Consider the following 72,089-nt stretch of genomic DNA (forward strand, 5'->3'; position numbering starts at 1 on the left):
TAATACACCTAATGCAAGATGCTACGCATTTTACGTAATTTCTCTTTGCCTTGATAACAAATTTGTTCATATAGATACTTTATTCATCCGTACTTTGCAGATGAGGAAACTGAGTTTTAGGGAAATAAATTCACTTATCCAAGTGCACTCAAGCGAGGAGATGACAACTAAGCTGTGAACCAACATGTGCCTCCAGCACTTATGCGGAGTGCCGTTCTTTACAGAGTGCGCTAACCATTAGGAAGACGGGATCGGGATTATGCTGTGTTGGGTTGTGCTGTGATTATGCTGTGTCAGTCCTCCTGGGCTGGGAGGGACTCTTCCATTTTTGAGCACCAAAACAAATGTCTGTATCTACTTCCTAAGCACTTATTTCCAAAAATCAAAAGGATCTCCTTAAATTCAATCAAAACTGAAATCCATTCGCTTTCTTGCACAGAGGCAGCTCCATGTGCAGAGCTGAAAATCCAAAAGTTGGGTCCTAACTTGATTTAACCAGCTGCTATTGTGGGTGTTATTCCCTGGAATTCTACTGGGTCTTTTTTCTTTCTTTTTCTTTTTTGGTACTGGGGATCGAACTCAGGACCTTTCATTTGCCTGGCAGGCTCTGTGTCACTGAGCTACATCCCTGCCCTATTCCCTGGAAGTCTGTTCCCTCAACTCTAGAATGAAATAATGTTATCAACTTTCTAAATTCATTTTAAACATATTAAATCAGAAATATATATATATATGAATATTTTGCAAAATCCTAAAAAATTATTACTATCATCCTTTCTGTTTATGTGATATTGTGATTTAATAATAAGATGCAGTCATCTGGATGGAATATCTTCATATTTCCACCTTTTAATGGCTAAGCAAAGACCAGATTTCTACATTAAAGGAATTTTCAAAATTAGTTTTCATGGTTTCCCGGTGTACAATAAAACTGCTTAAACTAGATTGGTTCTACCACTTTATTTTATTTGTCCTAACAAGTAGTAAAAAGAACAATGAATTTAGCTAAGGCTGATTTCAGATTAACCTCTCTGACATAAAGCACTCAATTTTTATAATGCATGTGAGGTAGGTAATAAACACAGAAACATGTAATTGCTTTTTAAGAAATATTTGTTTTCAATTTGGGTTCAAGAGTAATATGGAAGACTGAATTATATTATTTTAAATAGCCTTAGTCAAGTAAAACTCTCAGTATCAGTAATAGATTAGGAAAAGAAAGCATAGTCATAGACAAAGGAAAATTAGTTTTTAGAATCATTGGACCTTAAACTCTATCCTTGTTCTATAAACCATAATGAAGACATGAATCTATTATTGAAATAATATTATCAATCCCACTTTATAGTATTTTGTATACAATTAGATGCATTATTATGATATTTGTAAATATAGGTTTAAATTCAAAATTTTCCTTTTTTATAACCAAAAAATAAAATGCATATATATTGAAATTCATGCTAATTTAAAATTGAATTGCTTTTATCCTGTCTCTTTTATCTTCATATCTAAAAGAAATTTGTTTTTAGGAAATATTCTGTAACTTATAGCTGTCTGGCCCTCCAGGTTTGACTCACATGAGTGGGTCCTCCATCCCCTCTCTTCAGCCTTTACTCTAATTCTGAACTATAATTTTCTGGCTCTAAAGTCTCATGCTATTTACCACCAGTTCCTGTCCTAGTCTAGCTGCATCTCAGCTGTTTTTGTTTGGTTTGTTTGTTTTTTTAAGCAAGATCTTGCCATGTAGTGCATGCTGGTCTTCAATTCACTGTGTAGCCCAGGTTGGCCTCAAACTCACAATGCTCCTGCATCAGCCTCCTAGAGCCTGGGATTACAGGCATGCACCACCATGCCTGGTTTGCATCACAGCTGTTTACCTTGTACTTCTATTAACCTATGGAGAAAACTACTCCTTTCATGAAATTTATGAAAGGCCAGACAGATAGTGAGGCAGGAGATTAGGGCATTGTAGCCTGGCTGGAAAACAGGATGTAACCTGAGCTCAAAGGGGGCTGAACAATAGGATCTGACCTGTTGTTTTTTTTTGTTTTTTTTTTTTTTGGTTTTTCTCCAGCACCGGGAACCGAACTCACGACCTTGCGCTTGCCAGGCAGGCGCTTTTGCCGCTGAGCTAAATCCCCAGCCCAGGATCTGACCTGTTGATCACAACCAGGATGCATGAACAGAACAACTTCCATAGGCAGAACAGACCTGGGAGTGTGTAAAAGACGATGGCCATTGACTTTGCTGTCACTGTGATCTTCCCAATCTGTTGTCCTCCTATTTGGCAGTAGCCTGTCCTGCTTGCAGAATATACTTCTTCCTGTTCTGCTCTTTCTTGACTGTTTTTCTCCCTTTACTTTAAATTGAAGATGTGTTTTCCTGTTCATTGCTTCTCCTGGCCAATTCTTTGGGTACAACAAAAAGAGCCTGGAAACACCAGATACCACATCATTGTACAACAATAGGATACTGGCAATCTTTACCTTCAGAAGAAAATCCTGGCCTTGGAATGCTCCCTATCAAAAGCAGAGACACCAAGTGGCCTCCAAGCAATCATGTGTGCACATGTTTACTCATTCAGAGGTAGTACAGGCAAGTGGTAAAATCACACTCTGTAGAACAACTTTGCATCCCCAGCTCTGCCACTTGGAAGCTGTGTAAACTCAATAGACTTAATCTCTCTGTGACTATTCCCACACCCATCAAATATGGAAAATCACTGTGTCTATTTCACAGAGTCATTGCAAGAAGAAATTCAGTTAAGAGTGTAAATTTATTGAAGAGTGTCCAATGGGTTTCCTACTGTTATTACTATCATTCGTTTATTATTTATTCATTAAATATTTACTGATATCTGTTCATGCTGTTGTGCTGGGTATTATAATACAACAGTGAGTAAAATGAACAACAAATAAATGGCCTCTGTGGAATTTACAGAAAGACAAACATTTACCCAGTAATTTCAAAACTGTATAATAATAGAGGTGATATAAATGCATAAGAGATAATGACCCTTAGAAATCTTAGCTTGTCTACCAGATTTTTTTAATGCTTGCAGTTCTTCCATCTTTCCCAGGTGATAGTAAAAAGTCAGCTTGGTTACTGCAGTCAGTAAATCATCCTTGACTTGCCAGTCTGATGCCTTTCCAGAAGAAGTCCTGGTTCCCACCACCCCTATCTTGTCTCTGTACCATACAGCCCATATCTCCTGCTTTAACGTCACAATGCTGCCCCTTTGATTTGTTTGTCTTTTTTGTTTTTGCTTTTTCTCTGGTACCGGGAACCGAACTCATGACCTTGCGCTTGCCAGGCAGGCGCTTTTGCCGCTGAGCTAAATCCCCAGCCCCAGTGCTGCCCCTTTGAAACACTGCCTGGGCCCTGGAAGCCTGAAATCAGCTCTCCCCCTAAATTTGTCACAAGGGTAACAGATGTTACTTGTTTGGCATTCTAGCTTCCTCTTCCCCTGGCTACTCCTGTCCTTCTCTTGGACATACATGTTAGAACACCTGGATGTGGCTGCAAATGCTTCAAATGTAGCCTCTACTGCTTGTAGCCTTGTGACCTTTCCCAAGTTACTCAAACCTTCTCAGCCTTTGCCATCTCCTCTATAAAGTGGAGGAAAAAATCTACACCACTGATGTGAATGACTTAAGTAAGACAAAATATTTTTAAGAACTTATAGTGTCTTCAAACTCAATAAATAAACTCATTCATGTAATAATATTTATCCCCAGCCCCTGGACAAGTACTGCTCCTCAATCACTCAGTATATGAGACTTTTTTAAAAAGACATTGTTTCTTCATTTGCGAGGATTGTGTTCTATTGGGAAAGGCAGTTAAGAAATAAATAGTATAGGCTATAATGAGAACTGTATAGGAAATAATAACAGTTGCTGAGATAAAAAAAATAAGAGAAAATTTATTATTGGTAAAACAGTCAAGAAACGGTGGGGGGTATAGCCAGAAAAAAAGAGCATGTGCAAAGGTCCTGAGGTGGGACAGATTAGCATGGTTGACAGCCTGAGGGCCACTGTGATTACAGCATGGTGAGCCACAGGTGAAGAGACACAAGGTAAGGTTGGAGAGGTGAACATTCTAGGCCTCCATAGTAAGGTTTGGGGTTTGCTTGTAATCTGATACCTTTCCTTCCTGCCACCTCCTCCAGCCCACAGTTTCGTGTTTTGAATACCAGAAGCTTCCTTGACACAAAAGTCTCATCAGTCTCCATTTCAGGAATTGATCTTATCACCAATGTCCTCATTGTTTGTGAATCTAAGAGGGGTGAGACAAAGACAGACTCTACACAATGCTTTTCGGTCTTCTTCCTTCTCCTCCACTGTTGGCAGCCCTGGGGCAGAGTCATCTCTTTCTGTGCTTTCTCTGAAGATGCCCTGCAATCTCAGGGCTTCACACAGCACCAATGACTCTTGCTCTCTAGCTCCAGCTGTGACCTCCCTGGGCTCCAGATACTAATCTAATGGCCCACTTACTTCATTCCTTGGGTATCTCAGGGACATCTGAAATTCAACATGACCAGAAGACAACCCTCAGTTTTCCCTGTAAACCCGCCCTTCTCCATCTTCCCTGTCCCCATTGCACTCAATCTTTTGCTCAAATCAAAGTGGCACATGTACTCCTGGATTCCTCCCTTCCTCGAGGTCTGCCTCAGCCAATAAAGTCATCGGAAAGTGAGTTCCATATTTGTCCACTTCTCTATCTCAACAGCCACTGTCTACCACCTACACTATGGGAATAATCTCCTAAATCATCTACCTGTTTCCTCAGAAAGCAATTGTTGTTGATCAATACCCTGACCATCAATTTCCCACACACCAAACAATGTGATTCATTGGAAACAAGAACAGAGAACAGCCGGGCATGGTGGCACACGTCTGTAATCCCAGCACTCAGGAAGCTGAGGCAGGAGAATTGCCACAAGCCTGCCTGGGCTACATAGTGAGTTCAAGGCTAGTCTGAACTACGTAGCAAAAACCCTGTGTCAAAAAAAAAAAAAAAAAAAAAAAAAAGCCTGAGATCACTTCCTGTTTACCCCCTGCTTAGAACTTCTGGTGGTTTCCCATTGTTCCCAGAAAGCAATCCAGTGTTATGGTTTATGTCTGTGTGTCCCCTCCAAAGCCTCACGCGACCATGGGGCAGGCTATTACAGTTGAATGAATGTGGGTGTGAGAGCTACACCCGCCCTGGGGTGGATAGTTTGCATATGTAAGGGAGAGGAAAAGAGTGCTTGAGGACATTCCTCCCCCATTCTGCCCTGGTGTGTGCTTGCAGCTTAGCTGTGTTCTGCCGCCCTGAGCTGTAGCTCTTTGCCATGTGCCAGTCTGCCTTGTAATCTGCCAAGTATGTGCTAAAACCTCCACAAACTGTAAGCAAAATAAACCTTTCCTTCCTTAATTTTGGGCATCAGGTATTTTGTTCCAGCAGCAAGAGAAAAGTAACCAAGACATCCAGGTATCGACACTGGACACCCCCTGATCCTTAACTTACCCCTTCAGCTCTCCTGCCATTTTAGTTCTCCTGACTGACTAACTGCTGCTGGCCACACTGTCTTCAGATGCAGTAAAGTAAGACTTTCCACCATCCATCTTCACACATCGTCCTCCCTCTGCTGAGCCCACCCAGTCCCCAGGTTTTTGTAGATCCAGCTTTTGCTTCTCTCTCTCAGGTCTTTCTTTCAAATACTTCCCCCTCAGAGAAGTCTTCCTGAGCTCATCTTAAGGCTTCTCAACCCATCATTCTCTAGAGTAGCACTGCCCAAGAGAACTTTCTGTGACAACAGAAATGTCCTAAAATTGGTGCTGTTCTTCATAGGAGCCTTAAGTTAAGACATGTGGTGACTGAGCTCTTGAAATGCGGCCACTCCAGCTGAAAAACTGACTTTTTCATTCTACTTAATTTGAATTAATTTTAAATGTAAATACCCCATAGATAGAAGCTACACCATGAGACAGAACAGTTCTGGAGGATCACCATAGTTTAGTCTCCATAGAACACTAATTATTCCTGAGGTTATGGCATTTTTTTGCAGAAGACCCATGAAGGCAGAGAGTTGGTCTATCTAGAAAAAATGCTTAACACAAAAAAAAATTATACCAGTTACCCATTTCTGCATAACAAATTACTACCAATGTAGCAGTTTAGAGCAACCCACATTTCTCACCTTGCAGTGTCTGTGGGTCAGGAATCCAGAGCTAGCAGGCTTCTCAGCTTCAGTATGCCTCACCGCTCTGCAGTCCAGGTGTCAGCCAAGGCTGACATCTCATCTGAATGCTCAACTGGGGAAGATCCACTTCCAGGTTCATTGGTAGAGTTCAGGTCTTCAAGGGTCTTGAATAAGAGTCTCCTTCCAGCTCACTATGGGCCAGATGCAGCCTTTAGCTCCTCGCCACACTCAGTGGCACCTCATTTAATGGCAGTCTGCTTTATCAAAATGTACACTCCAAGAAGGAAATGGCTCATTAACATGAAAAGTTCCAGTGTTATGTAGACTGACCAGGGAAGTGAGTCCCCTCCCTTTTGCTGCATTGTACCCATTAGAAACAAGTCAAGAAGTCAGCTCACACTGAAGGGAGAGGATTACTCAAGGACATAAGTGTCACAAGGCAGAGATCATGAGTGGCTACTTGAGGCATCTGCCTACCATTGGCTGTTCTTAAATACCTGCTGGCTGGCTGGAAGGATGGAAGGTTGGAAGGAAGGATGGATGGAAGGATGGGTGGATGGAGACCTTACTCCATCCTAGCTGAGTAGTGGCTCCCGTATAGTACCTTTGCTCCTTACTGTAGAAAGTTAAACCTTTTATGCTTAAAGTGATTAAGAAAGAAATAGAGGATCTTTTCCTGCTGAAATCTAAAACATCAAAAGAACAATGGAAAAAAAAAACTATCCTAATAAGGTACCCACATCTTTACTTGGTAACAATGAAGACCGTAGTTCCTGAAGTCAAAATCCTCCATTTTCTAACCCAATTCGCATTTTCACCAACTGTGTGCTACTTAACAAACACAGTGAATGTAGAAGCATGCATAGCACCAAGGAGTGTTCACTATTATTGTTACTATTACTTCTCCTGTGAGTGAATTCAGTGTTGAAAACAACTTCTCTGTTTCTATTGCTGTTAATGTAACTTCCATAATCTAATTATTATATCACTCTGGGTTCTTAGTTTTAGGCAATAAAAACTAAATCTAGTTGATGTGAGAAGAAAATAGAACATATGAGAAACAGGGTGGACTGCTCCCAGAGATACCTGAAGGACCATGGAACAGACAGGAACTGTGTGGCTGATGACAACATCCAAAATCATGAGGTGGCACCTCCTACTCCCTTGCTTCCACTGCTGCCACTATCCCCTCTGAATCTCCCATGCTTTGGCTTGTTCCACCCCTGGTTCCAGCTGCTGCATGCAGCCAGGTGCCCCAAGGAACCCAGTCTTCCCTCAGCTGCTGCTATTTCAGAATGCGGTTCTCTCAGCCCCCATCACTGATTGTGAGTTCTCAGCTGGCTCCAACAGACTGATGGGGGCTACATCTCAAAGTGATGTCAGAATAGCAAATAAATGGCATTTTCCTCTTCTGTGGTTGAAGAAAGGCTTGCCTCCTTCCAAGACTCATTAGAAGAGGAATTTCCAAAGCAAAACCTAAAATGGCAAATGTCCACGAGTGTCCACTAATGATTTCTCCTGCATGAGCATGACTTTTTAATCTATGTATTAAAAATTCAGTGAGTTCTTGCAGGGAGGTTCTCTCAAGGGTTTATATCCCTCATTACATCCTTTCTAGGTGCAAATGGTAATTTTGGAAATAGAATAAAAGAATGGTCAAACTACTAGTTGTTTGACTTGTTTATTTTATATTCTCATATTTTTACTAATAGATTTTCTTTCACTGCAAGTTATTAAGTGCATGTTATATTTCTCCACCGAGCCTTATGTCTTTTCAGCACTTACCATTTCTTAAAATTTCAGATAATAAGCATTGATTTATGGGGTACAGTACAATGTCTCCATACATGTGTACATTGTGTAATAATATAATCAGGGTGTTGAGCGTATCATCACCTCAAACATTTATCAGTTCTTCATAATGAAAACATTCAAAAGTGTCTCAACTAGTTATCTTGAAATATGCAAATTGCCCCTTTGTGACCTTCTTGGAAAAAGTTCAAAAGCGTATTGCTCCGGTTTTTCTTTTATGTTATTTTTCTAGGAGACATATGTGAGAGTCTCTCAGAAGAATGGGTGACTCTGCCATTTGTAATTGGTACCAGTGAGTTTCATTTAAAGTAGCAGCTCCTCCACACACTAAGAGAAGGGGCCCCTGACACCAAGATTAAGGCCAAATGTCCTCAAAAAAAAAAAAAAAAAAAACTGTACCAAGACTTATATTTTCTCTAAAAGCTAGAGACTCAAGAAAATCCTGCTTTGAGTAATATTCTCCAGCCAATGTTTCAAGAATCTGAATGTTTTTGCTGAAGTCTTTTGCCTTGAGACTATAATTTTCTCTATTTTTTTCCTGATGCTATACACCTGTAAGTTTCCAAATAACATTACAGTTGATAAATTGATGACATTATTTTAAACAATACATTCACCCCTCTATATCTGTGGGTTATACATCCACAGATTAAACCAATTTCTGGTTGAAAATATCCTGAGAAAAGTGTTTGTAGTGAATAGGTACAGACTTTTTTTCTTGTCCTTATTGCATTAACAATACCATTTAACAACTATTTCCATGGCACCCACATTATATCAGATATTATAAGTAACCTGGAGATTATTTAAATAAACAAGAGGGAGTACTTAGGATATATGTATATACTATGCTATTTTACATAAAGAACTTGAACATTCATGGATTTTGGTATCTGTGGGGTGTCCTGAAAACAATCCCCCACATATACTGAAAAACAACTGTACTTTATAATGATGTTGAGCTAAAAGTCACTTATAGTCAGGTAAATACAAAGTATATAACTTTGGCAATGTCTGAAGACATTTTTGGTTGAGACAGCAAGAGCTGATGATATTGGTGTTTAGTGGCCAGAGCCTGGGGGAGTTGCTAAAGAACTCAGAACACTGTGGACAGCTCCTAGTAACTAAAATTGTCCCACTCAAAATGCCAAAAATGCCAAAGTTGAGAAAGTCTTTCAATTTTCCTTCCTCATCTCAGAGCCCTTCCCCTTCCGGACCTACCAACATCTCTTCTGGCTCCTGGGTCTTTAAAGAAACAAGGTTCTTTCTCTGTGGTCACTCCATATCTTATTCAAGGCTGGGCTATGGAAGAGGAAGAAATGCCCTCATCACTCATTGTAAAAATTTTGAAACACTTTTACTCATTAAGTGCACGGGAACTTGGGACACTGGTAAACTCAATTCCTATTCTCACTATACCATGTGTTTCTGACCCACTTCTCTTACACAGCAGAGTCTGAAAGCCACAGCGGGTTTTCAGTTCTTTCACTTAAAATCTACACCACCTTGGAGAGTATAGGCTCCCACCATACTTCATTTCTACATCTGCAAATTAAAATCATGAAACAACAACTTCACAGGACAGGCTTGATAGATAAAATAAGGTAAAAATATTTGATACTATATAAAACAATGGATGTTTTTACCATTATTTTTTCCTCCCTGATCTTTCCCATACCCTCCTCTCCCATGGTTCATATTTCTATTTAGGCCTCCATAATGAAGATGTCACAGAGTATGTGTGTCAGCATTCTTTTAACTCTAAAATCAGCATTAGAACATGAATACCTATTACACTCAACTCACCCAATAGACGATGAATCTGCCTAGTGACAGGTAAAGGGCAGAGAGGGGGTTGCACACCAATTAAGCCCTCCATAAATCTACATAAAGAAATGATAGGTAATTCGCAAGGTTTTTTTGCATAGTGCCTAGGGTTAGAAAATAAAATGAATCCTCATAAAATATCAAGTACTCTCACAAGAGATTGATTGTTGAACAAAAATTTTACATCAATAGATCAAAGAAAGAACAAACTAAAAGGAACAAACTTCAAAAATCTTTAAAGCAGAAATATGCTCCAAGTCATATATAATCAGCATAAATGTGTTATACACATTGATGTTTATCTTTGCCAGTCTTGGCATTTATGAGACATTTTTATTGATGACTTGGATAGTTTGTTTTATAAAAATACAATCCATGGAAGTTTGAGCTGTTGTTTTATTTGTCCTCAACAAATGCTGCTAAAGCTTGCAGAAATCTTCAAAACCTTTTCACTGCATAGTGAAATTCAAACTCTTTCATTCCTAGATCTAAACATGCTAAGATTCCCCAAAGAACTTTATTTCTCACATTCAGTTTATGCTCCAGTATTGGACAAGAAAGTAAACCACAAAAGGAAAGCTCTACACAAATGAGTGGCATAAAGGGCAAACACACTCCTTTGGTGTGGAGCCTTAGAAGTACTAATGAGTTGATAGTACAACAAGTAAGTCATGGACACCCTACTCCCACCTCATAATGATCTCCTGGGTTTCTGCGGAACGAGAGCCAGCAGCGTGAAACACTGCGTCAGAGACTGTGGAATGAATTAGTCCGTTTGGATCAAAGTGAATTATAGTGTTAAATGCCTCATTATACACATTAGTGTCTATTTGTCTATGTTTCCTAGTAAACCATCTATCGATTTTATAGACTATGCTTCCCTCACCCTATATTCTTTTGTAAGTAAGTGAAAAACAAGACATTTCAGAATCATTATGGGTGAAAATGTCACAGATGCAGACATGTTAATGTGTGTAACTTAAATCAAACATGTACTTCTCTCCAGCTACAGGCATGTTTCTGGAAGTTATTCCTGATGCATTTGATTGGACTTTACACTGTCTCCATGTTGTTACTGTAATCAGCACAGGCAATTTACTGAAGCCTGCTCATGAAAGCAGACTGTTATCTAATAAAAGTCTGGTGAAGTATCAGCTCTACTGTTAAGAGTCTTTAGTTGAGCCACATGGTAAACAATGCTAACTAAACACTGTCTCTTAACCCATCCAGTCAAATGTAGTTCTTAAGAGTTCATTCTAGCAAATACTGTCACCTGTAGCAGCCTGATGTTTGCTTCTTCTGTTATAGGTTTAGAAATACAAAGTGAACATTTCAGAGATAACTCATCCCTACCTGTACCTAGGAACATATCCTCAAATTCAGCTTCAGTCAAAGGAGAATTATACCACCTAGCACCAGACTCCACGTAGATGTGGATTAATAAAAGGCCATCTCTCTTTAGTTACTTTATAGCACTTAATACTAATACTAGCTGAATTATCTCAGTAATTTTCTTATGTCCATCTTCCTGGTACAATTTTTACCTCCAAGAGAAAAAAGATCCTATCCATAGTCATCACTTCCTTCTCCACCCATAAACTAATGTTAGGTACTGAGTAAATATGTATTGAATTATTTGCTGGACATGCATATAATGTGTACTATATAACTAGGACTATGCCTGTCTCACTACTCTTTCTTTCCACTCCACCTTCATAATTTTTTTTCCTGTAGTGACTTAAAGCTCCATCAGTTGAACTATATATAGGTATTCATTTACATATATCTAAAATTAGAATGTGCCTATAGAAAAATAGGAAGTTTAGGAAAGTATAGAAATGAGAGCAGGAAATCAACTGCAATCCCACAGTTCAAAGAACACATTATTAATATCTGGTTCCTTCTAGTGTTTTTCTAAATGTAGATGTATCGATGTCACTTATAAAATCATTTATATATGTTTTTCCTATCTCAGATCAAAAGTATATTCCATAGTTTATCAGATCTCCTAAACAACATCAGTGCTCACCTATGGGGAGGAAGTTAGGTGGTGTAAAGAGGACATTGGGGTTTGAGAAAGTATATTTTCACTTTTCACTCTATATAATGAGGCTTTCTTAAAATTTTAAAAACAAGCATACATTAAGGTATCAGTTTTGTTGTATGGAAATAAAATAACTCAGTCCTAGTTAAAATAGGCATAGCCACCCTCATGATCCTTCTTGTATTTTGAAGCTTCCACGTCCTTTCTTTCTGAATATTGGTCTCTGTTTTCAGGTGCCACCTTGCTCCACCACCCACTCAGGCATGAATCTTGGTTGATTAAGGTATTTAGTGATGCTTTTAAAAAGTCACCCATTCAATAATTCAAGAAATATCTATTAAGCAACTATTGTGTGACAGGTGTGATGGTAAATATATAGCATGTAACTTATAGCAAGATAGACAAAATTCTTATTCTCATTAAGATTATGCATCTCCCCAGACTTCACATATTGAAACCCTAAGCCCCAGTGTGATGGTACTGGAAGATGGGGCCTTTGGGAGGAAATTAGCTCAGGAGGGTGGAGCCTTCATGATAGAATTTGTGCGCTTATAACAAGAGTCACAAGAAACCTAACTCCTTACTCCCCTCTTCTCTCTCTACCTCCCTTTTCTCTCCCTTTCACCCTCACTCTTCTTTCTTTCTCTCTACCCCCTGCATAAACTGAAGAACTTGGGAAATGGGCCCTCCCTAGAACCCAATCATACTAGCATCCTGCTCTCAGACTTCTCAGCCTGCAGAACTAAAAGAAATGGTTGCTGTTTAAACCACCCAACCTGTCGTATTGGTATAAATACAATTGCATTTGTTCAATGCAAGAGGCAATAGCATAGCTAATACAGCCATATTATTCAGAATAGGCTAAGTTATTTTGCCATAACATACAACCTCCCAAAATTTTAGTCTGGGATGGGGCACTATAAAAAAACATTTCTTTTTCATTGATTCTACAGATAGCAAGGGAACCATAGTTGCATCAGAACCCAGGCTGATGGTTGCTATTCTATTGGTAAAAGTTCACTGAAGAAATTCATAATACCCGTCAATTGTTTACATGTTTTTGTGCGCAGCTACATGTCCCCATCTAAACGCTAAGAGACCAGACAGTTTCCCTGGAGGAGAATGCATGGCCAAACAACACTAGTGACTACTATAATCTGCCCTTTGGATCCATAAATAATGGATTTATCCTCTTTCCATATGCAAAACATATGTATAGTGTCTTCCAGGGAAATAACCCCAAAAGCTTTATAATCCTAGACCAAACTCAAAGTTCATGATCACCCAATAGTTTGTCACAAACACGCCTTTTCTTGATGTGGAGATATATGAATTAACCAAATAAAAGATCCCTCCCTCATACCTAATGTACAGTGGGAGATGATATATGATAACCAACATAACCTCTCCCTTTCAAAAAGGAGAAGAATGAGCAGAGATAAGAATCATTAGTCTGCAGCAATTCGAAATCCTGCTAAGGCAGGCATTGCACAGGTCTTCCCACTAGGGTATAGAACGTTCCTCCATTAAATCCCAATTCAGATCCATAGTACCTTTGTTCCCTTGTGCACTGCTTTTCTTCTCCTCCAGTGCATTGCTTTCAGCGGTCCTTCACTGCACCTTCCAGAAGTGTTCTTCTTTCCCATGACCCCACTTATCCTTACCTCAAGGATCACTGAAGAACAAGATCTCCTTGGAGTTTAAGCAGCAGCTCTCTCAGGCTACTTCCTACACACAGGAGGCTGAGCTCCAGGATCATTTCAAGACTCCTTACATTTTCCTAACAATGTGACTGATAGTTATTTTGGCATCATTCTCAATAACTGAGTTAGTTATTTCCATCTGATTCAAGTTAGTCCTGTGTACCATAAACCCAGCTACTGTACTTTCTGAGCCGAAACTCTCTCTCTTACTTCTTTTTTGTAGATGCCGTAGGTCTATCAGGCTTTCTCACGGCAAGACCAGTACTGTTCTTTCCAACTGAAAGGTTTCCTTGCATACCACTTTAGGATTCAGTTCTTGCCACAAGTCTGAATTCTAATCAGCCGTTGTTGCTCAATTTTGTATATTAATGATTGAAGATAAAATCACTTGCACATACCAGTACTGCAAGTTTGAATTTCTGAACTCCCTATAATTACTTTCATTCCTAATTGCAAGCTGGCAATTATTTCCTGATCTATTCTTTTCCTGTGCCTTTTTGTTGTAATCAATAGTTACCAATACATGCTACCAGCTCCTCATTTTCAGACCCTTCCAATAAAGCTATGAGATTATGGACTACATTATCTGCTTCCCAGGCTTCACACACCATCACAGGAATTTTGCCAAATATTTCCTATCTGTCAATATGAATCCCCATCCTTCTCCTACCATTGATGTGGAGATACCATTTCTCCAACCATTTCCTTTGTTGTGTACTACCCAGCCCTTAAGCCAATGCAATTTATTTACAATTTTTGCTGTAGTAACATTTCCATCCTGGCAATAATTTCTTTATTAGCCAAGACTGTCTCAGCATTGCTCCAGGAATAAACATCAAAGTCACCATGGTTTAATACAATAAGTTTAATTCTCATTCACACAGCACATCTGTTATAGCTTGTGTCTCGGTTTCCCCTCAAAGCCTCATGCAGTCATAAGTGGGGCTTTCTCAGAGGTGGCTGGATCTAGAGTGTGTGACTTTGGGACTGGTTCATGGTGCAGTCCTAGGACAAAGGGCACTAGTATTAAAGGTGTGACTGCTACCCTCCGTAACTAACCCAAATAAGGTATAAAGGGGCAGAAAGAGCTGTGGTTGTCTCTTGTTGCTTTGCTACCTTCTGCCCACCATGAACTGTTTCTCTTCTGCAATGCCACCCTGCCTTTGAGCCAGGCACTTATGGACTGAAACCTCCACAAACTGTGAGCTAAATAAACATTTCCTCCTTCAACTTTGGGTATCAGGTATTTTGTCTCAGCGGTGAGAAAAGTGACTAAAACAACACCCATCATAGGATGGTGGGGAAACTCTGCTCATTGTCATCACTCTGGATCCTAGGCTGACACTGGAGCCACAATCTTGAATGCTGCTGGTTTGCCAGAGTACTGAAGGGTCTTGCACTGGCAAGCCTGGAAGTGACTCATATTATTTCTGCTCGTAACTGATAAGCCAAAATTAGTCACATAATGTTACCCAACTACAGGAAGCCAGGAAGAGCAATTCTCTCTTGTGTTCAGAATGGTAGACAAAAGGAAATATTTACTAAACATCATGAACACCTACCAAAATAAGGAAATAAATAAATAAAAATATTTGTGATAAATGTGATCAAGGAAAAATAATTGGGCTATATGGTAGAACTGAGGGCCCTATTTTAAATGAGTTATCTTGGAGATCTCTGAAGAGGAAAGAGCTGCATTAAGATCTAAAAGTTTGGTAGAATGGGTAAGATTTAAAAGAACATTCTAGATAGGAAACAGCAAGGGTAAAGTTGATGGGATGGATGCTAAGACATACAGGAACTGAAGAAGCAATGGAGGGTGAGAGGAAGTGTCATAGACAGAAGGGACCTGCAGGGTCAGGTCACAGACGGTCCTCAAGGCCACAGCAAATACTCAGGATTATAACCTAGGTATAACAGGAAGCCACTGGAGGGTTAAGACAGTAGTGAATGTTCCTGTCTTTAAAAAAAGAGTAACTCCATGTGGGGAATTACCTAGAAAAGGATAATAGTAAAAATGAGGAAACTAGCCAGGAGTCTATAACATTAGCAAACAAAATAACAGTGGCCGCAGGAGAGGTGGGAGTGTGCTCAGTATTGAAAATGGCAAGAAGTGAACCAACTCAATATATATTTGAAAGAACTTACTAATGGGTTTATGAGACTTTATTGTAGGGGGCAATGAATCTTAGCATATTATTTTAGATAAAATAGTTTGGTAAAAGCCTGCATGGTGCCTTGGGAAGCCTCCTGGGACAGTACAAGAGCTAATTTCCCCAGATCAACACTGCCCAGCAATGTCTCCCCAAGATAAAGGGGCACCTAAGCCTAGGTAACCCTCAGTGACCCTGCCTGGGCAGTTCCATCTCCTGGCCCTAGGTAAACATTGTAACCCTAAAGGAATGCATAGGTTGTAAAAAAGGAGACAAATGGAATATAATGGGGGAAACATCTATCATGATTAGACATGCGACCTGCAACTGACCTGGGGTCCAACAGGATGAGAGAAACACCATGTACCCACCGGGGTCAGCGAATGTAACATCCCAATCTGTTGCCAATGGAAACCAAAATGTATCTAAGGTGAAACAAAGTTAGCCATTGGCCCGCTTCCAGATTGGCAAGGGAAGTGAGGGTGGCTAGACTCAAATTAAACTCTGGTTTTGTTCTCAATAGACTCGGGTTTCTTGTGGAATATGGCCCAATTTGTGCCAGGGGAATTTCTGCCGTTACATTATGACTCTCATGTTTCTGACTCAGGCTGCTCCATGGTGCTATTTACAGAAATATGGAAGGACACAGAGTCAACTAGATTTAGAATCTATAGAAAACTAGATCCTGTTTACACATATTAAGTTTAAGACATTCAAATGGACAAGAAACTAAATATATGGAAGGGGATCGCATAGGAGAAGCCTTGACTAGAATGGAAAATCAAGAGCCGTCAGTATAATGCAACACAGAGATCACATAGGTGGGAGTGTGACTTAGAGAATAGCTGAGGACTGCAGGATTTGCCTAACCAACTCTTCCTTGAGTTTTGTTTTTAAAAATGTTCATCACTGTGTATGTGGATTTGTACTTCCAATTATCAGTTAGGGACAGGGGGCCCCTAGGTAGGGAGAAGATAGGATGAAGGCCTTATCGAGTTTTTTAAGAAGTTAATGGAGAAACATACTAAGGGTTGCAGCTTCTGCCTCTAAAGAGTAGATTTGAGCAATCAGAAAGACAAAGGCAAAGAAACTAAACTCAGGAACGTCCCAAAATAGTGTGAGCAACATAAGCCCCTGTATTTAATCTTTAAACCTAAACTACCTGTCCCTAAACCCCCACCCATAATCCCAGCCTCCACCAAACAACAGGAAAGGACCAGAAGAAACAGGACCAGAAGACATTCAAGGGGAGGGCCAAAGATAGCCAGGGAGCCAATCAGATTCCAGGAGTCTACATGGGACACAGATCTCAATAAAAAGGAACTGCAGACAAGAAGGCCAGGAGTATTTCCCTTTTGAATACTCCCTACTCATCCAGAGTAGCTCCTCTCTCTGTCTGTCTGTCTGTCTGTCTCTCGCTCCTCCTCCTCCTCCTGCTCCTTTTCCCCCACCTTCAAATAAATTGCCTTCTTTTACTTTTTTTTTTTTTTTTTTTTGGTTTTTCTCTGCTACCGGGAACCGAACTCAGGACCTTGCGCTTGCCAGGCAGGTGCTTTGCCGCTGAGCTAAATCCCCAGCCCCTCTTCTTTTACTTTAAACTTGGCTTCTTTAAGTCTTTGCTGATGCTGGGTTTAGGATAGCTGTTCCTGCACATTACAGCAGACCAGTGGCATGGTGTGGTGTGACATCCACCACTTCCCAAACTTTACATCAGGAAGTAAAATTGGTAGAATAACAATATAGGTGATCGTTAAATATTTAGAGGTTTTTCTTTTGCTTTGAAATCTGTATCTGTTGTTAGTAAATAGTAGCAAAATGTACTTACTGAACAACATTATTATCTTTATTTTGTACACGTAGAACTCTAGATCAGAGAGCAGTCAAATAATGTGCCCAACATGACACAAAATTAGTAGGGGTAGGTCCTACACTGAAAATCACACCAATCTGCTCCAGATTGCATGTTTTCAGTCCCTACATCTGTGGCAACAGTAACGAAGTAACTTGCTTTGTTTGTTGGCCATAAAGAGTTGTCATTAAATCTCTCTGTGTTCATTTGTACATGTCTGGATCAGTAGGGTTACGAGGTACAAGCCACATGGTTGATGCATTCCAAGGTATTATGTCAAACCCTTGGAAGCATAGAACTGCTTCATTGGAATGGTCCGGAAGCTTCAACTCACTAGACATACACCCACACACATTAAAACGTAAGAAACGTGAGATGTACCCGGCAACGTTGCTCTGCCTTGTGGTGTTAAACTGAATTTCTAGTCCTGAATGTCATTTACTGGTCAGAGAGCTGAGTTAGGTTTTTTTTTTCCTACCATACTCTCAAGTTATTCACACCACAGCACATTATACATGGTATTAAAACTACTAAATTCACATCGTTGTTTTAAGTGTTGAAGATTTCCTTGGGGCAGGAATTGCTTTATTCTACCCTTCATACTATCTTCTGGCTGCTTAGCAGAGCATGGAACCTAAAGAATACTGCACAGTGAAGGAAGAAAGAAGGGAGGGAGGAAGAAAGGGGAGAAGGAAGGCGGTAAGAAGAGAAGAAAGGAAGGGAGGAAAGGAAGGAGAGAATAAAGGAAAGAAGAAGAGAATGAAGGAAGGGGAAGAAGGAAAGTGAAGAAGGAAGAATGGTAAAAAATATAGACAGTTAAGTTAGGTAGAAATACTGTGTGCACCCATGTTTATAGCAGCACAATTTGTCATAGCTAAATCCTGGAAACAACCCAAATGCCCATCAACTGAGGAATGAATAAAAAAAGATGTGGTATTTTTATACAGTGGAGTATTACTTGCTATAAAAAAGATAAACTCGAGGCTTTTATAGGTAAATGGATGCAACTAGAGACCATATTCATAAGTGAAATAAATCGGACCCACATGTGTAAACATCATATTGTCTCCCTAGTGTAACAACCTGAAAGAATATATAAAACCCAAAATGTACAATAGATATTATGAAAGGGAAAGAAATTCCTCAATGGAAGGAACAACTAGGATGAGGGAAAGCAGAAAAAAGAAAGAAAGAAGGGAAAATATATATATGTGTATACAGAAGGATATCTGGGATGACTGTACTGCTGATGTCCAATGGTTTATTGAAAGGAACAGTTAATGCCTAATTTTTTTCTTTTTGATGAATTTTGCACACTTATATCTGGTAATCTGAACAACTAACTTGAAGACAACAATATGCAATATAACAACCATTGGTGGTAGGTGATTTCCTACCATCTTGTCTAGTGAAACTCTGTATCATTCCTAACATGTTGTTTTTATTTTTTATTCTCTTTAATGGTTTGATCAATCTTGCATTCTTACATCTGGTACTTGAGCAACTTCGTTGAAGATATTATGTAATATAACAACTACTGTTAATTCCTATCATTTTGTTCTGAAACTTTGTATCGTTTTTATTATTTTTGCTTTGTTTTGTTTTTGTCTATGTTGTTGGTATTTTGCTATTGTTCTTTTCTATCATTCTCTTTAAAATAAAAAATAATACAAAAGAAATACTGTGCTATAGACAGGGATGGACCCTGGAGGGCGTGCAGAGGATGAGAACACATTACAACTATGGCTGGAGGCACATCTGTCAAAAGTCAGGCATCAAGATAAAGATGGAATGACCAGGCCTACATGCCTCCCTGAGGGATAAACAATAGATTAAAGATTATACCACAACTGGCATCATCTGGTCCAGGAAAGCCTAGATAGACATCAGTCACCCCGGTGGACGACCAGGACCCCTGATCTATCTCTTCCTAAAAAGGTTTTTGTTCTTTCCATGTACACTTGCTGTGTGACCTGTTTCCCCACTGGATCAATATTACCTAAGCGGCTATCCTTGTAATCTTACTGGCTGATCACAGTTTTGACCTACATTGTACCCACCTCATGATTTTTCTCTATGAAACCTCCTTTGAGAAGTGGGCTCTTTGGCAACCTAATTTCAGATCCTTCCTATCTCTCTCAATAAATTTTCCCTACTCTTAACCTCTGCTGTTGCTTAGAATCCATTGCTGGAACTGGAAGACACAAACTTGACCTATGACATCTAGCAGGTTGGGAGTTATATTATTTCCCTTTATAAGAAGGAAGGAAGGCAGGGAGAAAGAAAGGAGGGGAAGAAGGAAGGAAGGAGACAAGGAACTCATTTCCCTGACCAGCAAAGGACATGTAGGACTAGGTATTCAGTTTGATGCCACAAGGCAGAGCACGGCTATCTGGTACAATTTACATTTTATAAATTGTGAGTGTGGAATTTTTTTGAATGGTTTGAAACTAAAGAAAGGAAGGCAAGAAAAAAAGGGGGGAGGGAGGAAAGGAGGCAGGTAGGAAGGAAAAAGGGAGAAGCAATCCAAATGAAACACTTCCGGAAATTTTTAGGTAAGCAAGATGCCTTCCATTATCCATTTTTCTAATTTTTTCCACTCAGGCAGCCGCAGCCTGCCGCGCAGCTCCAACTCCCCTCCGCCCGCCCCGCCCACTCGGCCGCTCCCGACACCCCCTCCCCCGGCTCCTGCCAGCCTGGCCACTGAGCCTGCGCACAGGAGGCCTCGCGCGGCGGGAGGTATGGGCGGGCTCGGAAGCCCCGCCTTCGGCCCGGGGCCGAAGGGGGGAGGAAGCGGAAGTTGGGGGTGGGCCCTCGCGGGGAGTGAACCGGAAGTGTAAATCCTTCTGCTTCTCCTCCGCCGGGCGGAACCTCCTGTGCTGGGCCCGGTGTCCGCGAAAGAACTTTCTTTCTCCCGCCCCAACGGTCGCGGCGGCCCAAGGCCTCGCCCGCCTGGCGGCCCGCGCGCCTCCCCGCTGCTCCTCGCCCTCTCGCCGCGGCTCCGCTCGTGCTGCCGCCTCCGCCGCCGTCCCCAGCCCGGCCAGCCGGCCAGCCCGCCGCAGTGATGTGCGACAAGGAGTTCATGTGGGCCCTGAAGAACGGAGACCTGGACGAGGTGAAGGACTACGTGGCCAAGGTGAGCGGGGCGGGCGGGAGCTGGGGTCCGCCGGGCGGGAGGGTCGCCGGCTCGCGCGGAGGACTGCGTGGGCCCCGCTTCCTTCTTGCCCCGGGGAGGGGAGGTGGTAACTGGCAGCTGGCTCCACCGAGGCGCTCCCGGGCGCTGAGCGTTTGAACTTGGCCCTCTTTCTGCTCCGGGGTTATTTAAACCTTCCTTCGAATGATGTAATTCTCCATCTTGGACTTTGCTGTTACTCAATGAAGTCACCTGAGTAATGAGGCTCAGGGGAACGTTTCCTTGCACTTCGGGTCGGATGGGATTTTAAAGAATTCAGGGACCGTGTGCGAGAGGACCGAAAATAGCCGTAGTTTAAAACGTGTTGAAACTTGGTGTCACTTCACCGTGCAGGGTTCACTTTGGGTGTGGCCTTCTTCCTCTCCCCCACCACAATAAATACGCATTTGCTCCGGGGTAAGATCGTCCGTCGGTACCTGGAGTGTTCAGGAAATCTGAGTAGCTTTTCAGAAAGCATGTTAACTTCGGTTACACCGTTCTGCTCCTTGATTTCATCTGAAGGGCTTACACGTGTAGTAAGTAAAGGTGCCCTTTCATCACAATATATTTGAGGGTAAAATCATGAATAAGAAAGCCATACTCAAAGCCAAACCCAAAACATAAAACTGAATTCCTTTGGTGGTGAAATGGTAAAGTTAAAAGGTTCCAAGCTAGCCAGCCTTTGACTGCTGAAACGTGTATTTTGAAATATCAGAATCTGGTGTGATTTTAATGAAAAGTTTTTAAAATATGTCTTCCCAAATAAAAGTGTAATTTTATGACATGGCCATCAAGGACATCTTGCTCACCTTCTAAAAGTGTGAGAAGCCAGTCTAAATTCCACTTTTCCAAAGGATATGACCACTGGTCAGTGTTAGGAAACAAGCAGAAATAGTTTCTTAAAACTTGGGGGATTGTGCAAGGCACACTGCTCTTAGGTTTTCCTCTGTTTAATGCCATTACAGTGTAGACTTGCTGTGTGTATTTGATCTACTTGGTTGTTATTTGCGGTGGATTTTTAGGACAGGCTGCCTTCTGATCACTACCTTCTTGACAAGTGGAAGATTGAAGCTTAGAGTATTGTCTGTTTCAGTGTGTGATTAGAATGGCCTTTGGTTTTCCCACCATGGTGGGACCTAGGCTATTTGAAATACTAAAAGTTGATAGGTACTAACTGAATGTCCAGCAATAAAAATAGCACAGTGTATCTTCCTGGTAACATTATGTATTCTTGGTGAGGCTTGTGAAGTAAGCTTATTATTAGTCCCATTTTACAGATAAAAGAACTACCATGGAAGGCGCTAAGATAGCTATCCAAAGGTCCAGATTGTGCATGATGAAGCTAGAGCTAAACTGCTGACTCCAGAAGTGAGGCTTTCGAACTGGGCCGTAAAGTCTCCCATAATCTAAAACAACTATAAAAGACTATGATCAAAGATTTCTACTAGGACATTCCCAAGACCCACATGCAGGCAGATCAGTTGTACACAGATCTCAGTCCCTCAGAAACATGTATGTAAAATTACATGCTAATAAAATCAATTAGTTTAATTTATTTTCAGGTATTCTTAAACATGAGGTTAATGTTCAGTTTGACTTTTTTCCCCTGACTACCATATCGCCTCTGTCAGTAACAAAAAAGTTGTATGTGAGAGGAAGGGCAGTGTTCCAAGACAAGTAGTGAAAGGAAGTATTGAAAATTGGTCTGGCCATAAAGATTGGAGTGTAGTGTAGTCTTATAAACAGACCATGGAGCTTTCTCTTTTCTTAGTTTTATTGAGCAATGGATCTCTTAAAATCTTTTTACTTTGTTACAAAACTAATAAAAGCAAACAGCTAGCACTCCAGTTTGAATATTGGCTAAGCTCCCTTTTTAGGCCTCTTCACACTCAAGTCTTTATTGCATAGTTTCTTCTGCTCAGCAGCAGTCCTCTGTACTTACTCACCAGCTCACCTGTTGGACCCCTCAATATGTGGACACTCACTTTCTGAGTTTGTGTAATGTGTACTTACTAAGTGTGTACAGAGAAAGCACTGAAGAAGTATGTGGACTGGTTTTCCTTCTTAGTAGCGAATGTCAGATATTCAGTACTCTTGTGAGATCTTTCACATTTAGTATTTTCCTTTTTTTAAGCTATTTTAAAAATTCAATAATTGTATTTTCTTGCTTCTGACTTTTCTGCAGAAATCTGAAGTGTGGATAGTCTTCAGTTGTTGATTTTAAGTAAGTCTTTGAACTCTAAAAAGTCATTTCAAAACCACTGAAAATTGCATGCTTTTAAAGGGAAAAAAGCAGCATGTGGAGAGATATTTAGCCTATTCTGTATTAAATGTTTATCTATAACAAAATGATAACTGAGGCAATTTTTAAGTCTTTCAGCATTGCATTTTGGCTTCTTGGCTGACTAAGCTAAAGGCCGTGTTGCGTTTATTCATCTATTTTGTTGGACACCAAGCACTTTACTAGGCCTGAGATGATGCTGAGGAAGTTGGGCGCAATGTTTAGGAAACTTCAGCATCTACACTTAGCACACCTGTGTGAAAAATCTCACAGCGTTTTAAAGCAGTATGCAAATCACAAGTGATGATTTGGTTGTCCAGTTGAAAAAAAAAGTGAAAGCTAAAAAAGGAAAAGTATCATAAGCAGCTACAGTAGATACTTATTGCCCCATTTGCAATCTATATGCCGCCTCTGGGTGACATTATTTTTGCCCTTGTCTTCCATTTCTACCTTAATGTTAATTTCTCCCATTGGCATTAATTCTGGTAAGATTATCTAATGGATAGATACCTCTGATAAAATTCCAAATGAAGCTCACTGTTTTCCTGTCAGAACTGTTTCTCTTTCTGTTGTCTGCATTTTAACTTAGGACCTCATGACCCAACCATTTATCCACACTAGACTTGCGGGGATTTTCCTAGATTTCTAAAGGTCCTCAAGACTACCTTCTTAGTCTCTCACATCCATGCTTCACTCACAATTCTTAGCACAATTACTTTAGGTTAGTTGCTGCTGTTTTATAACCTGGACTGTATTTTCTTTGACTGTAGTTCTCCCAGTCCATTTTAGCTGTGGGAGGGCTGGTATAATGTGAATGTAAGCATACAATAGTACCTTTTTTCTCAAGAAACCTCTTTTACTGTCCTTAAGATACCTTTGTGTGTCCCATTACTTATTTAACATGGGCCATCTTCTACTTGGTTCAGCAAACTAGTAGTGATGGTGTGGTCAGAACTTGTCTTTCTCACCTTCCTGGAAACCCCCTGCTCCAGAACCTACCACGCTCTGTTTTGCTATAGGTCTTTCTGGGTGCTCTTTCTTCTTTCTTGACTAAGTCTGCCCACATTTGACCTTAGCTCCCAAGCTGGTGAGCTCCTGTTAATCCTCTTAGAGCAAATATCACCTCTTCCAGAGTAACATTTCCACTTCAAATGGAGCACTGCTTCTTTTACTATGTCATTTATCAAAGTGTTGTGCCATTGCTTGCATATCTTTTTCATTAGGCTGTCAGCTTCTGGAGGGCAGAATTTTTAACTTGGTCATGATTTCAGTAAACTTCACTACTTAGTAATAATTACCAATGATTGGTTAGCTTGGGTTGACAGAGAAGAGAAAACACTTGGCAAGATACTTTTCACCACCCCCTCACAGTATTTCATTATAGATAATAGTTCCATTTTAAGGATGAGAACACTGAGGCTTAGAAAAGTTAATTTCACACAGTTGCAAAGTAGTAGCATAACTGGGATTTAAAGCAGGGCAGGCTGAATCTAAAGCTTATGCACATACACAGTTTTTTTAACCATATCAGGCTGTGTTGAAAATAGTTGTCCAGCTTCTGAGTTTACAGCCGCTTAGAATCAGCACGTGAAGAAAATGAGGAGAAAGGAACTTACAAGAGGCAAGTATAACAAATTGGTTCTGTGAATAAACACTTGGGAAATAGCTACTTCTAATTTTTTTAATTTTAAGTGTAATGATTTGGAAATAGTTGGCATAGAGATAAACATCTCTGTAAACTTAAATTTCCACCAGAGGCTCTCTGGTCAGGGTGTGTCTGTAAAGAGACTTATTGATAGCTTGTGTAAACTTTATTTAAACTCAGAATATTATTTATAGTTTTATGTTCATAATTGTGAATAGATACAGCACAGAAAAAGTTAAATTGTGTTAGTTTGCCTTAGGAAAAAATAATTTACTGAGCTTTCTATTGATAATGGTTTACATCAAACCGTACTTTTAAAGGACCATTTTTTTAAGATTTCATATATTTGAGTGTAGTCCACAAGTATCATTTCATTCATGGGCTTTCTCATTACTTATAACCCCATGAGTTTAGATGTTTTAGAGAGGTAGGACTTGCCCACAGATTAAATAGCTTGCCCAACAACACAGAGCTCTTAAGGGAGAAAGCTGAGATTTGAACCCAGTACTGTGGGCCCTTAAGTCTCAGAGGTCCTTGGCTCTTTACCACTGCATTCCCCCCTTGACCTTTCTTTCTTAATGATGCCAGCTAATTACTGAGTATGAAAGTGTTAAAATGAAGAATCATCACAGGATGGGAAAAATCCCTTGAGACTGCTTAGAGATGAGGTTTGTGAAAGACTTGTTGGGCGATTAGGAGTTGTTCTGATAAATGGCCCCTTGAAAATCCCCAGCGGGTTTGTGTATGTGGTCTCTTGTTTACTGGGACTTCTGTTTCACTTGCTGTGAAACACTATACATCAGGTCTCCAACTTCCCTTTCTCTATGGTTTCCTTTCCCTCTCCAGCCCCCATTCTAATGACATCTGCCTTTGACACTGCGATAGGTTTGAAAAGCAACAGTTGCGCCCCGCGTGAGAAGATAGGATCTCTTGGACCTGAGAAAGGTATCAACTCTGATCTTTAGAAATTGTAAAACTAATTATTGGGATCATTTTTCACTTTTCTGAAAAAATAACCAACTTAAAATAGCCAAAGAGGTCCTGATTCAGTCTGCTTTCCATTTGTTAGTTGTAGGTAGTTTCTCTTTTTTAAATTATCATTTTTCTTATTAAAATATATCACTTTGTATTGCTTTCTACAGAGGACTAGACCCAGTAAGAAAGCCAGTATCAGTTGATGTAAGATATAGACATTGCCAAGCCTTCAGGAGAGATGCAAAATTTAGTACAGTATACTTTCTATTAGGCTTTTAGTCTTTTGTTTGGTGAATATGAAATAAAGGAACATAAGTGTTTTCTTAGATGTATTTTGCTTTGAGATTTTAAACATCTTTCCATTAGTACAGGTGATTAAAAGTTTTTGAATTAAAACTGATTTAAATTATAAGATAAAATGCTTGTTTTTAAAATAAAGCTGTATTAAATAGAATAAAGTGAAACAAAATATTCCAGTGCCTATTCCCTCTATTCATTTGGCTTCTTTTAATATATAAAACTGTAAGGTACTGTGTTTTTAGGACGAATGTATACAGAAGACAAAAACTAGCCTGTAATTACTACTTAGAAAACTCCTATTACCTTGAAGAAGTAAAATCAAATTAAAGTACGAATTAGAAAATGGAACAGTTAAGAATGAAGGGTTGAGGACCTCCCACCCCCAGTCCCTGTGAACAGAAGCCCTGCTTAGTAGTTCATATAATGAATTTCAGAAAAATGTTGGGACTGCACTTACTTCATCTATTTCCTCCTTAGAACATTGTATAAATACTGAAGCAAGATCATAAGTTTGAGGCCAGCTGAAAGCCTGAGGCTAACTTGGACTATAAAGTTGACCTTGTGTCAAAAAAAGTCTATAAGTATTTCACTTCTGCATTTTGCTTTTTAAAATTCCTTAATAATGAATCTTAGACTTCAAATTGAAATTTATTGAGTACTCCCTTTTTTAATGGTGTGTAGTATTTCATGTTATGGATATGCCATAATTGATTTAACTGATCCTTTATGGCATTAGTTGCCAAACCTATGGCACATGTGTTATTTTTTTTTTTTTTTAAGACATAAGATGTTAATGTATGACTTTGTTCTAAACTAAAACCTCAGTATTCAGGTTTAATTGCAGTGCTGGTACTTTGTGATAATAAGTGGGTTTGGGTTGCAGTTTGCACATTCATCACTAAAAGGTTCACTATCACTGCTTTATGGCAAACATTTTGTCTCCAGTTTATTTTCACAGTTAAACAGCATTATAAGAGTCACATCTGTATGTACACTGTGACATCTTCTGAGGATGTGCACCATGCTCCTGATGCAGTTCCTTGGACTTAGCCACACATCAGCACACATGAGTCTAAAGGTTCCCTCATTCTGTGAACAGTTCTGGGCACCTTTACATTGTTTTAGTTTTTGCCATTTAGCTTGGTGAAAAATGGTATATTTGTTTCGGTTTGCATTTCTTTAGTGAAGACATTTAACATCTTACCAGAACTTTACTAGCCATTTGTTGTATTCCTTTCCCCAACTTTTCTGTTTACATCATTTGTTCATTTTTCTATGATGTGCTTGGTTTCTAATAGATTTATTTAAGCCCTTATAAATTAAAGAAATGAGTTTTTGTCATCTCTTGGAAATATTGTTCCCACTTTGTCTTTTGACCTCAGGTTTTTTTATTGTTCTGAATAGTCTTCTACCTTGGATATTATGTCCCAATATTTTGAATCGAATAGTTCTCTCTCCCTACTTCTCATTGTCTTTTATTTTGCTCTTTATTTATGCTTTGGGTTTCTTATAAGAGATACCATAAGATATTTAAGCTTCTGAGTCTGATTTATTTTACTTAACATTGGTCTCAAGGTGTATCTGTTTACCTACAAATGACTCAAGCTTATCTTTCTTTATGACAGAGTAGTACTCCGTGGTGTGTAAATACCACATTTTCTTTATCTGCTTGTCTGTTGATGGGCATATAGGCTGTTTCCAAGATTTAGCTATTGGACTTGTACTACTTCATACATGTGCATGTATCTCTGTAATATAATATCTAATTCTTTCAGGAAGATACGGAGAAGGGGACTATCTGGATCAAATGGAATTTCTAGTTTTAGTTTTCTCTGAGGTATCTCCATACTGAAGTGGTTGTACTAGTTTACATTCCAATAACATAAGGGTTCCTTTTCCCCACAGCCTCACCAGCATTTGTTTTTGCTTGATTGCTTGTGCTAGCCATTCTTTCTAGGGTAAGATGGAATCTCAGTGTTGTTTTAATTCGTACTTCTCTAACTTAGTCCTCACCTCTTAAGGATTTCACCTACGCTGGCACACTGAGAACCCAAGTTTTCAGCACTCGGGAGCAAACCATGGCTCTGCTTATTGGTGAAGTGTGTATTCCTGTCTGATTTGCCCTGCATAGCATTTCCTAAGTGCTTCTGTAGTTGATCCTTGATTCTTGCTAGTGTAGTATCTAATTCAGAGCGTTCTTCCTGTGTTGTGCTCCGTGGTTGTTTCTTAAACTTGAGAGTTTTTGGGCTCCTTACTTGACTGACAAGTCACTGGACTCAAATTTGGAGAACAGTGCCTTAAGAGTCTCAAAACTTTTTCTAGAGAATGTGTCTTAGTTTTGAATGTGCCAAGAAGAATTTCATTCCAATGAGCTGTTGAAAAACTGGTATTTTTTAAAAACTGATATATTTTTGATACAGTGCTTATAATAGGGCATTTGTCTTATAGGAGAGGCAGGTAGCTTCCCAGCAATTGAAGTCCCTTCCTGAGCCTGAGGAATTCCCTACTGTTCAGCATAAATATTGATGAAAAAAATAAAAATAAAAAGAAATAAAAAAAAAATATTGATGAAATGTGAGGTTTCTACCACAAGAAAAGCCAAGAAGGACGAATAAATGCTTTCTCTTGCCTGCACAGGAAATGGGCTCATACCCCAAATAGGACTAATTTGATGCTTCTGTCTGAAGTGAAGTCTTAAAATTCGGGTGCAGTAAAGGAGGTAGCGGCAGCAGTGATCTATCCAATTGCCAAAACTGAACTAGTAGGATGCCACTTGTAGTGTGTCTGCTGTGCCCACATGGTTTTTGTGACAGATTTTGAGTTTTCTTTACTTCTAAGCTTCCTTGTTTCCTACCCAGTTCTTAAACCTTCTCAACAATTCTGGGAGCTAGTTTTAGTATTTCTGTACTGAATTACACTTCTGTTAGTTAATCTGAATTAGTTTCCATTACCTGCATCTAAGAACCCCTTATTTTTTACCTGCCAATCTCAGTTATACTCTAGATTTTTTGAAGATAGAGGGAAGATGAGATAGAAAAGGAGGGAGTAAGGGAAGAAGGAAGAAAGGAGGGAAGGAAGGAAGGAAGGAAGGAAGGAAGGAAGGAAGGAAGGAAAGAAAGAAAAAGAAAGAAAGAAAAGAAAGGAAGGAAGGAAGGAAGAAAGAAAGAAAGAAAGAAAGAAAAAGATTGATTTTCATGACTTCACTGAGACTAGAATTTGGAAGGAAAAAAAAATTTTCCTGCTATACAGATTAATTAAATTTGGATTGGATTGGTATTTGCAGAAACTAGCCCTTTGTTGTCTTCCAGGTTGTTTACTATATGCCTTGTGGTAACAAATGTTCCTAGTGTTTATGATGTTCATTTCTCCTCTTAAAACTGCCTCTTAGTTTTCAAGCTCAATATTTTAAACTCATTGAACTTCACTCAGCTTTCCTATTGCAATGGCAGTAGTTGTGTAAATATGCCAGCTTCTGTCATTTTAGAATTTCAATTAAGATTTTATTAAACTATAATATAAAGTTAAATTTATTTTAAAGCTCTGTACAGGAGAGTACTTTTCACTGTGGATTCCAGTAGACCAGGGTTTAATAGCTGACCTTAGCCACCTGTTAACCTCAACCAAGTTACTTCATTTTGACAAGCCACAGCTTTCTCATCTGTAAATGGAGATTATAATAGTCTCCCATTCATGGTTTGTATAATTCTAAAAGAATAAATACAGATTTAAAGGGCAGTACCTACACACTGTTAACTGTGCAGTATATATACAAAGTTGCTATTCATGTTGTCTGTAGAGATCCTTTCCTAAGTGAAGCCTTAGGCCAAGTAGGAGTTGGCAAACTTTTTGTAAAGGACCAGCTACTAAATAGTTTAGGTCTTGTGAGCCATACAGTCTCTATCACAGCTATTTTTCTGTGCTGTTGTACAGAAGCAGCCATAAAGCGTAGATAAGCAAATGAGCTGCTGACTGTGTTCCAATAAAACTTTATAAAAATAGACAGCAGACTGGATTCGGAATAGAACTCTCTAAAAGAAAAAGTAATGAATTTGAACCCTAGGCAAGTGGTATAGAAATATTCTGAAAATTAAGAATTGTTATTTGTAAACATTCAGAGAGGAACTTACTTAGATTCTTAAACTGAAAGGAAGTTACAAAATTTTCAGGTGTCAAAATGTTCACCAAAAATGTTTCAAAATTCTCTCCCTGGCCCTTGTGCCAGTCCATGACCTGGCTTGGTTTCTGACTCCAGCAGTGAATGAGAAGGCTGTTAGCACAGATTTTACTGATTCATTCATAATTCATTCAATATATATCATTTGTGCACTGCAGTGGTAGCCATTGTATTGGATAGGCATGGAATACAATCGAAATAATACTTGAGGATGCTTCTTTGGGGGTTCAGTTAAAAATGTACAACAAAACAGCAAATAAAATAGTTATATGGGTTCTGAGTAACTTATTTAATACAGGAAATATGGGTAAAATGTCAAAAGCAACTATACATTTTTCTTGAAAAAAATATACCTTTATATAAAAATAATAGAGTACTGTAAGAACAAGGTGAAGTTCTTCCAATATAGAGGAGAACCAGCACTAGAAAGCATTAGATTCAAATCAGAAGATAATGGGCAGAGAAGGCCTTCTCTCTTTCAGGTGTAGTGTGTGTAACAAATTAATATACCCATAGATATATGTATAATTTACCCTCACAACTATCCCCCATAGGCCTTTTTCCCATTTTATAGTCAGAGAAAAGGAAATTAAATAACTTGCCTGAGATCTTACAGCTGAAGTAGTGGACAGACAGAATTTGAACTCTGAAGTGACTCATTCCAAAAGAATATTCCTATTCCTTTCCTGTCATTTTACAGTGAAATATTTCAGAAATATGAATGAAATACATAGATGAAAGACATTGAAGTATTATAGTAGATAAAGCATTGAGGTTGAACGAACAAAAATAGGGGAGAAGATACAAGTTTGAACTGATAGTTAGAAATAGAACTTTGCAAAACTGAAAATTCAAGGTAAAGAAGGTCCCTATACTTTTGTGGAGAATTAATAAACACAGTGAAGGACCAAGACACACCCTAGTTGAAATATTTAACTTTACTTTTTAAATATGTAATTTTTTAAAATCTGCTAAATACCAACATTAATTTCAAAGGAATAAAATTATCTTTAGATTACTTTCCGATAGATGGTACTGGAAAACAAGAAACAAGCAGTTCTGTTAGGAATACAAGATACGAAAAAATATTCAAGTTGTCATTATGTATAATGGAACAGCAAAACAATCTCAAGAAAGTGTACATATCCTTCTTTCCACTCTGTAGATTTATGGTGACAGAACTTGAGACTTAAGGGCTGAATTTTTATCGTGCCCTTCCCTCTTTTTCCTCTCTCTTCTCCTCCCTCCCGTTTTTTCCCCCTCTTTTTCCTCTCTCATCTCTTCTCCCTCCCCTGTTTTTTCCCCCTTCTTCCTTTTCTCTCCTCCCCTGCATGTAGTTATTTACAAACACAGTTTTCAGATGGTTAGCAATTGAATTGAGGCAGTAGGTGTTTCCCAGGCTGTGTAAGATTTTACAAATAAATTCCATCAATGCAGGCATGAATTTGTGTCTTGTAAATGAAGCTACTTATTTTTTTTTAAACTAAGATGTTGCCATAATATGTACAGTGGATTTTCTTAAGTTTTATAGTCTTTCTTCATACATATACTCATTTGATTACTAAGAATTTAATTTTATACAAGTAAGAGGTGTTTTTTTAAAAATGCATTGCTATTCAATGAGAAAATATCTGTGTGACTAATTGCTTTTAAGCCTTACAAAAGAAAAGGTGTGTGTACTTAACAAGTAAATGATCTGGATAAAACTACGAATTTCCAATTTTAAATTACTGACATCATTTTTTAAAAAATGATTACATTAGAGATTCTGAGTAAATGCTTAGATGAGGGAAGATTTGGGGATTTGTTGTCCCCTAAAATTTTTGTGGGTCAGAAGGCTAGATACTTAAAACGTTTTACAAGTTAAAAACACTTGACAGGAATTGAACTTTAAGCCAGGACATGGTGGCACACACCTGTGATCCCAGCACTTGGGAGGCTGAGGCAGGAGGATCATTGTGAGTTTGAGACCAGCCTGGGCTAGCTTGAACTGTATAGTGAGCTCAAGGCCAGCTTGAACTGTATAGTGAGACCCTATCTCAAAATGAGCTAAAAAAGAATTAAACTTTACATATGCACTTCAATTTTTCCTAGTTCATGTTTTATTTCATTAGCTCTATGTGATACTAATGATAAGTAAATTGACTTCAATGAACCTACAATTTGAATATGTTTCCAGACGTTTTGAAGTACAGGTAACTCCAAACACCAGCTATTTGTACAACTGTTAAAAACACAGCCTCATTTTCTTTTCTTGTTTTGTTACTATGGATGGTTTCTTTTTTGTAGGATTCTCAGCCTTTACTGTGCTTTGTAGCAGTTTGTCAGTGAAAATACCCCTTTTAGAAATACGTCTGAGATGAGGAAATTGTCAGGAGACGTTCACGCTCTGGTCAGGGTCAGCCTCATGTGGATTTTAGCTAGTGCTAAGAGACTTCCTCCTTTAACTAGTAGTAAGCAAGCTGCCTTGCTTGCTTTGGTACCTTCTTCCCACCATGAACTGTTTTTCCGCTGCGATGCCTGTCTGCCATTGCCTTGGAGCTGGCTGATGATGGGCTGAAACCTCTACAAACTGTAAGCCAGATAAACCTTTTCTCCTTTAGCTTGTGGGTGTTGGGTATTTTGTCCTAGCAATGAGAAAAATAACTAAGACAGAATTTGGTGCCAGAGAAGTGGGGTTGGGTATTGTGGATGTTGGATATTTTGTCCCAACAAGGAGAAAACTAAGACACTTAAAGTATTTCAAGAAGATACATTATATATTATTTATTAGACAGTAAGTTATGGGAGTTATCATTCCTTTCTTAAAACAGTTTCTAACATTGGAAGTTGTATATATTTGGTGTGATACATCTATTAACTTTAGAAAATGTATAGTGAAAGAATGCTGTTACACTTCTTAGACCTTCTTCCTCTCTATTGTGCCATCAGTTTTTCTATATTTAAGCACAGTATGACCACCTTTTCTTTTTTGCTTTGCTACTCTTTGGTACATTTTGCATTTGAACCCATTCCTGTGTTGTAGTTTATAACTTTGATGTTGTTTGACACACTGATGGCACTTAATATAATAAACATGACTCTTCATTGCAAAGTCACATCCATTTTAAGGGCTTTTATAGAGGGGGCTGCACAGGAAGAGAGGTAGAAAAGGAAGGACCATAGCACTCATCTCAAAAGGATCTAGTGTTTTAAAAACATTAAACGCTATACTCTTGAGGAATGCTGAATTCTAAGCAAGGATAGGTAATACTTAATTGTAGCTGAATAAGGAAACATTGGTTCAACTGTATAGAATTTGATAAATTTAATACTTTGGCTGCTTTCTACTATGTCAGGTGTCCAGTAGTAATTTTCATGCCCTGTTACAAAATGGTCACACGTGTGCTAATTTAATCTGCTCTTAGTGGTGTTGAGGGACATTCAGTCTCCTGTGAGAGTACAGTATGTATTTATGCCTTAGAACTCACTTGCGTAGATGCACACATGTTGGAAATCAAAGGAAGAGACTGTTTCTTTTCATCTTACGAAAGAAGGCCTGAAAGGAAGTTCTCAGCAGGAGTCAGGTGGCCATTTTATTTAGAAACAGTATGAAGAATGCTTTCCAGCTGAACGTTTAATGTCAGACCTAATCCAGCATAGTAAAGGCCTATAAAAAGTACTGAATCTAGTAAATTATCCTCACCAAACCACACTTCTGAGAAGCACATAAAAGATTTTGGAGTTAAAAAGAGGAAATCTGCAACTATTAAGAAAATCTGTTTTCTAGTCCGTGTTAAAACCAATCAGGAGAATAGGGGAAGCAAAAGTTGAAAAAATAAGAAGCTAGTGAACTGTGGCAGCCTTCAAAACCCTGTAATTTCATATTAAGTTAATTAACCATGTCACAAAGGCTTAGTTGGTTTTCCATTTCTGGTTCTATATGTAAATAATAATCTTATTTTAATACAATTAATATCTTAACCTTTTGTGGTGGATTGACAACTGCTGGGCAACTTGTAACACCCAGCTGAACTGAGTCAGCGTGGTGCTTGGTGTGGAAGGCCTACTTGAGGATTGTTGCAGCAACGTAAGAAGAATGGGAGAGGAAGAGATGGTGCTTTTGATTCTCAATCTCGGCTGTTCTCATCATAGGAGGGCTCAGGGCCTTGTTGTTGCTGAGAATGGCAGCAGTTCTTTTCAGGGGAGCTCTGGTCCTTACCTTGAGGGTCACTTCCTGGCTCCAGTGCAGATCCTTCATCCCACTTGCACAGACTTTCTGGCTTCCCCCACCGACTTTTGGGCCTTCCCAGTGCAGATCCCTGATGGAGACTTGTGTGAGACATTGCCGTGGGCTCTGTGCCTTCAGTTGGACTCGTGGAGGACGTTTCCATGGGCTCTAGGTCTTCAGCTGGACTTGTGCAGGACGGTGCTGTGGGATTCAGGCCCTCAGCTGGATTCTTTGGGTCTCTAGTATGTGAACAGATTTCTTGCACTGTTGTATTTGACTCTGGTTGACTATTATAAAATAATCCTATAAATTATGTGTCCTGTATTATATCTTTTCTCTTGATACAACACCTTTATTTTCAGGATAGTCTGACATTCTAGTATCAGGTTCCTCTTTTCTCCTTCAGTAACTTAGCACATTTAGTATTGGTTTGTTTCTATTGTGTTGCATGTGTATGTTTATTGTTCTCATGATTTTCCCCTTCAGTTGTATGTCTGTGCTAAAACTTTTGATATTTTGTTTTATTGCACTGTGATTAGAGAGTTTTAAATATACCAAGATTTTTCTATAGCCTGTTATAATCATGTTTTACTACTCAGTGGAAGTAGAAAGGATGGTTTCCTGCGAGTACAAAGCTTGGTGCACAATACGGTGAATCTCTGTTGATCATGCTTGCTGTGGTCTTGCTTGCCAAGAACTAGATCATCACAGTAGTTTCTCATGCAGTGCTATCTTGTCAGTTTCCTTGCTGTTTCATAGATTCATGCCTAGCTTATATATGTTTAAAATATGACATTAATATCTTTCTAATTCTACCTTATATATTATTACTCCTAGTAGTTTTTCAGGTATATGGTATATGCCTGATACATTTTCGTCTCTTCTGTATTATATCGTTCCGTTTTTAGGTGTCTCTCAATAATAGCTTATGGTTCACTTTTTTTAATGAAATCTAAAGTTGGGTCAATTAAACCAGCCACATTTACTGTTATAAATGGTCATTTAAACTTTTTAGGGGTTTTTAAAAATTATTTCAACAACCTTCATTTTGCCTTTTTTTAGCTAGGGACTTGTTTTATTCTTTTTTTCTTATATTCTTTACTCTTACATTGAAATATATCTATATATAATTTTATATATACATATATAATATGTTTAAAATTTGTAGGTCTTCTAGGTCTTAAATTCATCAAAAAGCATGTTTGAGTCAAAAATTTTCTAACTCAACAAATAAGCAGTGGTCTTTGGTTTTAGTTTCTCGAAATAAAATACCTATTTCATTGGTTTAATGCATACTCACTCTTAAATACTGAAATCTAGAAAGTGAGAATATCCTTCATAATCCTGTTCTCTAAAGCTGACTACTAATAAACTTGTATATGTATGTGTAGGTCATATATAAATGTATCCTAAGTTTTGGATCATACTCTGTCATCTGTAACCCACTTTATTTACTGAATAACATGGTCAGCTCCATATGTCAACACGACAGAGCCTCTGGACTTCTCATTGGCTTGTGGGAGTTCTTACACAGTACTGTGTGAACTCCTAGTCCCACATACACACAAGCTCTGAATCAGTGGGCATTTTATTGGATAACTGTATTGAATAACTGTCTTAGTTTAGTACTTTATAGTATGTTGTCATAATTGGCAATCACTACAAATTGTTAGTGAGGTTTAGAAGTACCATATTGTGGTACAAATAAATACCATATTGTATATAAATACTGTAGTATGTAGATAAAGTACCATAATGTTGTAGAAATAAGTATAAGACACAATTTCTGACCCCTAAGAACCTTTAAAATTAACAACACAAGATACAAATGCATGAAAAGTTAAATCACAATGAAAGACACGTTGCCAGTGCTCTAAGCTGTTGTGCATTCCCTTCACTGAGGTTCCTGTTCTTGGAACACCAACTAAATGGCATTTATTATTTGTATATTTGCTCCCCCAAAAAAGCAGCTAATTATTTGAATCAAAACTTGGCCTCTTTCATTTGTGCCTAACTTACAGTAAGTTCAGGCAGTGCTTGTGGAGTTAAATCTAATTGTAAGTAGTGTATCTTTTCTGATACCGTGTTTTATCATCTTTTTAAATCTACCTTTTATTAGTAAAAGAAGTAATACATTTGAAAGAAAAGACCATTATTACTTTGAGCTCTATGTGTGGTTTTTTTTTTTAACCTTTCTTCATACCTTTACATTAAATCTGCATGCTTGATGTAGTTTATATGGAAAGGTGAATGTACAGTTGTGGCTGTTTTCAGCACAAAGTCTTTTTAGCACTTTGTCTCCATAGCAAAGGTGCGGGAAAACCTATTTCCCTGGTTTTGGGTGTATGTGAGAGAGAAAACGGGGAGAAGTTGTATATTGACCTAATCATTGAGTGTCTTGTTATTTAGTACAAGAAGCTGACTGTTAAAAGAACTAGGGATGACCTCCAGCACTACCTCTCACTATGAAAAGCCTGAGGCCCACAAAGCTTGTGCTTCAGTGACGAGAGCTTCTGGCATCTACCTCGTGCTCTGTACAACTCAATACTGCATCTCTTCATAAAAGTAGAACTTAAGTAGGCAAGGGAAGGTTAGACAAAATTTAAATAACTAGAGACAGTACATTCTGCTACAGGAAGGAGATCCTAACTTGGGGTCATAGCCCCTTTTGGAGAATTGTGTGGAGAAAAATAAAAGGAACTCTTGAAAATGGTATATACACACAAAGAATTGTAGACTCTTTAAAAGTCTACTCGTGGATTGTCTGGTGGTCTGTAGTTCTCACATGGAGCAGTACAGAAGCAGTAGTTATCATACGGTATCTCTGTCATGGATTAGATTGTAAAATATGGTGCTTTTCGAATGAGGACAGTCAGCTGTTTCCAGGGAGCTACTCTAAGACCTGGCGTAAATGTAGCCCAAATCCCTGCAGCATCCCTTGTAAGAAAAGAGAGGACAACAGCAGCTATGGATTTGGGTTGTGACTCTTACATTACACACCACATATTTAACATCTGTGTGTGTATATTTACCCAGATATATTTGTATGACTTTACCAGATGAAATACTACTTTGAGAAAATTCTTCTGTTTAACTTGAGGATTTGCCTTCAGCCTTCGGGAAGCATTGGAGTTTTGTTTCTCCTCTCCTCTGCTAGTTGAGGTACTTCAGTGAAAAAGTTGGAGAAGTTGTGAGTAGGGAGTTAGTGGGACAGGCACATTTTATATTTTTGTGAGTGAGCAATCAGATATATAGATATCAAATATATATTTTGTCAATTAGTCAATCAGTGAAGAATGAAATTCTTACGGGAGAAGGAGGAGGATACTGTAAATGTACCTTTGTGCCCCTGGTCCTCATGTGCTTGTCATGCTTTTCACTTGTAACATCTTTGTCTCCTTTTCGAATTAGAGTACCCATAACCTCAGGATGAGTTGACTTAGTTCCCATCCCTTCAGTTTTCTGCAACAGCGTATAGGTATTTGGTAGCATTTACCAGCAAGACTGTCTGGAGCCTGAGGGTTCTTTGTGAGAAAATAATCTGTAACGTCACTCATGTTAGAAGTTTTCGGTGGTATTGACCATCTTGAAGAATCAGCTTCTGATTTCTCTTGATGCTGTTCTGTTTTCTGTTCGATTTCTGCCCTGCTCTGTAGGCTTTTCTCCTGCTTACTTTGATTCAGTCTACCTTTTTCTTAATGTTAGTGAAGTACGAAGATCTCTAATTTGAAGCTGTTTACCCTCCTACGTAGACGTTCAGTTCTCTGAATTTCTCCTTGTGGTGCTGTTTTGCTAAGGCCCTGCATAGAAGAACCCGTTCCTTTCTGTCAGCCGCACAAAGCCTTTGCATTATCCTTATTTTTTTGTCTACATTCATGCAGAATTTCAGGTCTTTATTTCACTTTGCAAGAAATGTAATTATTTCATGAACTTAAGCTTTAAGAATGGGAAAACGTCAAGAGGCCTCTTTTCCCTTCTTCCATCAGTGTAAACGTTTTTCTCATGCCTCTTTTATAAGGGAGAAGATGTCAACCGGACACTGGAAGGGGGAAGGAAGCCTCTTCACTATGCAGCGGATTGTGGACAGCTCGAAATCCTGGAATTCCTGCTGCTGAAAGGAGCAGATATTAATGTATGTAGAGAACATATGTTAATACCTAATTATGTGTATAATGTATGTTATTCTCGAAAAAATACTGTTGTATAATTTGGATAATTGTTTCTTTAGATTTGTGAAATAGTTACTTATAGAAAAGTCCAAAATTATACCGCATTTCCTGTAACTTAGAAATACAAGTAGGAATTTTAAAAAATAAGTCAAACAAACTTGACATTTCGAGGCTGATAAACTGAGGGTTACACATCTGCCCCATGGCTGCTGCTTTTCGAGTTCTGCAGCCTGGGGTGCTGGCACTTTCTGTAGCTAGCAGGTGCTGTCATGTAAAGGAGACTAGGATTCCGCACAGTCACTGTTCACGGTGGTCAGGTGTGAACCGCCATCGCCTGACTCCAGGCTGTTGTAACTTACGCAGAGTTTCAGATTGTTGTAAGTAACTCTAACAGCAAAATAGATGAGCTTTCACATTTCCGGAAATACCATGTCACCTGGCCCAGTTGTGGCAGTCTTCCTTTACCTCATCGGCTGTGTCCAACCCCTTCTCCCCTTCCTGTGCCACATGGCATTCCTTCAGTAATATAAAACTTAGGCTCAGAGAGCAAAATAACAAGTCACAAAATACGTGACAGATGCAGGGTTTGAGCTGGGGTCAAAGCTCCTTGGTAACAACTCTCCAGTGACTGGAAACTATCTTAGAGGAGAGATTCTTTATACTGTACAGAAGCAAAATAGAATTCATTAGTTTTGAAATATTCACAGAAACTCCCTAATTATATCTAGAAAGAAATGAACATGGGTAAAGTTGTTCTTTGTCCTTTCACAGGCTCCCGATAAACACCACATTACCCCGCTTCTGTCTGCCGTTTATGAGGGCCATGTCTCCTGTGTGAAGTTGCTTCTGTCAAAGGTGAGGCCAGTGTTCATTATCCCTGCTGTCTTTCCCATTATCATGTAACTATTTAATTCTTAATTTACATAAATTTCAGATGGCTGTAGGGACAGAAAACTAGAGGTAGTCACCAAAATCAAGCCCTAGAATAGCGCTACTCAAAATAGCTGGTCCCCAGACTTACCATTCAGTGGTGGATCGGGAGCTTGAGCGACTGTCTTGAATCAAGAAAATCTCGTATGGAAAGGTAAATAACTGTTAACTGAAGGAAGCACTGTATGTAGTAACACAGAAAATGTCATGCTTCAGAAACAGTCTGCAACGTGGCACCAGGCACAGGCATGCTCTGAGAGTGGCGCTGGCTTAAAATTTGGAAGCTCCATTTTTTAATAGTCCACACTGAGCAAGATTAGTAGATAATTTTACTAATGGCTAACCCAGCTGCTTTCTTCATGTGGTTGAAAAAATGGTAAATTTGAAGTTTCTCAGTGTGTTCTGTCTTCACTATTACACATAAACTCTTAGATGGAATTCAGAATCCAGCCTCTGAAATCGACCAGTTAACAGCATGAGCAGCCACTCTGGTTATGTTTCGTGTTGGAAAGCAAGGAATCTTTATAAAATAGAGGGACTAGGATTAATCCCAACATTACCATTTCATGACTATTTTATAGAAAGTGCTATTCATAATATTTTCATTTGAGATCTTAGAATAAGGCCTGATAAAAGAAATAAGAAAGAATATAAGTTAGTTGGGCATGGTGGCACATGCCCATAATCCCAGCAGTTGGGAAACTGAGGCAGGAAGATCAAAAGTTCAAGTCCTACCTAAGCAGTATAGTTCCTGTCTCAAAATTTTAACTATGACTGAAAAGAATTTTATGCTTTATAGGTTGAGCTGCAATAAGGTATGAAGTTGGAAAAGGGGTAACACATACTCTTGGCCCTTTATTACAGCTCTTTAAAGATACAGCTCTAAAGATAGTCCTCTAAAACTAGGGGTTTTTTCCACTCTTAGCTTCGTATTAAACACTGGATGTTTTGAATCTGTATTTGTTGTTTTGCCTTTTGGGTATATGTCTGCAGCAGTTTTCAGGTACCACATACCATACTGATAAGAATGATGCAGGTCTCCAAAAGCAAAAGTAAATGGCAATATCATCCTCCAACACTGTAGAGGGTACAACACATGTGATACGGTGTACCCACAAGGATTTCCAGGAGCTCTGCACGTCCCTCCCTGGCACCTTTGAAAAGACTATAAAATACCCTTGAAAACTAGATAATTTTATTCCCAGGGAAATACGTTTGCTTATTATATCAAAATATCGTTGCCATAAGCAACAGATACTGATTTTTGCTTCATAGCAGATTTGTATAACTCCAGTATTGTTATGAGTGAGGACTCTATTGCAAGTACAGAAACCAAGAATTAAACAGCAGAGAGATTGTATTGGTCAGAGAACTGAAGAGTTGAGGCTCGGCATGACCTTGGGTTTAGCCCACATGAGCAGTCTCTGGTTTTTTAACTGTCAGCTCTCATCCTGACTTAACTCCCATGGCCTCAGCATACCTGTTAGCGGAGTGTATAGTAAAAGAAATGAATGAATCCTTCTTTCCCCTCTTTTCCTGACCTTTTCTACTCAGCCAACAGCTTTGTTCTCTGAAAATAAAAACCGCTGTGGGATCCTGTTAGCTTCAGATTATTTACTGAATGAACTGCCTCCTACCTGGAGCTATATACATCGGAAGTTTTCTTCCTGATAGCTTTTTCCTCCTAGGAAAGCAAAACCAGGCATGTTATTGTTATGCTAAAGGGTGGAACCATTGTTCTTACTATTCCTTATTCTCACAACGTGGTGCTTCAGCTCATTAAGGCCTTGAGGTGGTAGTTTCCATTGTAACAGAATCTTCCACATTAAAGGACTGAAAGCCCAGCTTGACTTGCATGTATATTAGGCCCTAACACATCAACCTTCAGTAAGTACTGTGTTGCTAAATTATTGAGTTGTCTAACTTCTGAGGAATTTTCTCTTTTACTTGTATTCATACCACTTTTATTTGTGTGTGAGCCTTGTTTTTGTAGCCAAATAAATGACATTCGCAGAAGATTCTGTTGATGGCAGATCAGTTGTGGCCAGGTAGAGCTGTTGTTTTATATGAAAAAAGGGATTTTTTTTTTTAACTTTATAAAGCAGTATAGAAAATTTTAATCTGGTTTTATAATTAATTACATTGATCTTACCGAATGAGCTTCTTTAATTTTTTTGGAAATCTGTTGTGCTAAAATAGAACTATTAGGTGTACCTTTTAAAGATTATAATCAATATTTGTATTACATCTAGTTCTGCCTTTTATAAAAGTAGAATCCTATGGATTCTAAAATCATTGACATTTAGAATACATAATTAGCATAGGAAGTAAGGAAATAATAAATTGCAATTTGGAAATGCAGTATGATCACAGTTAATGGAGATGTTACGGCTTTTGTATAGATGTTGCCCCAAAGCCTTATTCAGTTATAGGGGTGGGGTGAGGTTCAGAGGTGGCTGGATCTGGAGTGTGTGGTGCTGGGATCCATGGTGTATGATTACTAAATCAGTCCATTGATTGATTTGGCTTCATTCTGGCTAGAGTGTGAGTGCTACATCCACCTAGGGTGGGTAGCCTGTGTAAGATCCAAGGGACAGAAAGAGGGCTAATGTGCTCTGACCTGCTGTTTGCACTGGACTATTTCTTCTCTGCAATGCTCCTCTCCAGGCCTCTGTACCTTGGAGCCAACCAACAGTAGACTGAAACATCTACAAACTGTGAGCCAGATAAACCTTTCCTCCTTGAACTTTAGATGTCAGGTATTTTGTCTCAGTAAAAAGAAAAGTAAGACAGAGGATCACAAACAAATTGCTAGAATATTTGGAATCAAACTATCTGTGATACATCACTTACAATTTACTGTGAAGTCAAATACATAAGTATTATTATCTCCATTTTTATAGATAAGGAAACCATTTGTCACAGGGATATCTAACTGCCAGAAAGTCAAATAGAATAAAGGGGAATCAAGATTTGTTGCAAGATGTATGATTCAATACCTGTATTCTTCCTCCTACTTGAGATTGGCCTTTAGAGTTAGCCAGTGCAGTTATGAGAAATGGAACCAGTCAGTATCTCCAGGTGAAAAGAATGTGCAGCCTAATTAATTGTTGAACTGATAAATTAGACAAATGGAGACAGCAACTGTAGGGCTTCTCCTTGAAGACTGAGGTCTGAGCACATGTCACACTAGCTCCCCCCACCTTTTTTAAAGGTTTCACTAGACAAGAACTATAATGAATGCTTAAAAGACAGAAAGCAGGCTGGATAGGGTTATAGAAGAAAACATTTCCAAGTGTGGTAGGAGCTGATCCTAGGCTGCGCAAAACCAAGTGATACCCAGTAGCACTGTACAGGGGATGGCATGTAAGTTGCATGTGCTTCAGGAGGAAGGAAAATGCAAGAAAGAATCATAAATATGAAAGCAGTATGTAAATAAAGCCAAAGCCCAAGAACTGGGAAATAACAAGGTAGAAGGGAGGTGATCAAAGCCCCTCGTGCTTTCCCCACGTCCAGAGTGTGTGAGAAATACTACCACAGCTGATATGAGTAGGCAAGGGGAAGGACAGAGGTGAAACAGGTACAAATGAAAGTCAGGAAGCACTGTGGGAAATGGAACCATGACAGAGGAGTGCATGTGAAAGAGGCGCCCACAGCAGAGGACTGGCAGCAAGCAGCGCAGTGCTCTGTGTAAAGGCCAGGCCTAGCACACTCCAACCCTGTTTTTACCAAAGGAAGAACAGATGTATAATCATGTGTTACTTAGAATTGTAATTATCTCAGTTGAATAAAGTTCTTTTTTTGTCCTAAAATCTTAACCAGGAATTTTTTTGGTATAAAATATTGTCTTAGTCACTTGGCCATTGCTGGGACAAGATATATAACACCCACAACTTGAAGAAGGGAAAGTTTTATTTTTACTTTATTTGGTGTTTAGAGGGTTCAGTCCCTGGTTGGCCAGCCCCAGGGCAGAAGGGGCAAGTGGAAAGGTCTGGCAGAGGAAAAGTGTTCACCTCCTGGCAGGTGGGGAGCAGAGAGGAAAGGGAGGAGCCTGGGACTGGAATATACTCTTTGAAGTCATGCCGCCAGTGACCCAAGCCTTCTGACACTGTTGGGGGACATTTTAGAACTAAGCAAAGATTGTACAAAAATACCCTCTAATCCAGAGGCAGCTAGATTTTTTTTGGAAGGGTCATCTATGCCTTTGCAGACCATAGTCACTCTCATTACTTCACCACCAACAGTACCCAGGTGCATAGGCATGGATGGCTTCGTTTCACTAAAGCTTCATTCATGGACACAAGAGTCTGGGCCATAGTTTCCCATCCAACCCCTGCTGTAGCACAAGGTTTAGAATTTGTGGTGTACATCACTTTAAAACCCTAGCCCCTCAGTATTGGATAATTCTTCCTCAGTGCTACAAGTTGAGTGTATCATTGTGGATGTTTTTATTAGACTCTGCTAGCCCTTAGTTGTTAGAAAGTTTTATAAACATAGCCAAAGGAGAGCTTATATGACAATGATCTGAGATTTTCATGGTTCATATTAAACTCCTCTTTCTGATCAAAGTCTTGAATTTGTACCTGAATACTAGCAGTAATGGTTGAGCACATCATTTAGAAGAGGGCTAATCATGAAAGGGTATTTTCGAACACTATCGGCTTATGGGTTTTCCTATGCTCAAAATTTCATTATCTTAAAGTTACATGTAATTTGACATCCTTGTCGTCTTTTTTGATTAAAAAAATTCCCTGTGAAATAGTTACCTCTAGCATCAATACTCTATTATGTTGGACATTTTGAATAATACTAGTATTTACTGTATGTTGAATTTTCTATACTTTTAGTATTTGTTAGAATTATAGTTTATATAATATAGGGTTTTTAGAAGTTTAGTATCCTTGCTCTTTAATCCTAAGGAAAACCACTTGTGAATAATCTACTATAGGATATTGTGGGGAAATACCCTAAATATATACTTCTTTTGTAATCACTTAAAAAATGTTACATTTGCTGTAACTTAGAACTTAGACAAATCGCTTTCGGTAATGCACCCTGGTGTGTATTCACATTCCATTCCTTACAAAATGTGTACCACTGTTGAAAGTAACCTTTTAGCCCTTCTGTGGGGTTAGGGATTTTTTAAAACAATCCTATCCCAGCAATATATGAATTAAAATTTCAATACAAGGTTAAAACATAGTCACTGTTTTATTTTTAGGTTACAAAAATAAACTGACACCACACTTAATTTGTTATAAACCATCATTTTGCTACTATTGATTTTTAGAGTACTAAGCTATATCTGAGAGGAATAAGTATAGGAGAAACTAAAAGTTTTCCTTTCTTTCTGTGCCTCATACTTCGTCGAATTTATATCCTTAAAAAGTCTAGACTGACCTTACAACAAGAAAAAAATACAACAGTGATGATTAATGCAGTTAATAATCACAGCTAGAATTCATAGCTGTTACTGATTCACAGCTGTTTCAGACCACTTGTAACTTAACTGTTCTTCATTTGTTGAGATACACGAAAAAGAAATCTGCTAAGAAAAAAATCATATCTGTTAATATTGACGTTGAATGAACATACTTTTGTTCTTAAGCAAGCAAGCACTTAATAAACTCGACTATCTTAAGTACCGGCATTATTGTGTCCCTAAGCATTGCACAGGTTTTGCTGCTTGAAGTTAGAGTTGTCTAAGATGTAAAGGCTGAAAGTTGGTCTTTTCCAGAATAAGCACATAGATGTACTTACAGATACTCAAATTACTCACTCCCTACTTACATCTAGTGAAAGCTAAGTAGTCACAAGCACACATTTTATGATTATTGAGAGCTCACAAAGTTCTGTGCTGTATAACATAGGCAAGTTTGATTTCAAATAAAATTTAGGGCTAGTGACCCTCAGAGGACTCACCCAGTGCCCTTCTGAATTGTCTTATTTTTAAAAAGAAACCACATCGTAAAGAACCTACCAGAATTATATAGGTACAAAATTTGTTCTGTAATAACTGAAGAACCAATTGTTATGTACTACTTTGATAGCTTTCACAAACACTGGACACAGCTGTGCCCGTTCTAAGCTCATTCTTTTTACATACTTAGCTCTTTTAGACTGGCGCATGCCACTATTTTATTTAGTTTCTGTGAATGACATGTTGCAGTGTCACACACCCTCAAGTTTAGCTCCTAGTTCAGTTTCTAATAGCTCTGTGGCTTTCAGCAGGTTCCTTAACATCTCAGCCTAGGTTTTCTCTATCATAATGTGGTGCCAATACTTGTCTCATACAGTTGACAGATAAAGTAGCTCATAGTTACATGGCATTTCCAGTGTACAAGTACAGTCTTCCCTTGGCAGTGTGACTGCTCTGAAGCTCAGTAAGTTTGGTATTGGATGTATTTTGACATAAACATTTTGTGCAGGTACTGGTCATATGTTCGGTGCTCAGTGTGATAGCTAGAACTTGTCCATAGTGTTGATTACCTTGTGACTCACCGTCCTTTCCAGCCATAGCAATGTTTGATACTGATTTTGGTACTGGCTGCACCTCCCAGAACCGATCAGTAATGAGTGTCAAAGTACCATTATACTGTTTTTTAAAAAGCTTTCTGTAAGTTAATTCCCCTAATCGTCAGAGTAGCCCTGTTTATCCTTGGAGAGACTGTGGCACTGTGTGTTTAGGAAACCTGCCCAAGATGACACAGCTGATAATAAAGTCTTTCAGTTCATTTTCTGTCACTATCACAAAATGCCACAGACTAGATGATTCAAGACACCTGGTTCTGCACACTAGTAAACCCAAACACCTGTTGCCAGGACCCAGCCAGAGCCTTTCTAGCTGCATCATGTGTGGTGGGGAAGGCGGAAGGGGAAGAGAGGATATGACTTAATTTTAACAGGTCCACTCTTTCAGTAACTGACTTTCCAGTAAGGACGTTAAGCCTTTGTTCAAGAGGGTAGAGTCCTTATGACCTATCACCCTGGTTAGGCTCCACCTCCTGACACTGTTTAGTGCAGACTGAGTTTCCAGCACATCCAACCTTGGGAGACACATTCAAACCACAGCAGAAGAGGGTTGAAATCTGGATCTGGTCAGTTCAGCTCCAGAGCCTGTGTCTGTACCTACTACATTAGCCGCATACTTTCATATGCCATTTGCTGCAGTGCCCCATAGAGTATAAGTTCTCGGGAAGTACTGTGACCAGTCAGGATTGTGTCCTCAGAAAAGGGATAACTTCCTGTAGAAGTGACAGCTCCCTGAAAACGCAGGCTTTATGAAAATAACATTGCATTGTTCAAGTAGAGACAAACTTTCATGTAAAACTTAGGCTGTTCTACCTCATAAGAAATAGAACAGCTCAACATTGAGTGTCCTTAGAAAGGAGTAATTAGAAGACTCTTTTTACCCATCCTTTTATTTTCGTGATGGATTTTCCTCTCAAACCTCAGAATGATCTATTCTTGCTAAAATATGATTGCAGTAGAGATATTAAAATTGCATTCTCACAAAGAGTAACGTAAGGACAAAACCTCAGCCGTTCTATCTGCTACTCAAAATGAACTATAGTCAGTTTCCAAATAAAAACTTTTTTAAAATGTAAAATGTATCTCATTGCTCATAGATGTAGGTTTCATTTGTTTTTATTATGTAAGTTGGGGTGTTTACTTGGAAAACTTGGAAAGTACTTGCCTCTTAAAAGTGAATTGAATCCGTGTGTGGTGATCCATACCTGTAATCTCAGCACTTGGGGAGGCTAAGGCAGGAGGATTGTAAGTTTGAGTCCAGCCTGGGCAACTTAGTAGCTTAACAAGACCCTGCCTCGAATTTTAAAATGAATTTTTAAAAAATTAGGGCTGGGGGTGTAGCTTAGAGAGCTTAATTCAAGTTGGTAACATTGGATTGTTTAAAAGTAAAAGAGAGGAGACGATCACAGTGCTTAGCTCATGGGGCACAGCGAGACCCGGAGCCGACGCTGTAGTTAGTGTGTCCTTGCTGCACTGGCATGTAGTGTGGCGGGCAGAACAGTGCAGGTGGAGCACCCTGGCTGAAGAGATATAGACCTCATCCTGTGACTTGTTGACCAGTGGATCCCTGACCTGAACTCAGGGATTAAGAGTAATCGTTATTCTGAGGCTCAAAAGAGAGTGATTGCTCCGCCCCTCTCTCTTTGATACCGTACTAGCCACAGTGGTAGATTTGCACATGCAGTCCTTTCCTCTGCCCCAGCTAAACTGAAAACTTGAGGCACCTCTTTGCCCTTCATGCCTAAGGGCAGAGGTCAGCAACCACTTTCTGTGGAAAACCAAGTGTACACCACTGGGGCTTTTCGTGCCATGTGATCTCTGTCACACCTACTCATCCCCCCACCAGACACAGCTGTAAACTGCATCATAAGTGAATGAGTGTGGCTGCCATCCAGTGGGATTTTATTTATCAAAACTGTATCTGGCACTTAATAGGAGTGCAGTAAATATTTGTTGAACGGACTTGTTAGTTGAGTGCCTTTGAAAAATGTTCTCCAGCTTCAAAATGCTCAGCAAATGAGATGATAAATCATGTACTGTACATTCATTCCATCTTCCAAAGTTCCTATAAGAAGCACAGTCAAATTGTAGGTATTTAAAGTTAATAAATTCTAAAATCTGGGTCTTGTCCTAACATGTTGGGTCAGAAGCTGTAGGTGTTTTGAAATAACAGTATCGTGGAACACAGGATTTACCGTCAGGTTTCTACAATTTTCTTTCTCTAGAGTTAAAAGTACCTACTTGATGGGGCTGCTGTTAGAAAAAAATATGCCGATAGCAGTGATGATGAACCTTTTAGAGTTTTCAATAACAGATAGCCTGCTACAGCACATGTGCTGTAGGTGCGCTACCAGTGGCCTATAGTATCATGTTCACAGTCAGAACCACTACTGTGTTTTGTATTAAATGCTATGTGGTGTCAGACTCTTTCTTCTGTCTTTTGTTTTTTCTTTTTTTTTTTTTTTTTTTTTGGTCATTTTTTGAGACAGGGTCTTGCTGTGCAGTTCAGGCTGGCCTTGAGCTCACTTTGTAGCCCAGGCTGGTCTCAAACTCGCAACGATCCTCCTGCCTCAGCCTCCCGAATGCTAGGATTACAGGCATGTGCCACCATGCCCAGCTCCTGTGTCTTTTCTATCAGTGTGTAAATTATGTCTAAATTAAATATGCTATGAAATCCTGTAACAGCAAATAAAATTTTGCAGTATGTGTAAGATATTTGAACAGTTTTTTCCATGTCACTAAATACTAGATCGATTTGTAGTAGCCTTCCAAACTGAATAGTATCTGTAAGTTCCATGAAAATGGTGTAATATTGAGGTATATTTATAGACATTTGGAAGTTCCCAGATTCTGGACATGGAATTGCATGCATCATGGAATTCAAAGAGACTCCCAAACCGTGCAGTAGAGTTCTTTATGAACACAACACAGTAACAATTGATTCAAAATATTTTTTACAATAATCTGTCTGCTATCATGATAAATTTAAATAGAATGGTAAAAAGAGCACCTTTAGGCTGGGCATGGTGGTGCATGCCTGTAATCTCAGCACTAAGGAGGCTGAGGCTAGCCAGGGATATAGCTAAGTGACACAAGTGTCTGCCTGGCAAGCAAGCACAAGGTCCTGAGTTCGATTCCCAGTACCAAAAAATAAATAAAAAGGGTGAGGCAGGAGGATCACTGGGAGTTCAAAGCCAGCCTAAACTGCTTAGTGAGACCCTGTCTCAAGAAGACCAAAAATCAGTCCATCAATCAAGGTACCTTTCCCTTTTTATTTGGATGCATGTATTCAATAATGGTAAAACTTGTGTTACTAAGTAAACATACTGTAACCCAGATGTGAATTTTTTTCACTCATTTAACAAATACGATGATTGATGAAAGCCAGGCATTATATAGGTGTTAAAAGTTAGAGATGCACGGGGTGTGATGACACGTGCCTGTAATACCAGCTCTTGGGAGGCTAAAGCAGGAGGTTTGCCATGAGTTTCAGGCCAACCTGGACTACATAGCAAGACCCTGTCTCAGAAATAAATAAAAAATAAAGGTTACAGAGATGACTATAAGAAGGACGCTGCCCTCATGGAGGTTGGCCTAACTTGGGGAAGACAAGTATAAACTGAGATATTAACAATACTGGTGGGAAGGAGATAAAAACAACTTCGTAAGAATAAAAACATTTTAACTGTTTTGGATATAAAATTTCTTAAAGATATTACATAGATTCTCTTATGCAGAATAAACAGTGCATGGTTATTTGTTAACAGATGATTACAGACCATGTTAAAGCTGTCAGAGAATTGAAGCTCAGCTGTGAGCGACAAAAAACCCTCATTCCAGGGATCTAAGCAGGAAGAGTCTGGAAGTGCGGTCTAAGGCTGAGCGACAGCTGCGCTGTGCACATTGTTATTCCACCTTCGCTTCCCCTGCGTCCCTAAGACGGCTGCTGACAGGGACTGGGCCTGTGTTGGAAAGGGAGGAAGGGGGAAAGAGCTAAGGACTTTCTCCTCCTTGGGCTTCCGTAGAAGAGCAAAACCCTGCAGAGGTGGCCACAGTTTTGTCGGGTGGCCACCTCTGGCTTTCTTCTGGAATTCCGGAGGAGGGGGTTGTGCTTGGCTGCGGGGTCCACCTCAGCGGACGTTCACAAGTAGGAAGTGCTTTACAGAGAAGGTGACAATTAAGACTCAAATGGGTGCTTAAAGGAAAAGGAAGAGTTTTTCTTTTACATTTTTCAAAATGATTATGGGACATCTAATATCAAATAAAAGGAAATGCACTATTTAAAAGGGGAACTATATGCATGAGCAAGAGAAACAAGTCCTTTGCCTTCGGAGACCACATTTTTCTAGAGACAAGGAATACGCAAGTACTATTTTGAAATAAATGTGATTTCAGGTAATAACAAAACTGCAGGGGAGAATAGAAAACCACCTTGGTAAGAACAAAAACATGTAAACTGTTGTGGATAGACAATCGCTTAAGAGTGTTTCATATACTTGTCTTAAGCAGAATAAACAAGGCATGGTTAAGCCTTACCTGGAAGTCTCACCCTCGGCACTGGCCCTGGAGTCTCTCCCTCTGTGGCGGTCACCACTAAGCTTTGGCGGTAATGCCATTGCCATCTCTTCCTTGCTCTAGTCATGCCAGGCATTTGTCGGATGTTACTGTTTTTAGTGCCACAATCTGCAGAGGTCTTGTCTACTGGTTTCTGTTTCTGATTTTGTAGACTGAGAAAATCTATGTTTGAATTAGGAATATCTGCCTCAGAACCCCAGCAAGTTTCTGTGCAGTAGTAAAGAGCTTGTACTCTTTCAAAAAAAATTTTAGAATCACTTCCTAGTTCAATTCAACATGAAGTTGCTGGACTCCTGACCTGATTAAGTTATGTGATAAAATGTTAATCTAGAAACTTCTCATATAGGTTCCATGAATTGGCTTCAATCTCACTTGCAGTCTTCATCTTTTCAGATAGTTGCTTTGTGTTTGTTGCTAAACAGCGTTCTCTCCAGAAGTGAATTGACTATTCCAAACCATGGTTGCTAAAAAAATTTTTCTGGATCGGTCATATTCTAAGGCTATAAAACAGCCTTCTACAGGCAGGCCTACTAAAACTCTGTCTCTTTGTGTATATGTAGGTAGATCCAAGTATGTTGGGTTTTTTTATTTTACTGAACTTACAGATTTTGCATGAAAACAAAGCCACTTCATACTGACAGTTCATGAGTACAGCTGTAATTGGCTCTTCACTGCAGAAGCCTTTCATGGCGATAACGGTAAATTACCAGTACGTGTTTGTTTCATTCTTTAAATGTTACTAATCCAGTTTCTTTGGCTCATTTGTGTGTGTTTAAGAACTGATAGTATAAGGAGTTATCCTGTCTGAGGTAAGTAGAGAAAGGTAATGAGCAGGTAAGGATATATTGTTATTGTTTCTTGGCTCTGTATCTTACCTTTCCAGCTAGATTGTAAAGTATTCATGAGCAGATAGCATGATTTCAAATTTCTTTAACGTTCCCTATATTCTTCTGAATACTATCAAATAATGTTTGGTTATCTCAGTGTAACTTTTGCAGAGCAATAAATTACTTATAATGCTGTACTTCTTAGAATAAGAACCAGGTTATCTATTTGGGTCACTTTAACTCTAGCAACTTCCTCCAGAAAAATTTACCACCTCAGTTGTGTTTTAAATACAGACAAATGAACTTACTCCTGATTCTGATCAGATGTAAGAAGTGAAGGGACTTCGTCTTTGGAATTACCTTAAAGTAAATGCATATTTTATATAGTGTGCTAATGAGCACCCTATTCACAATGGATGTGCTTTGTTGATCTACTCATAGTTCTTTTGTCTTCAGTGAATAATAGTGTAATTGTTATGTCCCTGTGTGTGTTTAGTCCCTGTGTGTGTTTAGTCCCTGTCTATACCAACGACTTTATAAATATCTGTTGGTTGTCCATTTCTGGCCCTTTGCAAGGCCTTGGAAACATAAATACCAATAAGTTTGATTTCTACCATCAACACATTTAGTCTAGGAAAGGGAAACAAGTAGGTAAAAGAATTGGGGCACCATTTCAAGACGAAGTAACAATGAGAAGTCACAGGGCAAGAAACAGAGAGGTACGGTATATTTTTCAGAAGCTGCAGGATAGGGTGGGAAGGATTTCACAAGAAACACAACTAAGAGGTAGGTATTGAGCATATCCTGCCTTCTGCTTGTGTTGATTTCTTTCTCCCTGCGAAGGTTGCCAGGGAAGGCTTTTAGGAAGGTAAGCAATATCGCCACCCAGACAAAGGCATGCAGTCTAAGTGACATGGTGTGAGAAGTAACAGCAGGAAACTGTTGCATCAGATTGTTTACATGGAGATTCGGAGCTATGAAAGTAATGGTAACAACCAGGAACCAAGAACAGATGTGGAATGTTAGGAGGAATACGTTCTGAAAACTTGGAGACTGACAGTGTGGAAAGTGAGCAGATCTATATCATCCCTCCCTCTGCATTTCCTGGGAGGGGTGAGTATTCTTCCTCTGGAGGGAGACTGCCAGAAGAGGAGTAGTTTGTAGGGAAAGAGTATTAATTCATGTTAGGAGAGATTGAATTGGAGGTATTTGTGGAAGTTAAAGGAAATAAATCTCAAATACATACATGGCTGTAAAGTTTAAGATTGATAGTCATGATGGAGGTGAACGTTGGATACAGCCGGAAATACTGATGAAAAGCTCCTCGAGCACATCGTGAATATATCCAAATAGCAGAACCTTGGAGAATGGCAGTTACAGGATACCCAGAGAGGAAGGAAAGGGGCTGGGGAGCGCAGAGGGAGTTGGTTCAGGAGGAAGGAGAGACAGGCTGTACAGACAGACATAGAGACAGTGTCTTGCAGGGGAGGGCCACAGTGGGTAAGGAATGACTGTCATCACGGTCCAGATGCCAGATTCTGATTGAACTTGGCATTTAGTAGACATTAACAACTCTCACCACGTATTTGCTGAACAACAGAGATCAGGTTGCAAAATGCCATGGGCATTTTTTAGAAAGAGAGCCCTAGAAGAGGTTTTAGTTACACATATGGCAACCTAGCTAGTCTTTGTATCTGAGCTTCCTTTGCAGTAAACATGGCTGTGCTTAAATTTGGGCTAGTGGTATGTGTGCCACTTGTGAGTCACCATCTAAAATAGAAGCCCAGTTACCATAGACTCTGTTCTTTGGCAGACAGGATGCAGGTACAGAACCGCCTTCCTCCAGAGGAACATGGAGGACACTCATGGGAAACAGAGCAGATAAAACCTGTACCCTTAAGTGCCCTAGTGGGACAGAGGCACCCAAACACCCTTCACCCTTCCTGTAGTTAGCACCAGACTGATGAGCAAGAGAGAAACTGAGTCTAGTCCATTGTGCCCTAAATTCTCTTGAGTTACAGCAGTTTACCCTCACAATAATGAATAGATTCAAAAGTTTGTTATTTGTAAGTGAATGAACAAGATTCAGGAGAACTTAGGTTGCTACCCAGATTCTGTCACTAGTGAGGGCTGCGCAGGGGTGCAATGCTGGAGCCACATAGAGAACACTAGTGATAGTCGTCTGTGAGCTGCCACAGGCAGCAGTGTTCACCTAGAACTAATTCAAACATTGCTTGGTTATGCTGACTGTAAGAGTCAATAAACAAAATAGAGTTTTACAGACAAGACTTTGGTAATCTTCAGAAATAGAAAATCTGGCAAATTAAGAGTAAAGGCAATATCCATAAAGAAGCAAAGTGGTATATAAGAAAGTAAGAGTCTGGGGAAGGTGTAGTGGTTAGCTAAAGCCTGCTGTATGTAACAAAGTCAGCGATAAAATCTACTAGATAAAACTAGTAACTCAAATAGTAGCATGATTGTGGAAATACCAAGATAATCCCTAAAACTAAAGATGAATGGTTAGAAATGGTTTCCTTGAGGAAGGGATAGGGCCAGTTACACCGAGTTCTCTACTAGCTGCTTTGAATATCAAAAAGCTTACCTGTAATATTTTTATCTGTTGATAAAACTAGTTCATTATCTCTTGGGAAAACTGATTTGACTATTAAATGTATTAAATACTTTATCATTTTTATGCTATTTATGGAATAGTTTCCTTAATTTTATTTAAAATGGTAACAGTTGTATTTGGCTTGCAAAGTTATGAGTTACGTTTTTCTGTGTATTTGGAGTTTTCTGTGATAAGTGAATATTATACTTAGAGGAAAAAGTGATTTTAAATTTTAGAAATATTTTATTAGCTAAATACTTGGTTTCAAATATTAGACATTGATTCCAGCAAGTAGAAAAGGAACATTTAAAGAAAAAAAAACAAAAGAAGAAAAGAAACATTTGAGGAGATGCTGGGCTAGCTAGACTCACTGAGAACATGGGAGGACCAGGCTAGGAGGAGACCAGAGCCGGGGCTCTCCAGGCTCCTGCCCCGATGATGCCACAGTGATCGCTGACCTCTGGCTTCTTGTATTGTCTCTCGTTTGGTCTCGCCCAGCTTCAAAATCCAGGAATGTCCTGCTTGAGTTAAATAGGCCTTTGACACTTGGCAAAGAAAGTAAGTACATGGCCCTTTGATTTATAGTCTTAGGACTCACACATCAAGAAACAAATGATTCCTCAAAACGAAATTAAGCTGCTGTTATCAAAGGAAGAGAAATAAATTCTGATGCCTAAAAACAGGACGTTCATCACAGTATAAAACTTGTTATTAATGCAGAATTACAGTTTTCAGTGCTGGTTATAATAAGCAGCAGTCCTCAAAATGAATAAGGAGTCATTGGTGTCAGTACAAGGATCCCAGTTATTGTCACTTAACCTGTGTTGCTGGGGCTGGCCACATGAACATGAGCACTTCCCCAAATGTGTGTCACCCCGCCCCTTCCCGGTATACCCAGTCAATCACCAAGACTCAGCCCAAGCCCTACATCCTCCAGGAAGACTCATCCTCGCACCACATCCTCTTCTGACTTAGCAGTCCCTTAGCGGTCACTGTTCTGTACTTGCCCACTGTGCTGTATCGACCTGTCTCCCGCGCCAGCTGGACTGGCAGGGTCTCTGCTCTGATTTTCTTTGGTCTCCAGCCCTTTACACAACATGTTCACATCAAAACGTTGAGTAAATATTTGTTCAATGAATGAACGGGTAGATTTTCAGAAGAAAAGGGATGGGACATTTCATACGGAGCCCGTGTGTATAAAGGCATGGCACATGGCATATTCAGGGCCTGCTGAGATATTCTGAAGGGTAAGTTCGTAGAAGGGTTTACAGAAGAGACTGCTAAGCGTGACCACAGTTAGCCCTTAAAGTTAGTCTCTTGCCGCATGGCTAGACAGGCCTGTAAGCCCCTTAGGGAAATAGCAAGTGCGACTTGGCAAGCATACCATGGCGAAGCACTGAGGCTTTGCAGTGAATATGCACTGGTTGTGGTTGGACCAACAAAGAGAGATGGTCAGATATTCAGATATTGTCTCTGGGAGCTAAAATGTACAGACCTGGTGTGGCAGCAAATTTGCCCACCAGGCACTTTTCTAAGTTCTGGGCTATAGTAATACGGGCAAGATTCCCACTTCATGGAGCCTTCATTCTAGAAAGGGCGGGCAGATGAGACAACATAGGGAAATGGAGGCAGAAGAGGTGCGGCTCCAGAGCCGCAGGGCTGCGTCGCAGTCAGAGTGTCCAGGACCACACTCTCTGGGTTCAGGGCAGGGCAGTCTCGTGTCTGCACTGCAGATTGCCCCAGTATGGAGAGCAGTCTCCATACTGCCCACGTCCCGGTCATTTACTGTGAAGGTTTCACAAGCAGAATGACTGGTTCTTCACGGTGTGTATTTATGCTGCGACACTTTACAGAAATGTTTCGAGAAAAGAGAAAAAAATAGGGTTACCACAAGAATACTTTCTTCAGCAGAAGTGATGTACTTACACTGCACAGAGGTAATGTTTCTAAAGCTTAATTAAGTACATGATACTGAAAATAAAAGGCTATTGCCTATGTTAAAGACAGTTGCATTTGCCAGTTTGTGATGCCTGAAACATAATATGGCATTTTTAATCCGTAGCCTTGAGAACTTCTTCATTGCTTGTTCTTCTCTAATGGTGACCAGCGTTGGGATGCTTGTTGTGAACATTGGCCTGTGTGGCGCAGTCCGCTCTTCGTGACTGTTACCCAGTGGTGGGTTCATTCAATGATGAAGGCCCCTTCTCGTTCCCAGGGTGCAGATAAGACTGTGAAAGGTCCGGATGGACTGACCGCCCTTGAAGCCACCGACAACCAGGCAATCAAAGCGCTCCTGCAGTGATGGACGATGGACTGATAGCTCGGAAAGAATGACTCTCCTGTGGCCTCACACTGCTGCCTGTCTGTCTGTCACTCTCTATCTGCCAGCTTCTTCAGCTAAATACTTTAAGAGGGATGAGGGGAGAGAGAAATTCGTAACAAATCAGACTACCACAAAAAATAATGTTTGGAGGAGGGGAAACATGACCAGGCTCTGACCGGGACTCCTGATCAAGCCAGCCTCTTCTATTATAAAATACACAGCATAGACCCAAGAGAGAGCAAAGACACACTGTACCGGGAACATTTGACCTTTCAGCTCCCTAGCTAATCCATTAATTAGATTGTATTAAAGGTCTGATTCTACAAAGGCCAACTCTACTTACTCAGCAGCCCTAACTGCAAGCAGTAGCGGCTGCTGCAGCGCAACTTAGGGTGCTGAGCTAAACAATTCGCTCCAGCCTTCTGCCTTAAGCATGCACTCTCCGAGGGTCTCCTGCTAGGTACGGGCACTGCCTGTGGTTGGTGACCAAATCTTCCCTCATGACTTCAGCTTCCTGTGAAAGCTCAGTTAAGATGAGGAGGGGCACACTCCTAAATTGCTGGATGACTGAACTTGGGATTTTCTCTCCCCTTTCACATGGATTTCATGTCTCTTTAGATAAAACTGACTAGTTTATTTATGAAACCTTAAAATTTAGAAGTCTAAAGGGGAAATCATTCCAATATCTGTGTTTTTTTCTCCTTTAGCTTCAGACATTTATATAACATTAAAACACTTTCAAACTCCTGCTGGTAGTAAAGGGGATTTAAAAATAGAATTATAGCCATAGCGTGTTAGTTCATATATAGAGAGAACAGTTGTCCTAGTACCTATGGACTTCTTCGTTTGCTGTTTGAGTTGATTTCACTTATGTTTGGAGAATCAAAGAACAATCTTAGAATGCCTCTCTCTGACCCACCTTAATGCTGATTACTCAGTGCACCAAAGGTATCACTGGGGCGAGATTGACTATTGGAAAAGTTGAACCGCATCCCTGCAGAAATAGGTTTGTTACCAGGTTTCCCTCAGTCATTGATAGGCTTCGCCTGGACATCTGCCAACCCATCTGAACAACATATTTTTCTCAAGCAATTGCTTGAGAAATCATGCATTGTGTAATGTGTGATAACTTAAAATATATTCTGTGTTCTTAGAGTGCAGTGCCCTAAAATGTCCTTAAGACCTGCAGAAAATTTGGGCACATTGCTAGGTGTTTATGTCATGAGCAGTAAAATTAAAGCATACAACCTTAAATTTCATATCTGGCATTTGAAATATTAAGCTTACTAAAAATATTAGGGTTTTTCCTTAGCCAACTCATGCAATAATTGAATGTACCTCAAATTTTCAAAAGTGGGAGAGAGGTCGAGGACTTACATTCAGATTGTGGATAATAAAGACTAAGGATTTTTTTAAGGCAGTGTAGCATTGTACAGCAGGGTTAGTTAAACTATTACCAAGAACAGCCAGTCTGGCTAGTAAGTTTTATCAGTCAGTTACTGATTGGTTGGTGGTGTGGGAGTGTGTGAGTGTGTGTGTGTGTGTGTGTATGTGTGGTGTGTGTGGGTTTTTTTCCCCCATGAACCCTTTTTTTATCCTGTGGCTTTTTCACTTTGAATTAGCCTAACCCTGTAATTTTCCTGTGTCCAAGAACACAATCACAAAATGGTTTAAATACTTTGATACATTTGGCTAATTCTGCTGTCTTAATGCAGCCTATCAGAGCTGGACATCCTGATTGGAAATGGAGGGCACTCTATCAGTCTCCAGCTGTCAACATAGTGCAGCAGGGTGTTTTTTTATCTTTGTTTTCACCTCTTGGCATAATGCTATTTAAAAGGCTTGCATTGTACCCTTAACACAGTTTTCACCTTCGCTTTCAAAGTGTTCTGTTGTAGTTGGCTATTACAGAGAGTGCATTGTCCTAGCATTCCTAAACTTGGTCTGCTTTCGAAGTCATGGTACCAAAACCATGTGATTCTTTGTACAGTTTATCCTGATGTTCCTTGTAATGCAGTAGAGGCTATCTTGCCTTCCCTCTTCTTTCTCAGCCATTTTGTAAGGCCCATAATTATGAAGCAATTGCTTGAGAAAATTACATATAAACATAGAATAGAATAGACTGGCCAAGATGGTTTGCAATTTCTTTTTTTTTAAACTAGGTTATTTATAATGTATTTCTGAGCCACTTGGCAGAGAAATTCACAACACTTAATGTTTATATTTTGAGTAAAGAAAGCTAAAACCATTCCTGCTTTTTGGTACTACATGCATTAGCAAAAGGTTAAGTAAGTTTTGTTCTCCACTGAAGTACTATTTAACATCTTAGACAAAATCTTGCATGTTCTGTAGTTTTGTATTAAATCATTGAGTCATTTCTTACGTACTACAGGTGGTTTGCCTGTTACAGTAGTTGGCTAACAAATTCCTCTGCAGCTTCAAGCTGGTTTCTCTAGACGCAGAGTCAAAGACCGCACCTCAGTGTTCCAAGTAGCTCTTCTGTGCACAGCTCACCCTTCTAAACCAGCTGGGCACAGAAGTGCATTGATGGCAGGTGCATTGTGTGGAAGCTGCAAACAGGTAGGCCTTTTATTCATTGGTTTCTTTCCCCCAAGTACTGGGTTTTTAATCTATATGTAGCTAATTGATTTTTTTTCCTTAAAACTTCAACTAAGCTGCTGTTTTCTTCCATGCAATATCGTGTACTCAATTGTGTATAGAAGAAGCTGATAAGAGTGCCCTCCTACATAAATAAGCAATTGCAGTGTTTTGCATGCAAAATTTTAAAAAATTGAATCATCCTGATTCTATTTTGTAAATGGAGAAACAATCATATCTTTCTAAGCAGTAATGGAGGAAGACTAGTGCTTTGTGCATTTTTGATATATTTGGGTTCATTTTTCCACAACATCATACTTTTGACACAATTGAGTTTCTCATAAGTATCCTAGTTCATGTACATCTGAATGCTAAATAATACTGTGTTTAAGTTTTGTGTTGCAAGAACAAATGGAATAAACTTGAATTGTGCTACAGCTAACCAGTCAGCGGTATTTTTCTTCCTCACTTTTTCCCACCTTCCTTTGCCAGCCTGATCTATAGTCATACCAAAACCTTGCTTCACTTGAGCTTTTAATTAATCCAGATTACTTCACTCCATTTCTAGAATAAAAAACGGAGAGAAAATAGAACAGGTATTTAATTGAAGTCAATCCTACCAGTCATTGAAAGGTTTTGTTTTGTATTAATCTCCAGATCCATCTCTTCAGTCCTTTCATTCCTCACTTAAGCTGGACATTTCTGGTAGATCTACATCTCCCAGATTCACGAGCACCAGTACTTATCTTAGGGCATACTTTTCAGGATGAATGACCACTCTGAACGTCAGAAACTGAACAGGATTATAGGTGGCGTTAGATTCTGTTGTAATCTTGTCCACCCCAGAAGACTGTCGTCCTGCTTACTTGTGAGTTAGTCCATTAATGATAGAAAAAAATATGTGTCCATGCTAAGACACAGCCAAACCTGTCTTCCAGAGCTATCATGCTATCAGCTGAAATGTATGGTAGCGGGTACGGCTGTGGGTGCAGATGTGCGGAGATTTTTCAAATAAAGTTCTGTTTACTAATTGAGATCTGTTAAAGATGTTAAAATCTGCCTACATATGTTTTAAAGAAAATAGAGCCCCTTTATGTAGTGACTGAGGAGCAGAGCGATGGATGTGGGTGGAACACGCACATCTCAAAAAACGAGTGTAGAGTGAAATTCTCCCGTGTGATTAGAGAGCCTTCATACAGCACAGTACCCACACTGCTGTGTGTGTGTGTGTGTGTTTATAGATACGGATATAGGTATTTTTTCCTTCTTTCCACAGGATCAGTGATCCTGAAAATGTAGTCATTGGACCGGCAGCATCATAACCTAGAAAGGTGGTAGAACCGTGAGTTTTGGGATCCCAGCCGAGATGGCTAAATCAAACCCTGACACTGAGCCCAGCGGTCTGTGTTGTAATAGTCCTCCAGGTGATCTGCAGCTCACTAAGCGGAGGGACCATTGTACAAAGCCATAAGGAGACAAAGGGTCCAAAGCCTATCCATAGGATGTCACCAGGCCTGGCTTCCTAGGAGAAAGAATAGAAGCCCTTAACTGGTGAGACGGAAAACTGGCTAAGTCTTGAAGCTCTACACACCCAGGAAAATGGCAGTGAGCTTCAACATGCTTTGGCCAAAGCCAGGGTAAGATGGAACATCGATGAAAATGGTCTGTCATTGTTCAAAGGGGTTTGTTTTTCTTCTGCTAATACGCATTAAGTCAGTCGTTGTGGCCAGCATTTCTGTAAACCACAGCAGCCTGGGGTTACAGTACTCACTGACTTGCACCTTTCTCAGGTCCTTCCCCTGAACTGCAAAAGAAAAGGGGATAGGAATCCTTGGCTGATAAGTCAAGAGCCATGGCCTGCTTCCTGCATTGGCAATCTCAGGGTTGCACCAGTCCCCAAGCCATGCGCCTGCCCATCCTGTGCCAGCCAGAGAGCCCCCAGGAGATGGTGCTGCCCTGTGGCTCTGGGTTCCTCCAACCTTAGTGGCTGCACCCCTGGCTGGGCAACAGGGGCAGCCTTTGTGCCAGTGCTCTGGGATGGCCTGTCCCCTTTCTCCACCCCACAAGCTGACCTTTTCCTCCCGTTTGTCCCCCTCACCCAGTTATCTCCCCCAGATTCTAGCTGCACTATGTACCAGCCATGGGCCCTTTTTCTCCAAGGCTTGTACTTAAAATGCAGCTGTGGTTGATAGAGAAGGAACTTTTTCATCGACTTTAGTAGCACTTCACACATGGTAGACATTCACTGTATGTGTCCTGAATGATGCCAAAGCGTTGCCCAGGAAAATGATAAAGCAGCCTTGATTCAGTGAGTCCTGCCCAAGATGGGTATGTTGGAACCGTGAGTGTCCCCAGCCACTGGCCAAGAGCCTCCTACATACTAACCGGTGGTGCAGGCACCTGTCAGTGAGGGAAGGACAAACAGCACCGTCACAGTGACTCACTGAGGAAATGCTGACCATGGGGTCGAACACAGGTCACTGTAAGCCACTGTGGGTGCTACTAAAGCACAGCTGTGAATGGCACAGCAGACAAAGCATTGTCCAGCCACCCTAGCAGCTTCTATGCTCCAGCAGCAAGGGCAGCATCTGTGTGGTCTGGGTAGAACAATGGATCACATATCTGGCAACTTTTATGGTATTTTGTGAAAGGAAAACAATGTCTAGCTGCCACTAGATGCTAATTTTGAGGACATTACTGGATAACCATCTTCTAAAGAAGCTCTTTTTCTAACATTGAGACAGACCTGCAAATGTATTATGTACCTGTGTATCCTCTTCCTGGTATCTAATGATGCTCCATATGTATACCCTGTGACAAGCTGCCAAATCTGTGTGGCACCTGCTTGTGACTGGTCAAATTCGCTAGTCTTGAAATTACTCAAATCTAAGGCAATTTATGTAAAATTTTCACTTAAAAGGCCTGAAATTATACCCCAACCCTATGAACCTGGAAACTCATAACACCCATCATTTTGTTTTTTGTTTGAAGTAGGTTCTCAGTGTGCAGTTCAGGCTGGCCTTCAGCTCACTGTGTAGCTCACGCTGGCCTCAAACTTGGAGTGATCCTCCTGCCTCAGCCTCCCAAGTGCTGGAACTACAGGCATGCACTACCATACCTGGCTCATTCTTTAAAAATTATCATTTATTTAGCGTTTTATGGCATTTTACTGTTTATCCATTTTAACTGGGCACTTTGATCTGGGCACTAATGCAAAGTATTTTATGTGAACTCATTTGATCATAGTAACTCTATGAAGCAGGACTATTGTCACTCCTGCTTTCAGATGAAGTGAACGCTCAGAGACATTAAGTAACTTGCCCGTGATCATACAGCTAGTTTAGTAGAGCCAGACAGTCTGGCTGTTAAGTTTGCACTCTTTATCTCTTATTATACTGCCTCTCCAACTTGCACTGAAGCAGCTTCTAACATTGTTCAGCTTTTGCTAAGACTCTTAAAACATATTTAGAAAATATTCTATGATTTTAAACAATTAGATGAAAATCTTATGGAAGATGAGTATGCATTGATCAATTCTCATGATGAAATAAGGTTCTACAAAAACGTTTAATTTTTAAATTTGAAAAGTAGTGATACTTGAGCATAGCACACAATTTTTTGACAGTCTAGAGAACTATAGTTAATCAAGAATTGGTAAACGAAGGACCACGAGCCAAATCTGGCCCACCATCTGTTTTTTGTAAAGTTTTATTGAAACAGCCATGCTCATTCACATAGATGTTATCTTTTGGCTACTACCACACTTGAACAGCAGAAGTAAACTGCAGATACTGTGGTTCATGAAGCCGAAGATATTTTTGTGACCCCTAAAAGAGTCTGTCAGCCCTACATGGAAATGTTTAGGCAGTATAAGTTTGGCCAACTACTAGTTACAGAGGGTTTTAGCAAAGCCAAGGGAGAATGTAATGAGTTAGTTGAAACAAATGAAAAACCAAGCCTGTAAGTAATATACCACTCTTTATACCTGTGTGAGATTGTCACAGACATGATCCCCAGTGAATCATGCCTCCTGGTATCCATGTCGTTTGTAATCTCTTCTCACAGTGATTCTTGAGGTTGGCCACAAAAGATACACCAAGCATGAATCTTACCTTATGAAAAAACTAAATTTCATAACCAAATAATAAGCAGATCCAGTCATTATATCACTGTGTATCATTATCATCATAGTATTTACACAGAGAACAAAACATCCACCAAAAAAGTTCTTACAAAAAGAACAGATAACTAGAAAGTAATATAAACACAATTATTATGTCTATTGACAGTTCTCTTTACAAAAAGAACAGATAACACAAATCTCTCTTCAATGAACTACATTAAACTCGAAGTACAAATGAAGCCAATCAGGTTACATATTGAAATGTTTTTAAAACAGTGGAATTTGATATTTTGGAAAGTATTTGAACTCCCTATTTATCTTCTCTTCTGTTTTGCACTTAATTTTGTTTCTCCTTTAAGACACACCAGGCAATATTTGAGCTTGTGCATCTGACTTATTTCACTTGCAAATGTTCTCAAGTTGTATCCCTTTATCTGTGAATACCTCAAGTTTATCTTTCTTTATGGCAGCAAAGTAGTTCATCTCTGGCCATCAGAGGTATGCAAGTTGAAACCACACTGAGATACCATCTTACCCCAGAAAGAATGGCTATCATCAAAAAAAATCTAACAATAACAAACGCAAGGTTTGGTAGTAGAATAACTCTTCTGCATAGCTGGTGGGAATGTAAACCAGTACAACCACTATGGAAATCAGTGTGGAGATTTCTCAAAAAACTAAAAATAGAAATTCCATTTGTCCCAGCTATTCCCTTGTAGGTATCTTCCAAAAAGAGTTAAAATCATATTACAGGGATACATGCATATCCATGTTTATACCATATACTAGTACAGTTTATAACAGCTAGATCTTGCAAACATGAATCTTTACAGTGCCTTCTCCTTGAAGCTTCTCTTCCTGGACCTCAGCATGAAAGTGTAGAAGTATTAAGTCTTGGGACCTGAAGTGTCGCTGCTGACAGCTCCAGCCCTGTAAGTGCACCTTCCTGCTGGAAGAGGCGAGCCTGAGCACATCCTCGCCTGTGGGTGGGAGAGCTGTGTGGAGTGGCAGCCACAGCACAAGGCCCCTCACATAGTTTTCACCTTTTCCCAGCACTGCCTCTCAGCGGAGACCTTTGGATCAATTCAGTGCAGCCTTCTAGAAACACACACCAACCCACAGGACCCTCCGAGGCCAAGGAAGGGCTCCAGGTGCAGGGACAGAAAGGGGGAGGAGAGTTAAGCTTATGTGGAACATAAACTGTTAAGGGAACCCAGATACCTACTAGGTGCTCAGAGAATTAAGCTGCAAAACAAACAAGCCATTTGGGCTCCTAATGAATTTACTGGAGGGGCACAGTGAGGATATCAGTTGTGTGAACTGTGAGCTCATTCATTGCACTTAAGAGCTCCTCACTGAGTGTCTAAGTCTGCATTGAGCACTGTAGATGTTACAGTGAACACTACTAGCATAAGTCATGGCTAAAGGGGGCTTGTTTCCTAGTGGGAGAAGAAAAGAATCTAGTCCTGAATAAATAACTACAAGTCCCGATGTGTTCTGGCAGGAAAGAAACAAGCTGGACTGGAGGACACACAGTGGGATGTCCTAGAGCAGCTGTGTGTTGTTGGAGGGCGAGAGGCTGTGTCTCACTCAGGTGTGTGTATGTGGCATTTGTACAGCTGAGTGCCATGTTCTGGCCTGGGGAAGCTAATCAACACCCGGTTAGAATTTTCTACACTTCAACTTGTGGGGCTGTAACATTAACACAAGCTAAGACAGAAAAAAGCTAGCCAGAGTAGGCGGATGCTGAGCTATTGAGCGGGCCCTCTCGGAAACGGCCCAATCCCCACCTCACTACCCCCTCACCCATCCCCAATTGACCACCCACTGCAGGGTGTGCAGGAAGAGAGCCTCCTCAAGGGCTAGCAGCAGGCCCTGTCCTTACGGGTTCTCTCCAGCGCTCTCTAACTACATTGCCTGGTGGGACTGCTGCGGCCACCCCCAGGCTTTGGCACAGCGAAGACGCTGGGTTTTCCAGGATCTGCTCCTCTCCCTAAGCTCACAAGGCACGGACATTTGCTTTTATCTTTGTCCCACTCCTTCCTTTTCTTTTTCAATATGCCACTTGCTTAAATCCTGTAATTCATCTTGTCTCAGTAGCTGTGAGTTTCAATCTTGTCATGTCGTTATTAGCAGTTCTTCCCATAATGATGATAATCAATAAAAACCCCAATTAAAACTTGGACGGTTGCCACAGGCAACAGAACTTTTCACTCAGAGATAATGCCGGGGTTTGATGGTGCTGAGGAATACAAAGCATTCCTCTCCAAATGCCGAATGTTCTGGTTGTGTGACCCCAGTGCACTACCTTCTAAAAGTTTATAAACACCTTCACTCAGAAGATTTAAAGAGTGTGACTTCAAAAGGAGGTCTAGCTGGGTAAGCATGAGGGAGATTTTTTTTTAATCTAGTACCTCTGATCCACAACAGTTTCATTTGATAAAATGTATTTCCATTTTTCTGAGCTGTTCACTATTTCATTAAGTGAGTCCCAGGCATGACTTAACAAGGCTGCTACGTTAAAGTGTTGGACAAAGGCAGGAATCTGTTATTTTCCTTCTGCCACAGTTATTCATGTGAGTTAAACATTGCCCTGTGCTTCCTGCCATATTATGTTTAGTTTAGCCATGCCATGAAGCAGCAATCACATTTATGTTTTGGCCCCACTCTTTCTCTTCGAAAGTGCTCGTGGATGAGGAGGAAGTATGTTTTCATGAGCCTCGGGGCTATTAATGTCAACGAAGAGGGTGTAGAAGCAGATTCCAAATATAGGATGCAGAACTCTATGAGGTTGACCACTGCAGAGCCGCACTTCCCCTTTGCACACTATGTTCCTCTGTCCCTTGTAGACACAGAGGTACAGTCCTAAGCACGCACATGAACTTCCATCTTGGGTGGACACACGGTTTTGTCCTCCCAGCTGGCTGAGTTGAAGGCCCCAAAGACAGTTCTAGCACCAGTGACCGAGTTCACTGCATCTACCTAGTGAAAATAAAGCAGAAAGTTCCTCAGTGCGCAGCCCTGCTCCCCCACTGACGAGACTTATTGGGTCTAATAAGGTATAACTGGGACCATCCAGGCCTCAACAGAATAATCCAACTGGTTGATTAGAAGCAGCCCAATTTCAGCAAGATTTAACCATGGAAAGGGCCTGGGGATTTAGCTCAGCGGCAAAGCACCTGCCTCGCAAGCACAAGGTCATGAGTTCAATTCCTGGTACTGGAATTAAAAAAAAAAAAAGATTTAACCATGGAAGTCAAAAAATGTTTAAGGGCATCAAGCAAGAAAAAAACTCTGAGAACCCTGATAGCACACCAATCTGGAGCACAGAAAGGCTATAAAATGATTTCAAGATGTTTGCAGACATTCTGTTTTAAGAAAGCGTTTGTGCTGAGTTTTAGGAGATCTAAAAGCATCCTGCTTCCAATCCCAAGTGAGGCTTCTAAAAGTATGGAGGCAGGAATAAGAATAGCTTGGAAACAAGAATGTGGAGCCGTCCTGAAAAGTCCTTCTGCATATGGCACTTTTATCTCTTTCTCATGGAGAAAATGCCCACAGAAAGCCCCACCACGCTGTCACCAAAGCACCAAATGCATCTTGCTAAAATAGAAGTCTCACTGGTGTTGGAAGAAGTCATGCACAACTAGACAAGGTCATAACACTGACACTTGATATCAGAACCAGAAAAGCCACCCAAAAGCCAGGCCAGAGACACAGGCAGCACCTCCAGGACTCCTGCCCTGCCTTAACGATCATATCCAAGGGAAGACTCAAGCCACATCTTGAATCTCACCCAAGCTCTAGGCCCCAAACTCCATCCACATTTCACTGCCCACCTATCCACACAAGAAAATCTTCCTTTCCTTCCAAAAGGGATGCTTATTAAAATATGTTAAATGTATGTCACAACATTATTCTGTTAATCACATAGATTTAAAAACCTCTATTTTACCTATGACCATTCTTTGAGGTTCCTCTTCTGCAGTCATTCTGTAAAAATCCCTGGGGTCAAGCTGAACCATCCATTCAGGTCCTGATACCACCCCAAGCTGCACGCCCTCGTAAGGAGTCCTTCCTATTCCAATTATTAGTATTTGCGGTTCAAACTCCCTTTACCACCACCTCATTTCACCAGTTCACCCTTGTGGGTTACTTTGCATTGAATTCTTAGCCCGTGGGCCTCAGACTGTGACCTTATTTGGAAACAGTCATTGCAGACATAACTAGTTAAGATTAAGTCATCCTGGAGCTGGCAGGCCCTAGGCAGACATGGCTGATGTCCTCACAGGAAGATAATGTGAAGATCGGAGGCAGAATGCCACATGAAGGTGGAGGCAGAGACTGGGGTGAAGTAGCTGCCAGTCAACGAGCGCTGAGGATTGACAGCCCCGAAGAGAAGCTACAAAAAAGCAAGGGAGGACCCTACCCAGAGTCTCAGCAGGACGTGACTTGCATCCTGCAACACTACATGACAACAGATTTCCATCATATTAGGCCTCCCAGTCTGTGGCTTTCTTCCCACGGTCCTAGGAAACAAATCCAACCCCCTTCCTTCCTAAAAGCCTCAATGGTTTCCTGTGACCCATCCTATCGATTTAGTTCTTTGGCTTCCTCTGGAGGCCTGTGCTTTCCCATCCATCCTCTCTACAGAGTGCCTCACAGATTCTTCATGACCTTCTCCAAGCTCCACCCACGTTACCATTATCTTTAGACCTGCTGCCTTGATATAAAGTGTGTCTTCTTGCTCTGCAGAGTATTTTATTTCTTCCTGTCTATCAATCCATGGTCCCTTGAGAAATGGATTGTGTCTTATTTTCACTTTCAGTCTCCCCTGAGCACACAGATACTTTAAAAGATGGTAGGCCTCATAGATGAACTGATGTGACAGCCTTGTATTAACTCTGCCGGGGACCTGAATACTTGGGAAGACTGTGAGCTACACTCCAGGGCCCATTGTTCTCATTTTTGTGTCCCCAGTGCCTGACAGTGTCTGTCCTTTCCTAGGTATTCAATAAATATTTTCATTAATTCACTTTAAAACTCCAGCATGCAGTTACATGTTCCAGGTCCATCCCAGGTAAAGCAGTGTCTTCCTTCTTTGAAACAAACAAACAAACAAACAAACTCACTAATGAAATACCTTTGAGTTTTTCAGACGCAGATGGCAAAGAGATGGGAAAATACCATTTCTCTCCTCGGTAGCCTCACTAATAGGTCATTAGGCAGACCCTGGCCTGGAGCCCCAGGGAGCCCATTAGTCCCCCATGACCCAGCCTAAAGGAGAACGCTCCTCCCATGATCAAGCTTCCTGTTTATTAATACATGACAGGCTGGTTCTGCCACCCCCATTGTTATCTGTGCTTCCAGAGCCCTTTGAACGCATAAATAAATGATAGCTGGCTGGTCTCCTTACCCCAGGACTTGGTCCATGCTCAGAATCCTAATGGCTGTCCTAGACATGATTTGCCACTACAAATGCCAAGGGGAGACCCCTGTCCTCTCCTATTCATGTGAATGCTTGATGATTCAAAGAACCAACTCCTGACAGAGACAGACTAATGTGCTGTCTAGTCTTCAGGTAAGAGAGCTGTGCAGTGTGCTTTTCAAAGAGCTCAAGCCTTAGCAGGACAGGAGACTTTTGCACAGCAGGTGCGTCATTAACATCTCCAAGATGCCAGCATCCAGAGAGCCTGCAGGGGCTACAGGTGACTCGGGGCCACAAGAGTCAAGCTAGGAGTCTAGAAATGGTTATTGTGCCAGTGCTATGTGCCTCCCAGTGCCCCTTTCTCTCCCACTTCACCTCCCCTCATTCTGCAAAGCTAGGAGTGAGCCTCCTTGATAGATGCATGGGTATTTCCTTGACTTGACCTTACCCCTCAGGATACACCTGATGTTACCATCCACTGGATGTTTAAAAGCTTAGGATGTGGGGAAAGCAGTACAATGTAGGGAGTTGAACCTTGGAAGGGACTGTGGATTATCAGAAGAATGTGTAGCTGATCCAATACACTTAACAAAGAAAAGAGATCAATTAAATGGACAGAGTAGAGGAGTAGGTTAAGTCTGGGACAGATTTCTGCATGAGAACACATTTTAGAAAATGTGTATTAACATCTATAGTGGCTCAAGTTATTAAAGAGTTCCCTAGACATTTTTACCAATATGCTCCACAACTTTCTGACCTAAAATACTCAAAACACTGCATCCTCAAAAGAGAATGTAAAGGGATATGCTTTGCGAATGTGAAAAGGTTGGGTGAAGGGTAGATTTGGCCTTAAGCAAGTGTGTGAGCAGTTACTAGTGACCACTTACTTCCTCTTCAGAGTCCCCCTCCAGCCCCTGAGGTCAAGTCTGTCCACAGCTATGGCTATTTTGGGGCCTCCTTCACAGATGACCCACTTTCACGCAGTGTTACATCATCACATCATCCTTGTGTTAGTCACTTTCTTGTTAAGACATGATACTCAACACCCATGACTCAAAGGAGGGGAGATTTATTTTGGCTCCTAGTTTTCAGAGGATTTGGTCCCTAGTCAGCTGGCACCAAGGCAAGAAAGGCAGGCTGGAAGGCTGTGGCAGAGGAATGCTACTAGGAAGCAGAGAGAGAAGGGAGATGTACTCTTCCAAGTTACACCAGCAACTTCCTCCCTCTATCCAGGCCCTACCTGCTAAGAGCATACTCAGTGGTGAACTCATCAGTGGACAGATCCACTAATGAATATAGTGCCTTCATGATACAATCACCTTCCAAAAGCCCTAATTCTGACTGTATGAGAGTTTGGGAGAACATTCTAGATCTAAATGCTAACATTCTGCCCGTAGCCCCCAAAAGACTCATGCACATCTCTTTGTGCAAAATGCAGTTAGTCCATCTCTAAGAGCTGCCAAAGTCTTGACAATTCCAGCATTGCTGAAATGTCCAAGTCCAAAATCTCTGAGACTCAAGGGAAACTCTTAGCCATGAGCCTCTGTGAAAATAAAAAAAGAAAGTCAAACACTTACAGCACACAACAGTACAGGGTAAACGTTCCCACTGCAAAAGAGAGAGATAAAAAGGAATTGAACCAAAGCAAGACTGAAGTCCGGCAAAGCATTAGTTAACATTAAATCCTATAGTTCCATGTCCAGCACCCAAGGCAAGTTGTAGGAAGATGTGAGCTCCAAAGGGCTTGGGTAACCCTGCACTTGTGTCATTGCCAGTTGCAGCCCTCCCATCCTCTCTCAGGTTGGCTCTACTCACTGCCTATGGCTTTCCTCAGATGTGGCATTTTCCTTGCTTCTCCAGATTCCTGGAATCTCCACTGCCCTTTCAGCCTCATTCTCAGGACTTCATTCACTACCCTCTTAGAAACAATCTGCCTGGCTTCCCAGTCTTTTTTCTGAAATCTGGATGGAAGCCTTCCTGACCCCACAACTCTTATTTCTCATGCCTGTAAAACCAGCCCACATGGATGGGGCCAAGGTCTGCCACCAGCTTGAGCAGTATTCAGGCCCCTTTGCATTAAGGCTACAGCAGCCTTAGAATCTTGGATAGCTGAACTTCTAAAAACTCTTTCCTAGTTGGGCCTAAATGAACTGGGCTCCCTGAGGCTCTCTTGTTAAAGCAGAGTCTGACTTTTCCACCTTTGAGACTGGAAAGAGTGGAATCTCGCTGATTTCTGAGATGCCCTCATGGTATATTTCCTGTTGTCCTGTTGCAAGGTACTAGCTTCTTTTTAATGCTAATATTTTCAGCAGCCAAACTCTTTTCTGCCCTAACTTTACAGGCCCAAATATTACAGATGCTTTCTTTCTGGCCAACCTTCATATCATTTAGCTCTCATTATTACTCCTGATTCCCACTATAAATCTGGCTAAAAAGCAGTGAATAGCACCTTTGCCACAACTTGAATATTGGACTGCTTTGAAATTTCCTTCACCAGATTCATTAATCTGCCTCCCTTAATCTCAGTCTGCTACAGTTTCAGGACATGGCCAAAATGTAGACAAATGATCTTCCAGAGCATAACACATATGGCCTCAAATTCGACTGCCAAGGAAGTCCTTGTTGTCAGTTGAAACCTCTTGAGCCTGATCTTTACTGTCATATTTCTGTCAGCATTCTGGCCTTCTGAGCTCTGACAAGAATCTCCCATCAATCTTTTCTTACTCTACTTACAGAAGTCTAGCACTTTTCTAACCAGCACCTCCAAATCTCTCCAGACTCTTCCAACAAGCCAGTTCCAAAGGCTTCTGAACCACATGGTCAGGTAGTGTCACAGCAGCGACCCCCACTTCTCTGACCAGAATCTGTCTTAGTTACTTTCTCATCACTGAGACACAATACCCAACACCCACAAATTAAAGGAGAGGAGGTTTATTTTGGCTCATGACTTTTGGAGGATTGAGTCCATAGTCAGCTGTCTCTAAAGCAGGAAGGGCACGGTGGAAAGGACTGGCAGAGCCAGTCCACATCATGGCTGCCAGTCGAATCATGGCTGCCAGGAAACAGAGAGAGGGATGATACACCCTTTCGGATCCCTCCCACAGGGACCTTCCTCTAACCAGGCCATACCTGCTAACAACACACTCGGCTGCTGATCTCACCAGTGGATTCATCCAGTGATGAGTAGTGCTTCATGATCCAGTCAACACCCCATGCCCTACCTAAATGCATGAGAAGTTGAAGGGACATTCTAGATCTAAGCCGTAATAATCCTATAACCCAGGAAAGTTTGCATTTGAACCAAGGACTGTACAAACTTCCAGACCTGACAGTCCCTCACTCAGGTAGTTGGGTGACTTGGTTATGATCACACAGTTTTCTAGGAGTCCCAGAATTTTAAATACTATGACACACGGGAACAAAGGGTTTGGGGAGGGGAAATGCTAGGGATCAAACGTAGGACTTTATGCTTGGTAGGTAAGTAATTTACCACTAAGCTACATCTCCATCCTCAGAAAAGATAATATTTTTGGAGGGAAAAATGTCCTTTATCAATACCCTTCATAGCAGCAAGCAAATCCAACACCTAGTTTATGGTTTCTAAATGCTATTCTCCAACAAAAGGAACAAGAGTCCTTGAAGAAGTAG

The 72,089-nt window shown here is 40.2% G+C and overlaps 1 protein-coding gene across 1 annotated transcript; it reads left to right on the plus strand.

Annotated features, from left to right (window-relative positions):
• The first annotated feature begins 20,398 nt into the window (after positions 1-20,398).
• On the plus strand, positions 20,399-59,335 carry Mtpn (myotrophin). The gene is made up of 4 exons (XM_005405470.2): positions 20,399-20,708; positions 38,348-38,461; positions 39,270-39,353; positions 56,188-59,335. Exons 1-4 carry the CDS (start codon positions 20,637-20,639, stop codon positions 56,272-56,274), a joined length of 357 nt encoding a protein of 118 aa, XP_005405527.1. The 5' UTR covers positions 20,399-20,636; the 3' UTR covers positions 56,275-59,335.
• Positions 59,336-72,089: the final 12,754 nt, after the last annotated feature.

This window comes from Chinchilla lanigera, unplaced genomic scaffold (genome assembly GCF_000276665.1).
Source record: "Chinchilla lanigera isolate Chin_1 unplaced genomic scaffold, ChiLan1.0 scaffold00093, whole genome shotgun sequence".
NCBI lineage: Eukaryota > Metazoa > Chordata > Mammalia > Rodentia > Chinchillidae > Chinchilla > Chinchilla lanigera.

Bases quoted from the DNA above. Each gene is read 5' to 3' on its own strand.
- Mtpn (XM_005405470.2), top strand. From the start codon at position 20,637: ATGTGCGACAAGGAGTTCATGTGGGCCCTGAAGAACGGAGACCTGGAC. The intron at 38,462-39,269 runs GTATGTAGAGAA...GTCCTTTCACAG, and splicing joins TGAAAGGAGCAGATATTAAT to GCTCCCGATAAACACCACAT. The intron at 39,354-56,187 runs GTGAGGCCAGTG...TCTCGTTCCCAG, and splicing joins TGAAGTTGCTTCTGTCAAAG to GGTGCAGATAAGACTGTGAA.